At 47.0% G+C, this 72,089-nt stretch overlaps 3 protein-coding genes and 2 pseudogenes across 4 annotated transcripts in view; 3 read left to right on the top strand and 2 right to left on the bottom strand.

Moving 5' to 3' along the window:
- Positions 1-4,060, bottom strand: part of LOC123039818 (uncharacterized) — a 5,123-nt gene extending 1,063 nt beyond the window's left edge. The window contains exons 1-6 of one of the 2 annotated variants that reach the window (XM_044462821.1): positions 3,806-4,060; positions 1,542-2,028; positions 1,294-1,450; positions 733-1,175; positions 521-641; positions 1-40 (exon numbers count right to left, since the gene is read on the bottom strand). The exon at positions 1-40 is cut by the window's left edge and continues 400 nt beyond it. In XM_044462821.1, coding sequence (XP_044318756.1) covers positions 1-40; positions 521-641; positions 733-1,175; positions 1,294-1,450; positions 1,542-2,009 — 1,229 coding nt within the window. In that variant the 5' untranslated portion in view covers positions 2,010-2,028; positions 3,806-4,060. Of the gene's footprint in view, positions 41-520; positions 642-732; positions 1,176-1,293; positions 1,451-1,541; positions 2,029-3,772 lie in introns of both variants that reach the window. The other variant, XM_044462822.1, reaches the window with a different exon arrangement.
- Positions 4,061-19,339: 15,279 nt separating this feature from the next.
- Positions 19,340-26,379, top strand: LOC123047640 (disease resistance protein RGA2-like; annotated as a pseudogene).
- Positions 26,380-27,908: 1,529 nt separating this feature from the next.
- On the top strand, positions 27,909-29,553 carry LOC123039817 (noroxomaritidine synthase 2-like). The gene has a single exon (XM_044462820.1). The coding sequence runs from the start codon at positions 27,923-27,925 to the stop codon at positions 29,456-29,458; it is 1,536 nt and encodes a 511-aa protein (XP_044318755.1). The 5' UTR covers positions 27,909-27,922; the 3' UTR covers positions 29,459-29,553.
- A 25,831-nt stretch (positions 29,554-55,384) lies between these two features.
- On the top strand, positions 55,385-57,191 carry LOC123039816 (mitochondrial metalloendopeptidase OMA1-like). Its single transcript, XM_044462819.1, has 3 exons — positions 55,385-55,798; positions 55,883-55,980; positions 56,296-57,191. Exons 1-3 carry the CDS (start codon positions 55,397-55,399, stop codon positions 56,537-56,539), a joined length of 744 nt encoding a protein of 247 aa, XP_044318754.1. The 5' UTR covers positions 55,385-55,396; the 3' UTR covers positions 56,540-57,191.
- Positions 57,192-68,016: 10,825 nt separating this feature from the next.
- Positions 68,017-69,249, bottom strand: LOC123047639 (cytochrome P450 94A1-like; annotated as a pseudogene).
- Between the last annotated feature and the right edge of the window lie 2,840 nt (positions 69,250-72,089).

Here is a 72,089-nt window from a genome sequence, read left to right as displayed (position 1 = left end):
TCAAATGCATACAAAATCACCACGTCTAGTGGCCACTTCCCTACAAATCAATATGCCATTGACTCAATTATATATATACTATTTTTTATGTAGTATGTAGTATATTTTGAGCATACTCCTTTTTACGTACAAATATGTACGTATTTCATAAATATTATAAAAACATGGGCTCACATGCAATTTTTTCACATAGTTAGCTTTGGAGTATCTTAGATATAGTATATGAGCATACTAAAAGTAATAAAGTAGAGTATATACTATCACATGGTAGCATATGAGGAATGGGTGTAACTACCGTGTAACTACACCCGGTAGTAGGATGCATTTTCCCTATATATATATATATATATATATATATATATATATATATATATATATATATATATATATGTGTGTGTGTGTGTGTGTGTGTGTGTGTGTGTGTGTGTGTGTGTGTGTGTGTGTGTGTGTGTTCCTAGCAAGCATATATCATGATCACTCTTGAATTCAGATCGGGTCGAATATTTGTTGTTACATATACCTGCGCCACTGAGGATGGTATCCACCAGCCTCGAAAAAGGCACCGATAGACTCGGTTTTTCCGGGACAGGGAGGGTGTGAAACGTGCCTCCCGGTGAATTTATTGCGATGGTGAGAAGATCCTATAGCATATACACATGATATGTGCGCAAATTGAATTGATTAATAAGCTGGACATAATTTGGATTAAAGTAAACCTGGTCAAATACGTACTTGGTTATATGCATCCCCACCAAGAGTAAATGTGTGAACTGGAACTTTGGAGATGAAGCCCTGAACTCCATCAAAGAAGTCGCCCTTGTTAATCAACCCATCAGAGAAGAGCAAGATGATGCCATTCAGGTGCCCGTGCTCGCTGATCAGTCTGTGTGCCTCGACGAGACCAGCTGCCATGTTGTTCGTGCAAGCATCCCTTCGCCAGGCTGAGCTTCTTGGGTACCCACTTGCCTCTGTCTCCATGGGGTCAACCAGTTTCATCTCAGATGTGTACGTGTTTGGGGTGGACATGACGTATGTGTAGCCAAGGCAACTATGAACAAATTGGGTTAGCTTCTTTTGCACCAACCAATAGACCTCACGATTCACCTTGTTCCAAGCTGGCGTCGAGGTGGTGCAATCAAATGCTGACACAATCACTACATTTAGCGGCCACCTCCCTGCTCATCAACATTGGCCATTCATCATTTACGCAATCATATGTTTGTTTCCTAGCAAGCATAATTTTATGAATATTCCTATATTGGAATTGGATCGGGTGATTTTGTATATATATACCTGAAGTGGGACTAGGATTCTTCTCACTGTGCATCGTGGTATCATTGAGGATGTTATCCAAGAGTTGGGAGAAGGGCACGGATAGGCTTGGCAAGTCCGGAACAGGGAGGGGGCTGAACATCCCGCCTGGGGAATTTGCTGCAATGGTGCGAAGACCCTGTAGCATATAGACATGATATCGATAAAAATTAAATTAACTATTTTTTAAATTATTATATGGACTGGATTAGCTCTAGTCAGATTCATACCTGGTTATATGCATTTCCGCCGAGGGTAAACGTGTAGACGGGCACACTGGAGAGGAAGTCCTCAGCTCCGTCAAAGAAGTCGCCCTTGTTAACCAACCCATCAGAAAATAACAAGATGATTGCATTCATGTTCCCATGTTCATTGATTAGTCTATGTGCTTCATAGAGTCCAGATGTCATGTTTTTCACACAGGCAGTCCTTTTCCAGGACGGGCTACTTTTGTAGCCATTTCCGTTTATCTCAGCAGAGTCAACCAATTTCATATCCGACGTGTAAGTATTAGGGGTTGACATGACGTATGTGTAGCCGAGGCTGCTACCCCTGATGCGGGTGAGCTTCTCTTGCACCAACCAAAACACATTGTCTACATTGTACCAGTCCGGGGTCGGTGTGGTGCAGTCAAATGCATACACAATCACTACGGCCAGTGGCTCCTTCTCTGTGCGTCCATCCACTGGTCCACTCATAGTGGGTGTTGTGCAAGAACTGCATTCATGTTTAGACGTAGTGTGTCAAATGTTTTTTTTACCTAACTCATGTGTAAGGAAAATCTAGCAAAAAGAGAGCCATAGACACACATAATATGTAAATTTTCATCAATTTGTGTATGTAGCTGCACATAAAAATATAAGTTTCGCTCTCTTTCTCTTAGTAAAGCAAAAAAAATATTTAATAAAGTGTTTTTGTCTTGTCATCTAATACCATATAAACTTGGCAGTTGCGCTCTCTTTCTCAACTCAGCACACATGCTTTAAAGTGTATATAATATGATACAGATAACACAAGAAATGTATATGCCAGAAAGGTTTATGGTGGTCTTGCTTCTTTATCCCAGCTAGCTAGCTATATTTATGACATCTTTTCTACTTCCATTGCTCTGCTTCTGTCAAGTTGTTCGGTTCGTTTTTTCCGATAAAGAGTGGATATGAAGTATCAAATGGATGCAAACACAATGAGCACACACCCGGCCTCTTCATAGCTCGGATGCACACAGCCAACATCAACACACACAAGAAAAACCACATCGGCGAATAGCAAAGTCATACAAGACCAAAGCTATGCCTATCCATGAAAAAAAAAATCCAAAGCATCAAATCCGCAATGGACAAACTACGGCAATGACCTTATCCGCACCAGCTTTCTCATGACACCACAAGGATGACAAGGTTCTTCAACAGCAACGCCTTCAAGAAGGAACCGACGATCCAACCATCAAAGGCTAGATCAAGTTGTTTGGTTCTACTTTGAAGAAATTTTAAGACGGTCCTAGTAAATGTGAACCTTTCATTTTTTGCAGTTCAATGGCTCGTAGATTTATTACCTCTTCGAAGGTAAGAGTTTGTCAATAAGGTTTGTGCGGGTCAATGTAGACTTTTCTTTATGTACAAATAAGGAAGGTAATAATAATTAATTAAACCGTGGTGTTAAATATGAAAATATATAATATGCTCATTAATATTAATATCTTGCTAAGTGACATATTTGTCACTTGATGTTACTTCGGCCTGGATTAATATTTATTAGTCAACTACATGTTAGTCATATAGAAGTATGAGTTGTATATTCATGTACTGGATAAAATAATGTAAACTTCTATTCGTCTAATACCATAGATGGTAATGGAAAAAATATTTTAATTTGCAAAGAAATTCCCCTATAGTTTTGCTGAAATTTGCACAATTAAGTAAAAGTTGGGTCACAAGAATTTCATGTGCCTAAGAAATGAGAAAAACGGGGGTAGGGAAATATCGACTACAATCTTTCTGGAGGTAACTAAAGTTTTTCTTTAACGATAATTTTTTTACCGGCACATAAGGCATCGTACATGTTATGTAGTCGTCGTGAGGTGGTCTACGGACCTGGATGTAATTTTTACTTCAGCCGTGTTTTGTACTGCCTTGACAGTTGATGAATAGATCATAAGTTTTTCGCACATAAAAAAAGAAGTATGGAAACTTTGATTAGTGAAGTTGTTTCTTCATGCAAGCTAGCTACTAGTAGATTTATGACATAGTTTCAACTTCCATTGCTGTATCTGCTTCCTGTGAAGTTGTTTGGTTCTAGTTTGAAAGGATAGTTTTCATTTGTGATATATATAGTTTAATGATCAACACATGTTATATCAGGACCTACCTGGCAACAGTTTGACATGTATCAGGACACCTATAACGGGCATTTCTGAAGTAACCAACAAAAGAAAAAGATATAAAAAGTATAGAGAAGAGATTACCAGGCAAGAGTTGCAGCACTTGGACATACATACCTGGAGATTGATATAGCCGGCTGCTAGCTAGCTCCAGGGACGGGTGTCTGTGTGTTTGTGTCAAGGAAATGAGTGTAGTGGTGCTAGATCAATATCGGGCTGCTCTTAAATAGAGGGAGTTGCGGGGGAGGTGTACTCCACTTGTAGCTAATTGAAACAAAATATTGACACAGCTTTTCTGCCTCACCACGATCGGGATCCATATGCACTTTGGTAGCACGCAAGACACGGTGAATCTCGCACGGTCTACAAGTATAGGGCATTGTGCCATTTACACTCATCAATGTGCGCACCCTCCTAGCTATAAGAAGATCGGGATCCATGTGCACTTTGGTAGCATGCAATTTACACTCATCAATCTACACGGTGAATCTCCCTCTACCCATGGCCAGCAAATAAGCATGGATGTATGTGAGGATCGGTCTTCCAACAAGTAGTACATTTCATCATGAGACTAACACAAATTAAAAAAGGATTCCAATTCAATATTGTATTTTCATTTCAAATTTTAGTTCTGGCGGGACTAACAAAATTCCAATACCTAATCGTATTATCTCATATATATAAGCAAATCAATCTGTGCACGTACAGGCATGACAAACTAACGATAACTGAGGACGCGTTTGGTTCTCGATTGGGCGACTACTCGCCAATCAAGGAAGCTAAGGATTTGGTGAATATCGCATGCATGTGCATTCTGGCAGCACGCAGCACACAATAAGGCATATGCACGTGCAGTTTATACACTCATCAATGTGCACACTTTACTATGTCCTCCCTCCATCCGCGATGATTCCGATCCACGAGCACATTGAAACGCGGATAGTTTAGTTTGCCAAGTTGTTGATTTAGTTAGTAGTACAACGTCGGGTAAGAAAGTTGACTCCATGCTTCTACCAAGAAGAGCAGTATATATATATATATATATATATATATATATATATATATATATATATATATATATATCTTATGAACCCCTAGGTACCCAAAAATTTTGAGACGACTTCACTAGACTCAAGTGTTGATCAGTCCCTGGTCCAATCACGGCGCCTAATTAATAAATAACTAATTAAACTTCCCGTGATCTGATCTGCTGGCCACTGGAGATTCGTCGGATAAGGACGACTGACTTATCCAGCCCATATGACGCTGAGCTGCTCAGGCTCGAGCTCAGGCACTCCAGTATTAATTTTCATGAAACTTCCAAGAATACAGTGGCAAAGGGCCCATTTGATTATGGCAAACCCCCTAGAATTTGAAATTTTAACTAAAAAAGGGCCTAGTGTTTTACAAGCCCCTGCCATTTCTTGATTGTCGAGTCAACTGGCCAGAAATTCAGTAGCATAACAAAGTCACATTGTATCAAGATGGACGAACAAGGAACATACAAGTTCTAAATATGTGAGAGCAGAAATACAATAGGCGACCTTTTTTCGTGTGTATTTGGGCGATTTCTAACCAACTTCTGTGCTTTCTTCAAAAAGGAGGATTATCCTGGGCCTCCGCGTCAAACAGTGTACACAACCATTTATGAAAATGATCCAAGTATCAAAGTGCCAAGAACAAGTCGTTGTAACTTGATCTCCATCTAAAAGCCTAGACCCCAGTTTATATAGTATACTGGGGGCCCTAGGTTACATGGATCCTAGTTAGCAATGTGTTAGGAGGTAGAATCCTCCACAAATCCAGCATGTGCATGAGACAACTATGCTGGGAGTCGACCTGGTGAGAGGCCCCTTAGCCAGGACACTGTCACACACCACCCCGTTGGACGACACTATGTCAGGAGGGAGAAGGGGAGTGGAATACGCTCCGTCGTGCCTCCTAGAACAGTTCCTCGACCAGAGGAGCTTTGCCGTTGGGGGAGGCCGCACGAACTACCACGGATCTGTGGGAAAGTTGAGCGCGAGAGGGCACTTTGCCCGTTGCCGTTCGCAGCACAGGCTATGCTCGACCACCTTGTCCGACAGAGGTGAGGGGGTGGCACCGGGGGAGGGGAGACGAGTGCTAGCTGCGAGGGTTTGCGAAATGCCTTACTCGGAGGGATCTAGGGTTTCTGCTCCCGAGCTCAAATGCTCCTCTGCTTTGCACCGACTAGTCTATCGCACCGGAGTGGCCCAACCCAACATTTCCTTGATCCTCTGCTCTACTCCGCTCCCGACGACGGCGGCAGAGGCGGCGGCATGGAGACACCATGGGATGGCAGGCAACGGCGAAGGCGCGTCGCCTTGGGGCTGCTGTGCTCCACCTCCGTCGCTGGAACTGGAAGCAAGAGCCTCCGGATCAGGTCAGTGTTGGGGAACGTTGCAGAAAATAAAAAATCTCTTACGGTTTCACAAAGATCCATCCATGAGTTCATCTAGCAACGAGTGATAGGAGTGCATCTACATACCTTTGTAGATCGCGAGCGGAAGCGTTCAAGTGAACGGGGTTGAGGGAGTCGTACTCGTCGTGATCCAAATCACCGATGACCAAGTGTCGAACGGACAGCACCTCCGCGTTCAACACACGTACGGAGTGGATGACGTCTCCCGCACCTTGATCCAGCAAGGAGGAGGGAGAGGTTGATGAAGATCCAGCAGCACCACGGCGTGGTGGTGGATGCAGCAGGGTTCCGGCAGAGATTCGCCGAGCTTCTGCGAGAGGGAGAGGTGTAGCAGGGGAGAGGGAGGCGCCAAGGCTTCAGGGTGTGGCTGCCCTCCCTCCCCCCCCCCCTTTATATAGGCCCCCTGGGGGGGCGCCGGCCCTGGAGATGAGATCTCCCAAGGGGGGGGGGCGTCCAAGGGGGGTGGAGTGCCCCCCAAGGCAAGTGGTGCGCCCCCCACCCTAGGGTTTCCAACCCTAGGCGCAGGGAGGGCCCTAGGGGGAGGCGCACCAGCCCACTAGGGGCTGGTTCCCTCCCCACTTCAGCCCACGGGGCCCTCCGGGATAGGTGGCCCTACCCGGTGGACCCCCGGGACCCTTTTGGTGGTCCCGGTACAATACCGGTGACCCCCGAAACACTCCCGATGGCCGAAATAGCACTTCCTATATATAATTCTTTACCTCCGGACCATTCCGGAACTCCTCGTGACATCCGGGATCTCATCCGGGACTTCGAACAACTTTCGGTTTGCTGCATACTCATATTCATACAACCCTAGCGTCACCGAACCTTAAGTGTGTAGACCCTACGGGTTCGGGAGACATGCAGACATGACCGAGACGGCTCTCCGGTCAATAACCAACAGCGGGATCTGGATACCCATGTTGGCTCCCACATGCTCCTCTATGATCTCATCGGATGAACCACGATGTCGAGGATTTAAGCAACCCCGTATACAATTCCTTTTGTCAATCGGTATGTTACTCGCCCGAGATTCGATCGTCGGTATCCCAATACCTCGTTCAATCTCGTTACCGGCAAGTCACTTTACTCGTACCGTAATGCATGATCCCATGGCCAGACACTTGGTCACTTTGAGCTCATTATGATGATGCACTACCGAGTGGGCCCAGTGATACCTCTTCGTCATACGGAGTGACAAATCCCAGTCTCGATCCATGTCAACCCAACAGACACTTTCGGAGATACCTGTAGTGCACCTTTATAGTCACCCAGTTACGTTGTGACGTTTGGTACACCCAAAGCACTCCTACGGTATCCGAGAGTTACACGGTCTCATGGTCTAAGGAAAAGATACTTGACATTGGAAAAGCTCTAGCAAAACGAACTACACGATCTTGTGCTATGCTTAGGATTGGGTCTTGTCCATCACATCATTCTCCTAATGATGTGATCACGTTATCAATGACATCCAATGTCCATAGTCAGGAAACCATGACTATCTGTGGATCAACGAGCTAGTCAACTAGAGGCTCACTAGGGACATATTGTGGTCTATGTATTCACACGTGTATTACGATTTCCGGATAATACAATTATAGCATGAATAAAAGACAATTATCATGAACAAGGAAATATAATAATAATCCTTTTATTATTGCCTCTAGGGCATATTTCCAACAGTCTCCACTTGCACTAGAGTCAATAATCTAGTTACATTGTGATGAATCGAACACCCATAGAGTTCTGGTGTTGATCATGTTTTGCTCGCGGAAGAGGTTTAGTCAATGGATCTGCGACATTCAAATCCGTATGCACTTTGCAAATTTCTATGTCTCCATCTTGAACATTTTCACGAATGGAGTTGAAGCGACGCTTGATGTGCCTGGTCTTCTTGTGAAACCTGGGCTCCTTGGCAAGTGCAGTAGCTCCAGTGTTGTCACAGAAGAGTTTGATCGGCCCCGACGCATTGGGTATGACTCCTAGGTCGGTGATGAACTCCTTCACCCAAATTGCTTCATGCGCTGCCTCCCAGGCTGCCATGTACTCCACTTCACATGTAGATCCCGCCACGACGCTCTGCTTGCAGCTGCACCAGCTTACTGCTCCACCATTCAACATATACACGTATCCGGTTTGTGACTTAGAGTCATCCAGATCTGTGTCGAAGCTAGCGTCGACGTAACCCTTTACGACGAGCTCTACGTCACCTCCATAAACGAGAAACATGTCCTTAGTCCTTTTCAGGTACTTCAGGATATTCTTGACCGCTGTCCAGTGTTCCTTGCCGGGATTACTTTGGTACCTTCCTACCAAACTTACGGCAAGGTTTACATCAGGTCTGGTACATAGCATGGCATACATAATAGATCCTATGGCTGAGGCATAGGGGATGACACTCATCTCTTCTATATCTTCTGCCGTGGTCGGACATTGAGCCGAGCTCAATTTCACACCTTGTAATACAGGCAAGAACCCTTTCTTGGACTGATCCATTTTGAACTTCTTCAATATCTTATCAAGGTATGTGCTTTGTGAAAGACCTATGAGGCGTCTCGATCTATCCCTATAGATCTTGATGCCTAATATGTAAGCAGCTTCTCCAAGGTCCTTCATTGAAAAACTCTTATTCAAGTAGGCCTTAATGCTGTCCAAAAGTTCTATACCATTTCCCATCAAAAGTATGTCATCTACATATAATATGAGAAATGCTACAGAGCTCCCACTCACTTTCTTGTAAACGCAGGCTTCTCCATAAGTCTGCATAAACCCAAACGCTTTGATCATCTCATCAAAGCGAATGTTCCAACTCCGAGATGCTTGCACCAGCCCATAAATGGATCGCTGGAGCTTGCATACCTTGTTAGCATTCTTAGGGTCGACAAAACCTTCCGGCTGCATCATATACAGTTCTTCCTTAAGATAGCCGTTAAGGAATGCCGTTTTGACGTCCATTTGCCATATCTCATAATCATAGTATGCGGCAATTGCTAACATGATTCGGACGGACTTCAGCTTCGCTACGGGAGAGAAAGTCTCATCGTAGTCAACCCCTTGAACTTGCCGATAACCCTTAGCGACAAGTCGAGCTTTATAGATGGTAACATTACCATCCGCGTCCGTCTTCTTCTTAAAGATCCATTTGTTTTCTATCGCTCGCCGATCATCGGGCAAGTCTGTCAAAGTCCATACTTTGTTTTCATACATGGATCCTATCTCGGATTGCATGGCTTCAAGCCATTTGTTGGAATCTGGGCCCGCCATCGCTTCTTCATAGTTCGAAGGTTCACCGTTGTCCAACAACATGATTTCCAGGACAGGGTTGCCATACCACTCTGGTGTGGAACGTGTCCTTGTGGACCTACGAAGTTCAGTAGCAACTTGATCCGAAGTACCTTGATCATCATCATTAATTTCCTCTCCAGTCGGTGTAGGCACCACAGGAACATTTTCCTGAGCTGCACTACTTTCCGGTTCAAGAGGTAGTACTTCATCGAGTTCTACTTTCCTCCCACTTACTCCTTTCGAGAGAAACTCTTTTTCCAGAAAGGATCCGTTCTTGGCAACAAAGATCTTGCCTTCGGATCTAAGGTAGAAGGTATACCCAATGGTTTCCTTAGGGTATCCTATGAAGACGCATTTTTCCGACTTGGGTTCGAGCTTTTCAGGTTGAAGTTTCTTGACATAAGCATCGCATCCCCAAACTTTTAGAAACGACAGCTTAGGTTTCTTCCCAAACCATAATTCATACGGTGTCGTCTCAACGGATTTAGACGGTGCCCTATTTAAAGTGAATGTAGCTGTCTCTAGAGCGTATCCCCAAAATGATAGCGGTAAATCAGTAAGAGACATCATAGATCGCACCATATCCAATAGAGTGCGATTACGACGTTCGGACACACCGTTACGCTGAGGTGTTCCAGGCGGCGTGAGTTGTGAAACGATTCCACATTTCCTTAAGTGTGTACCAAATTCGTGACTTAAATATTCTCCTCCACGATCTGATCGTAAGAACTTTATTTTTCGGTCACGTTGATTCTCTACCTCATTCTGAAATTCCTTGAACTTTTCAAAGGTCTCAGACTTGTGTTTCATCAAGTAGACATACCCATATCTACTTAAGTCGTCTGTGAGAGTGAGAACATAACGATATCCTCCGCGAGCCTCAACGCTCATTGGACCGCACACATCGGTATGTATGATTTCCAATAAGTTGGTTGCTCGCTCCATTGTTCCGGAGAACGGAGTCTTGGTCATTTTGCCCATGAGGCATGGTTCGCATGTGTCAAATGATTCATAATCGAGAGACTCTAAAAGTCCATCAGCATGGAGCTTCTTCATGCGCTTGACACCAATGTGACCAAGGCGGCAGTGCCACAAGTATGTGGGACTATCGTTATCAACTTTACATCTTTTGGTATTCACACTATGAATATGTGTAACATCACGTTCGAGATTCATTAAGAATAAACCATTGACCATCGGAGCATGACCATAAAACATATCTCTCATATAAATAGAACAACCATTATTCTCGGATTTAAATGAGTAGCCATCTCGTATTAAACGAGATCCTGATACAATGTTCATGCTCAAACTTGGCACTAAATAACAATTATTGAGGTTTAAAACTAATCCCGTAGGTAAATGTAGAGGTAGCGTGCCGACGGCGATCACATCGACCTTGGAACCATTCCCGACGCGCATCGTCACCTCGTCCTTTGCCAGTCTCCGCTTATTCCGCAGCTCCTGCTGTGAGTTACAAATATGAGCAACGGCACCGGTATCAAATACCCAGGAGTTACTACGAGTACTGGTAAGGTACACATCAATTACATGTATATCAAATATACCTTTAGTGTTGCCGGCCTTCTTGTCTGCTAAGTATTTGGGGCAGTTCCGCTTCCAGTGACCCTTCCCTTTGCAATAAAAACACTCAGTCTCAGGCTTGGGTCCATTGCCTGACTTCTTCCTGGCAACTGGCTTACCAGGCGCGGCAACATCCTTGCCGTCCTTCTTGAAGTTCTTCTTACCCTTGCCCTTCTTGAACTTAGTGGTTTTATTGACCATCAACACTTGATGCTCCTTCTTGATTTCTACCTCTGCTGACTTCAGCATTGAAAATACTTCAGGAATAGTTTTCACCATCCCCTGCATATTGTAGTTCATCACAAAGCTCTTGTAGCTCGGTGGGAGCGACTGAAGGATTCTGTCAATGACCGCCTCGTCCGGGAGGTTAATGTCCAGCTGGGACAGGCGGTTGTGCAACCCAGACATTTTGAGTATGTGCTCACTGACAGAACTATTTTCCTCCATCTTACAACTGTAGAACTTGTCGGAGACTTCATATCTCTCGACTCGGGCATGAGCTTGGAAAACTAGTTTCAGCTCCTCGAACATCTCATATGCTCCGTGTTGCTCAAAACGCTTTTGGAGCCCCGGTTCTAAGCTGTAAAGCATGCCGCACTGAACGAGGGAGTAATCATCAGCACGAGACTGCCAAGCGTTCATAACGTCTTGGTTCTCTGGGATGGGTGCTTCACCTAGCGGTGCTTCTAGGACATATTGTTTCTTGGCAGCTATGAGGATGATCCTCAGGTTCCGGACCCAGTCCGAATAGTTGCTGCCATCATCTTTCAGCTTGGTTTTCTCTAGGAACGCGTTGAAGTTCATGGTGACATGAGCGTTGGCCATTTGATCTACAAGACATTTTGCAAAGATTTTAGACTAATGTTCATGATAATAAAGTTCATCTAATCAAATTATTTAATGAACTCCCACTCAGATTTGACATTCCTCTAGTCATCTAAGTGTTACATGATCCGAGTCGACTAGGCCGTGTCCGATCATCACGTGAGACGGACTAGTCATCGTCGGTGAACATCTCCATGTTGATCGTATCTTCCATACGACTCATGTTCGACCTTTCGGTCTCTTGTGTTCCGAGGCCATGTCTGTACATGCTAGGCTCGTCAAGTTAACCTAAGTGTTTTGCATGTGTAAAACTGTCTTACACCCGTTGTATGTGAACGTAAGAATCTATCACACCCGATCATCACGTGGTGCTTCGAAACGACGAACTTTAGCAACGGCGCACAGTTAGGAAGAACACTTTCTTGAAATTATTATAAGGGATCATCTTATTTACTACCATCGTTCTAAGTAAACAAGATGCATAAACATAATAAACATCACATGCAATTATATAGTAGTGACATGATATGGCCAATATCATATAGGTCCTTTGATCACCATCTTCGGGGCTCCATGATCATCTTGTCACCGGCATGACACCATGATCTCCATCATCGTGTCTCCATGAAGTTGCTCGCCAACTATTACTTCTACTACTATGGCTAACACGTTTAGCAATAAAGTAAAGTAATTTACATGGCGTTTCACAATGACACGCGAGTCATACAAAAAATAAAGACAACTCCTATGGCTCCTGCCGGTTGTCATACTCATCGACATGCAAGTTGTGATTCCTATTACAAGAACATGATCTCATACATCACATATATATCATTCATCATTCATCACAACTTTGGCCATACCACATCACAAAACACTTGCTGCAAAAAACAAGTTAGACGTCCTCTAATTGTTGTTGCAAGTTTTACGTGGCTGCAATAGGGTTCTAGCAAGAACGTTTTCTTACCTACGTGAAAGCCACAACGTGATTTGTCAACTTCTATTTACCCTTCATAAGGACCCTTTTCATCGAATCCGCTCCAACTAAAGTGGGAGAGACAGACACCCGCTAGCCACCTGATGCAACTAGTGCATGTCAGCTGGTGGAACCTGTCTCACGTAAGCGTACGTGTAAGGTCGGTCCGGGCTGCTTCATCCCACAATACCGCTGAAGCAAAATAAGACAAGTAGCGGCAAGAAAGTTGACAACATCTACGCCCACAACAGATTTGTGTTCTACTCGTGCAATAGAGAACTACGCATAGACCTAGCTCATGATGCCACTGTTGGGGAACGTTGCAGAAAATAAAAATTTTCTTACGGTTTCACCAAGATCCATCTATGAGTTCATCTAGCAACGAGTGATAGGAGTGCATCTACATACCTTTGTAGATCGCGAGCGGAAGCGTTCAAGTGAACGGGGTCGAGGGAGTCGTACTCGTCGTGATCCAAATCACCGATGACCAAGTGCCGAACGGACAGCACCTCCGCGTTCAACACACGTACGGAGCGGATGACGTCTCCCGCACCTTGATCCAGCAAGGAGGAGGGAGAGGTTGATGAAGATCCAGCAGCACAAAGGCGTGGTGGTGGATGCAGTAGGGTTCCGGTAGAGCTTCACCGAGCGTCTGCGAGAGGGAGAGGTGTAGCAGGGAAGAGGGAGGCGCCAAGGCTTCAGGGTGTGGCTGCCCTCCCTCCCCCCTTTATATAGGCCCCCTGGGGGGGCACCGGCCCTGGAGATGAGATCTCCCAAGGGGGGGGCGGCGGCCAAGGGGGGTGGAGTGCCCCCCAAGGCAAGTGGTGCGCCCCCCACCCTAGGGTTTCCAACCCTAGGCGCAGGGCGGCCCTAGGGGGAGGCGCACCAGCCCACTAGGGGCTGGTTCCCTCCCCACTTCAGCCCACGGGGCCCTCCGGGATAGGTGGCCCCACCCGGTGGACCCCCGGACCCTTCCGGTGGTCCCGGTACAATACCGGTGACCCCCAAAACTCTCCCGATGGCCGAAATAGCACTTCCTATATATAATTCTTTACCTCCGGACCATTCCGGAACTCCTCGTGACGTCCGGGATCTCATCCGGGACTCCGAACAACTTTCGGTTTGCTGCATACTCATATTCATACAACCCTAGCGTCACCGAACCTTAAGTGTGTAGACCCTACGGGTTCGGGAGACATGCAGACATGACCGAGACGGCTCTCCGGTCAATAACCAACAGCGGGATCTAGATACCCATGTTGGCTCCCACATGCTCCTTGATGATATCATCGGATGAACCACGATGTCGAGGATTTAAGCAACCCCGTATACAATTCCCTTTGTCAATCGGTATGTTACTTGCCCGAGATTCGATCGTCGGTATCCCAATACCTCGTTCAATCTCGTTACCGGCAAGTCACTTTACTCGTACTGTAATGGATGATCCAGTGACCAGACACTTGGTCACTTTGAGCTCATTATGATGATGCACTACCGAGTGGGCCCAGTGATACCTCTCCGTCATACGAAGTGACAAATTCCAGTCTCGATCCATGTCAACCCAACAGACACTTGATGCTCCTTCTTGATTTCTACCTCTGCTGACTTCAGCATTGAAAATACTTCAGGAATAGTTTTCACCATCCCCTGCATATTGTAGTTCATCACAAAGCTCTTGTAGCTCGGTGTGAGCGACTGAAGGATTCTGTCAATGACCGCCTCGTCCGGGAGGTTAATGTCCAGCTGGGACAGGCGGTTGTGCAACCCAGACATTTTGAGTATGTGCTCACTGACAGAACTATTTTCCTCCATCTTACAACTGTAGAATTTGTCGGAGACTTCATATCTCTCGACTCGGGCATGAGCTTGGAAAACTAGTTTCAGCTCCTCGAACATCTCATATGCTCCGTGTTGCTCAAAACGCTTTTGGAGCCCCGGTTCTAAGCTGTAAAGCATGCCGCACTGAATGAGGGAGTAATCATCAGCACGAGACTGCCAAGCGTTCATAACGTCTTGGTTCTCTGGGATGGGTGCTTCACCTAGCGGTGCTTCTAGGACATATTGTTTCTTGGCAGCTACAGGATGATCCTCAGGTTCCGGACCCAGTCCGAATAGTTGCTGCCATCATCTTTCAGCTTGGTTTTCTCTAGGAACGCGTTGAAGTTCATGGTGACATGAGCGTTGGCCATTTGATCTACAAGACATTTTGCAAAGATTTTAGACTAATGTTCATGATAATAAAGTTCATCTAATCAAATTATTTAATGAACTCCCACTCAGATTTGACATCCCTCTAGTCATCTAAGTGTTACATGATCCGAGTCGACTAGACCGTGTCCTATCATCACGTGAGACGGACTAGTCATCGTCGGTGAACATCTCCATGTTGATCGTATCTTCCATACGACTCATGTTCGACCTTTCGGTCTCTTGTGTTCCGAGGCCATGTCTGTACATGCTAGGCTCGTCAAGTTAACCTAAGTGTTTTGCATGTGTAAAACTGTCTTATACCCGTTGTATGTGAACGTAAGAATCTATCACACCCGATCATCACGTGGTGCTTCGAAACGACGAACTTTAGCAACGGCGCACAGTTAGGGAGAACACTTTCTTGAAATTATTATAAGGGATCATCTTATTTACTATCATCGTTCTAAGTAAACAAGATGCATAAACATAATAAACATCACATGCAATTATATAGTAGTGACATGATATGGCCAATATCATATAGCTCCTTTGATCTCCATCTTCGGCGCTCCATGATCATCTTGTCACCGGCATGACACCATGATTTCCATCATCGTGTCTCCATGAAGTTGCTCGCCAACTATTACTTCTACTACTATGGCTAACACGTTTAGCAATAAAGTAAAGTAATTTACATGGCGTTTCACAATGACACGCAGGTCATACAAAAAATAAAGACAACTCCTATGGCTCCTGCCGGTTGTCATACTCATCGACATGCAAGTCGTGATTCCTATTACAAGAACATGATCTCATACATCACATATATATCATTCATCATTCATCACAACTTTGGTCATATCACATCACAAAACACTTGCTGCAAAAACAAGTTAGACGTCCTCTAATTGTTGTTGCAAGTTTTACGTGGCTGCAATAGGGTTCTAGCAAGAACGTTTTCTTACCTACGTGAAAGCCACAACGTGATTTGTCAACTTCTATTTACCCTTCATAAGGACCCTTTTCATCGAATCCGCTCCAACTAAAGTGGGAGAGACAGACACCCGCTAGCCACCTTATGCAACTAGTGCATGTCAGTCGGTGGAACCTGTCTCACGTAAGCGTACATGTAAGGTCGGTCCGGGCCGCTTCATCCCACAATACCGCTGAAGCAAAATAAGACAAGTAGCGGCAAGAAAGTTGACAACATCTACGCCCACAACAGATTTGTGTTCTACTCGTGCAATAGAGAACTATGCATAGACCTAGCTCATGATGCCACTGTTGGGGAACGTTGCAGAAAATAAAAATTTTCTTACGGTTTCACCAAGATCCATCTATGAGTTCATCTAGCAACGAGTGATAGGAGTGCATCTACATACCTTTGTAGATCGCGAGCGGAAGCGTTCAAGTGAACGGGGTTGAGGGAGTCGTACTCGTCGTGATCCAAATCACCGATGACCAAGTGCCGAACGGACAGCACCTCCGCGTTCAACACACGTACGGAGCGGATGACGTCTCCCGCACCTTGATCCAGCAAGGAGGAGGGAGAGGTTGATGAAGATCCAGCAGCATGACGGCGTGGTGGTGGATGCAGCAGGGTTCCGGCAGAGCTTCGCCGAGCTTCTGCGAGAGGGAGAGGTGTAGCAGGGGAGAGGGAGGCGCCAAGGCTTCAGGGTGTGGCTGCCCTCCCTGCCCCCCCCCTTTATATAGGCCCCCTGGGGGGGCGCCGGCCCTGGAGATGAGATCTCCCAAGGGGGGCGGCGGCCAAGGGGGGTGGAGTGCCCCCAAGGCAAGTGGTGCGCCCCCCACCCTAGGGTTTCCAACCCTAGGCGCAGGGGGGGCCTAGGGGGAGGCGCACCAGCCCACTAGGAGCTGGTTCCCTCCCCACTTCAGCCCACGGGGCCCTCCGGGATAGGTGGCCCCACCCGGTGGACCCCCGGGACCCTTCCGGTGGTCCCGGTACAATACCGGTGACCCCCGAAACTCTTCCGATGGCCGAAATAGCACTTCCTATATATAATTCTTTTCCTCCGGACCATTCCGGAACTCCTCATGACGTCCGAGATCTCATCCGGGACTCCGAACAACTTTCGGTTTGCTGCATACTCATATTCATACAACCCTAGCGTCACCGAACCTTAAGTGTGTAGACCCTACGGGTTCGGGAGACATGCAGACATGACCGAGACGGCTCTCCGGTCAATAACCAACAGCGGGATCTGGATACCCATGTTGGCTCCCACATGCTCCTCGATGATCTCATCGGATGAACCACGATGTCGAGGATTTAAGCAACCCCGTATACAATTCCCTTTGTCAATCGGTATGTTACTTGCCCGAGATTCGATCGTCGGTATCCCAATACCTCGTTCAATCTCGTTACCGGCAAGTCACTTTACTCGTACCGTAATGCATGATCCCGTGACCAGACACTTGGTCACTTTAAGCTCATTATGATGATGCACTACCGAGTGGGCCCAGTGATACCTCTCCGTCATATGGAGTGACAAATCCCAGTCTCGATCCATGTCAACCCAACAGACACTTTCGGAGATACCTGTAGTGCACCTTTATAGTCACCCAGTTACGTTGTGACGTTTGGTACACCTAAAGCACTCCTACGGTGTACGGGAGTTACACGATCTCATGGTCAAATAAAAAGATACTTGACATTGGAAAAGCTCTAGCAAAACGAACTACACGATCTTGTGTTATGCTTAGGATTGGGTCTTGTCCATCACATCATTCTCCTAATGATGTGATCCCGTTATCAATGACATTCAATGTCCATAGTCAGGAAACCATGACTATTGTTGATCAACGAGCTAGTCAACTAGAGGCTCACTAGGGACAGATTGTGGTCTATGTATTCACACGTGTATTACGATTTCCGGATAATACAATTATAGCATGAATAAAAGACAATTATCATGAACAAGGAAATATAATAATAATCCTTTTATTATTGCCAACTTATCATCCAACTTATCATGTGCGATGCCGGCACCTCTAGCTTTGCTCTGAGCCCAGCACAAGAAAAAGGTCTGGGCCACCATCACAATCACCAATGCTGCACACACTCTGCATGATCACTCATCTTTTCACAAAAATAAAATAAAATTGGCCAGAGTCCTCAAACCAACTTAACTTCAGGACTCTCTCAATGACTCAGCCCGACACAACCCCACCCCCCTTTTGCCGCCGGGGGAGGCTACACCAGCTGCCATGAATCTCTCAGGGAGGAGCCGCGCGAGTGCGAGAGGGCGCTCTGCCCGCCGCCATTCGTGGCACAGGCTATGCCCAACCACCTCGTCCATCGGAGGCGAGGGGGTGGAGACGAGTGCTGGCGGCGATGGTTTGCTGAATGCCTGCCTTACTGGGAGGGACCTAAGTTTCTGCTCCCGAGCTCAAATGCTCCTGCATGAGTAAAATAAAAAAAATTCTGAATTTTCTGGCAACGAATATTGTTGAATGTTCTACATACACTTAAATTTCCATGAAGAAAAAAACATTCCTAATGCTCTGGGATAAAAAAGAAACAAAAACAATGCTCCAAAAAGACTATTTTCACAACATTTTGAAGTGTTGATTTTGTTATTTTTTCCCAGAACCAACGTAAATGTGTTTTCATCGCAAAAAATTGCACACAGGAAGTAAACTAAGCAATGTTTGTTATAAAAAAATGTCAGAATTTTTTAACTTGTTTATTGTTTATTTTGCTGTTCATAGAGAGGAACATTTGAGCTCAAGATTAGAAAGGCATTTTCGTACTCAGGGTAGCTTTTTCAGGTGTGACAAACATGGGGGTATTTTTTTTTGAGGAACAAACATGGGGTAGTTGACAGTATTGATTACTCCCTCCATCGTTTATCTAAGGCGAAATTACGAAATCTCTATATGGGGGAAGTTGGATGAAGTTTTGGAATATTATTCGGAATAACCTATTCAGAAAAGGGAACATATAGTAAAGAACAACAATTGTCCTCTCAATCTTGGATCTCAAATCGGCACGTGAACATTTTTGTGCATTTCCTAAGTAAATATTGTGGAACATAGTGAAACGTACAAACACACTAAAATGCAGTTATATATATCCGAATCAGAAAAAGTTTAGAACATCTTATAGTTTCAAACGGAGGGAGTACTTACTTGGGTTTTTTTTTTTGAACGAAGCTACTTATATTTGGTAGAGATTATAGTTTGTAGCAATGCAAGACATTTTGTGTGTGTGTGTGTGTACCCGCAAATAGTCATGGCACTGGAGTGGCCCAACCCAACATTCCTTCCAGCTCTGCTCTCTTCTCTGCTCCCGGCGACGGCGGCGATGGCAGCACGGAGGCACCGGATGGCGGGCAAGGGTGAAGGCACATCGCCTTGGGGCTGCTGTGCTCCACGGCCGGCATCGGCATGGCCTCTCCTCCGTCGCTGGTGCTGGAGCTGGAAGCAAGCGCCACCGGGTCAGGTGAGGTCAGGTCAGCTTCCATCCCTTACCGCCCGCATGCCCGCCATGTGCTTGTGCTTATGCTCGAGAGCCCGCCCTGTCATGTCACGATCGCAGCTCGCTTGCTTCGGTGCTCCGGCAGCAGCTACGGACGGATGCCATCCAACTTATATCATCCTGACTAGTCAAGGATTAGCGAATATGTTAGGACGGAGCAGAGAGAGAGTTCATTTGCGATGCCGGCACCTCCAGCTTTGCTTTCAGCCCAGCACAAGAAAAGGTCTGGGCCAGACTGCCCATTCCATGCTACTCTACTGTACCAACACGCCACCATCACAATCAACCAATGCTTCTCTTCTGTGGAAGCAATTTGGTGACTTCTCAAACCAACTTAACTTCAGGACTCTCTCGACGACTCAGCCCAACCCAACCCCCCTTTTGCAGCTAGCTAGGATCAGGCAGGCGGCAGCGGCATCCATCACCGGCGGACAGGTGCCAGCTGGTGCGCGCGCATCAAGGTATGTACTAGTGCACGCTCCTCTCCTTTAATTTGCAGCTACCAACATAAATCCTGTTTACCATCGATTTCCTTTTGATTCCTTGATGCAGGCGCCCTTGTCCATCCCTGCATCCGGCCACAGGATGGCCGAGACCGCCCTAGGCGCCGCACAATGGGTGGTGAGCAAGGCGCTAGCCCCCGTCGCGGATGGCGTGCTGGAGGCTTGGGCGGCCACCAGGACATTTGGCCTCAACATTCAGGCCCTCAAAACTGAACTGGAGAAGGTGCAGGCCACGCTCGAAATAGCTGCCACCAAGGAGCTCCCCGGGATGGCCACGGAGAAGATGCTGCAGAAGCTGTGGGACTCGGCGCACAATGCCGAGGACTTGCTGGACGAGCTGGACTACTTCCGCATCCACGACGAGCTCCACGGCACGTACGCCGCCGCCGACCAGCACGGCAACGATGTCCTCCGTGACCTCGCGTGTGATGCTCGCCACACCATCAAAGCTTTTGGCAAACTGGTCAACTGTTTCCCATGGCAGCATGCTGAGCTCCACCAGAGGTCACATGGCAATTCGTTCTCAGCATCACAAGCCAACCAGGAGGCCAGCAGATGCATGTCCAGCCTAGGTAAACTGCTCCTTTCCTCATGTTCCCCACATCCACATGTTCGTGGTGATGAAGATCATGGCAATATGCAAGAAACACCGATGCCTGAGTTTAACAAGGCTGATTTCTCCCAAAGGATGAAGGACACTGTAGAACAACTAAAGCTCATGCGTGATGATGTTAAGGATATTCTGCAGACTTTGGCCACAGAACTGTCCTAGACATTGCTCAGCGTCGTGCCACCACCACACCTCAGAGTGCAGAGCCCAAACTGTATGGGAGGGACCATGTCATGAATAATATCATACATGATATCACCGAGGGTCAATACTGTGACAAGGGTCTAACTGTGCTTCCGGTAATTGGTCCGGGGGGGATGGGGAAGACAACTATGATACAACACATATATAACAACCAACAAGTGCAGAATCATTTCTCAGTCAGGATTTGGATATGTGTGTCGTTCAATTTCAACCTGGGTAAGGTGCTAGAACAGATTAAAGAAGATACCCTTACGGTTGAAGGTGAGAATGAGTGTAGTACAACACAAGAGCTGATTGAACACAGATTGAAACACAAAAGATTCTTACTTGTATTGGATGATATATGGCAGTTTACTGATGTGGATGACTGGAAAAAACTATTGTTGATACTCGGCAAGTCACAAGAGAAGGGTTCCGTGATTCTAGTCACAACTCGGCAAAAAGAAATTTGTTGGTAGATTACTGAGGACAAACCCTAGTTTGGCTCATTGGAAAAGAGTGCTAAACAGCAAACAATGGGCGAAACAGTCCAATGGCATTATGCTTGCCTTGGAGCTTAGCTATGGCTTTCTCCCTTTCCATTTGCAACGGTGTTTTTCCTATTCTGCATTATTTCCTGAAGATTACCGTTTCAGAAGCCGTGAGCTCATCAGCCTATGGATCGGACTAGATATTTTGACACCTTCTGATCAAAACCCAACCTTTGAAGGCATAGGTCTGAGCATTTTGAATGATTTAGTCATCCATGGATTTTTCAGAGAATATAAAACTGATGGTGGTCTGCGGTATGTTATGCATGACCTACTGCATGAGTTGGCATTGAAGGTTGCATCACATGACTGTCTTCGTTTTCGTCTGCCCGATGTTGGATCGGTAGAAATTAAGCCATCCACCCGACACTTGTCTATAAGCATAGAGAACTTGGGTGAATATAATGGTAAAAAATTAAAGAGGGAATTGGAAAAACTGAAGACAAGATTGAAGGTTGAACATTTGCAAACACTGATGTTATTTGGAGCAATGGATGAAGGTTCTACTAAGATATTTGGTGATTTTCTCGGGGAAGCAAATGCTCTTCGTGTTCTTTATTTGCCCCTCCTGAAGTATCCTGTGGAGTCCATGGTACATCATTTTTCAGGACTTGTGCACCTACGATTCCTATGTATAGGGTGTTTACCAATTAACATCTCTAAATTTTATCATTTAAGGGTTCTAGAACTTAAGTCATGGTCTAGCAGTGGTCATTTTCCTGAAGACACGAGCAATCTTGCAAAATTGTGCCATTATTATACCCCAAGAGATGATAAGCTTCATTATGATATTTGTAATGTGGGAAAACTTCAGCTCTTGGAAAAGTTGAAGGTATTTCGGGTCAATAAAAAAAGTGAAGGATTTGAACCAAAGCAACTAGAGCCATTGACCAAGCTATGGGAGCTTGGAATCTACAACCTTGAGAAAATACATACAAAAAAAGAAGCAGCTCAAGCAAAACTGATTGGGAAAAAATACTTCAGGAGGTTAACATTGGATTGGGATAGTAAGCGATCTAGCGATGAGCCTGGTGTGGAAGCAATGGTTCTTGAGTGCCTTCGACCACATGAAAATCTTGAAGTGTTGTGCATTAGAGGGCACAGAGGCCCCACTTGTCCAACATGGCTGGGTGATGAGCTTGCTGTTGAAGCTCTACAATCTCTTCGTCTTGATGGTGTTTCTTGGAAGGTTTTCCCTTCTTTACGGAACATGGGGGATCTTTGTGAGCTTGAGATACAAGACTGCCCAGAATTCTCGTCCGTGATTCCCACCTCCTGGATTGAGAGTTTGCGTCGCGTCACGATTGAATGTGTCAAGCTACGAAAGAGGTTTGCATACTCAAAATCATCACATGGAGCACAACTGGAAATCATTGGATGGGGTGATATGCAAAGCTTAGACCAAGTGTTAGTTCTCGATAAAGAAACAGGTCTTGAGAAGCTGACACTTGAGAGATTCCCACCTTTGGAGTTGAAGCACCTTCTGATGCTAACCTCGCCGAAGACACTGATTCTAAGGCATTCAGCTGGTCTGGCTGGTCCACTAGGAGGAGGTCAGGGTGATGTGGAATGGCAGCTCCCTGTTGAGCACATGGAGATGTGCCACTTGAATGGTAATAGTTGGAATGAATTGACAGAGCTCTTCCCACACCTCCCAAAGCTCTCCAAATTGGAGATACGGGATTGTAAAAACCTAAAACAGCTGGTAGTACGGGTAGATCTGCGACAAACAGCATCAGAGATGGGGGTGATGGAGTGCTGCTCTTCCCAGCTCATCTCTGTAGAAATTGAAGTTCCTTTCCTGCCCAGAGCTGGTCCTGGTGGAGGATGGCTCCAAGCCTTGCGATCCCTCCAGAGATTAAGCATAAAGTATTGCCCAAAGTTTCTATCCGCCTTCTCGTTTTCCACTCACATTTTCCCTTCCTCCCTGCAATTCCTGGAGCTTACGAAATTAGAAGGGATGGGGACACTAGAGCCTCTCTCAAACCTTTCTTCTCTTACCAGATTAGTATTGGAATTTTGTGGAAAGGACCTGAAATGTCAGGGACTGCAGTCTCTCCTTACCGCCGCCGGCCAGCTCAAGGAATTGGAAGTCAGGGGCAGCCATAGATTCTTTGCTAATTGGGATCCAAATCCCAGACGGGCTTCCGAGGGTGTTGAAGGAGGAGAAGAGCAGCCAACACAGGTTGTTTCGTCCACGCTGCGGAAGCTTTGCACAGACGATGCAGCAGGACTCCTTGCTGCACCCATCTGCAGCTTCCTTTCTTCCTCTCTCACCAAGCTGAAACTTCATGGGTACGGGCCTGAAGGGATGGAGCGCTTCAGCAAGCAGCAAGAGGACGCCCTTCCGCTCCTCTCCTCCCTCCAGAAACTTGAGTTTAGGCATTTCCACCATCTTCAGCAAATCCCTGCTCTGCCGTCTCGTCATTGCCCAGCGATGGCCTCCACAAGTCACTGGAAAAGCTAGATGTCTGTGACTGCAGCGAGGTGCTAAAACGGCAGTGCAGGTGGATGTTGGGAACCATCCCCAAAATCACAAGAGGATGATCCAAGGTAACAAAAACATACTTTCTCGTGTTCTTCCATGTTGCCCTTTTCTTGCGACCCTTCTTAATAACGCTGCATTTATTCCCATCCAATGAGCAGGACAATGCCTTCGAGTTCCCTTGTACATTCTTCGAGTTCCCTTCGAGCCCTATAGTGCTCTGCTCTTTCCATACATACACACTTGCCACATGCATGACATGAGAGTTTGGAACTTGGCTCCTGCTGTACCATATTATTTATATCCATTTCCAGTTATATTCGCCACAAAAAGTTAAAATGAAATCCACTTATACTCCCGCCGTATCAGATTTATTCTCTTCTCAACAATAGTGAAAGTATTTCAGATTTATTTGTCAACGCCCCTTGTCTTTCCACAAGGCTAGAAAACCAACGTCACTAGCAGCTAATACCTTCTGCAAGTCTCTTTTCTTTTCTTCCTAGATGTAATTACCAACGTAACTTGTGATCATCACTTGTTTGGTTCTCTGTGCAGGTGTTCGTTCAATCTTGTAGGCTTCTTCATATTTGCATTTAAATTTGGGTTATTGTCATTTCATCAAGATGTGGTAGGTCTACTTGTGTAATTTGGGTTTCCCAATCAGAATTATGGAATAAATGAGAATATGAGTCAAGAACTGAAGAAATTCATATCAAGGTTATAAAATATTTTCATCCACTCTACGGTATTGTCAATACCAGGTGTTGATGCAGTCTAATTTCTGATGGCTTGCTGTTCAGGTGTTCTTGTGCTTCGATGGCTTTCTGCTACTGTGCTATCAGTACCACTTGTGTTTATATTTCTCCAAAGCTTGATGGTGTATCTGGAAAGTTCTCATGTGTTTTGCCACCGATAAGGTTTGTATTTTTGTATTAAGTCTACATTCTACTGATACAAGGTATCCAGTCTACAATCTGCTGATATACCAGGATAGTGTCTTTTAAGATTTCAGAAGATCTCTTCTTTCCAAGGGCTACTACATGTGACCACAGACTGGCAGAGCTGCACAGTAAGTTTATGAGTTGATCAGAATTTGTAATACTATGGCATCACACAATCGTTGTCTCTGTCTACTCTTTGGGTTTGCAGTTTTGAACTGTCCGAGACTAAAATTTGTAGTACTGTGTTTATTAGAATGTACAGTGCAATGGTACATGCTTATCTTTTTCAGCTCTAACTAGCTATTATTAGAGGGCAGGAGTTATGTCTCGAAATCCTTCACTAAATTGCTCACCATCACCATTGTGTGTTTTCAACGTTTCGTACAGCTCACTGTAAAAAAAAAAGCAGTACAACTGGTAAAATACATTTCATTTCATGGCATCAAAAATAGGCTACCAACCTGTGCTTCGGCAGGGCAATCATTCAGCGCAAGTCCCTGCCCAGTTTATCAGGACCTTATTCCCGTTATGTTGTTCTAGTAAAACACTTTTGCAAACTAAGCCTGGTCTGTGTCTGGCATTTCATTGTTCTCTGTTCATAAGTAATGAAATATAGTTTTTTAGTAAAAGTAATCAATCTGTTATGCTTTGCAGATATTATCAATCTGTTATATTGGTGAATCATTTCTGCATTTGAAGTGAAAATTGGATGCAGTCTGGGGAATTTGAAGCCTGCTCTCATTCTATTTTTCATTGGATGCAGTACACCAATCAGATTCCATTCTAAGCATAAATTTCTGCAGTTGTTCCCAATAGCATGCATCCCCCAAGGCACAGATCAAGTAGTTGTTGCAAGAAACATTTCGAAGGTGGCCCGTGCTGTGGCTGCCGCATTGTGCAAGAAAAATAGCACGGTCAGGCCTTGGCAGTTAATATTCAGATAGGCGATGCTTTTTGCACTAACTAACTAACTAAGAATCAACTACTCTCTGCAGGACTGGAGCCCCAAATACCGGAAGATGCAGCTGACAACTCGCACTGCAAAGGTAAGAAGGAGATTATGCTCTGAGTAGAGGGGCACTGTGTAACGTAATCAGCTAACAGAATGGCTGGTAAAAAATTACAGCTGTGAGTAATTGGACAAGGCTTAGATGCTGCTGAGATGTTGAGGGCACTGAAAGGAACCGGATCTATGATGCCGTGCTCACGGAGGTATGCAAGGACTGCTATACACATGTACTGCTTACTTTTACTCCCTCCGTTCCTAAATATTTGTCTTTCTAGAGATTTCAACAAGTGACTACATACAGAGCAAAATGAGTGAATCTACACTCTAAAATATGTCTATATACATCCGTATGTGGTAGTCTATTTGAAATCTCTAAAAAGGCAAATATTTAGGAATGGAGGGAGTATTCAGTAGTATTAGTACATCTCAGACTGTTCAGATTAGTATTTACACATTTCGCTTACTGCTGCTCTTCCAGATTAATGGTCAGCTTGTTCTTCCCAATTAACAAAGGAATGGTGCCCTCAAAGTGTTGCCCTTCAGCTCCCATTCCGCGCGCGCCTGCTTACTGGAGCGCGACAGATGTGCTACACCCGCTGCGCTGAAGATAAACCGCTCTTCCTTATTCACACAGTCATAATAATGCTGGGATTTGTGAACCGTTCTTCCTTATCCACGCTGCTGGTATATCTGAAGTCTGAAGCCTGTCGCCTTGTGGCACATAATATTCTGACCCTGATCTGCAGAACAATGCCAATTACTCTTACACATCTCCCTCCATGTCAAGAACCTGAAGAAATCGACACTTGTCGTGTTGTTAACTGAAGAAATCGACACTTCTCGTGCTGTTAACTAAATGAGATCGATGCGAGCAGTCGGTTGGCGCCAAACCGGGCGGGCTCATCGTCGACCATCTGATCTTCATGTAACGGCAACTTACGCTTGTACTGTATGAGAAAAAGGATTCTGAAGACTGGAGCTGTCGCTATTTGAATTACCTTTACTGTCTCCTTGTTCACCGGATTTACTTTCGCATTAAATTTAAGATTACCTTTCACTGGCTGTAAACCAAACCAGGATCTATCTGAGAGCCCTGTACCTGGTGTAAACCCTATCGGTCATGTCCTAGAAGGCGTAAGCGCGCATCCTTAATTTGCTATATTCCTTTGTTGCTGCTTTTCCTGGCAGATGTAACATGGAACGGTGGGTATCCGCCATTGGCAAAATAAACGGTCAGATTCTTCTTCTCAGCAAATAAATGGTCGGAGTGGCGAGCACGTCTGGTGTATGGCATTGCCGAAGGGCACGCCGAAGAAGCTCTGCTCAGGAAAGTGCGCAAAATGTGGAATTTTGTGGTTCAGTTTTCTGAAGACCACTTTGTCATTGAGAGCGATTCGGCGACTGTAATCATGAACATTTGGTCCGTGCTACAAGAAAAAAAGTAGCCAAAAAAACAAAATCTGATTTATGAAAACATGGGTCGTGCAATTTATTTATTTTTTGTGTGGACAATGCATCGTGATATATAATATAGCACATGAAGTTTCGTATCTATACTCTTTTTTAAGTAAAAAAACGCATATCTAGTTCGGTTTGCATTTGCAGGGGAATTCTGGTGCTCGTGGAGAAACATGAATCTTTGGTGCATGAACAAGTCAAATTGGAAATCCAAAGCATTATATGGCAGACTCGATTACGTACGCAATGTGCCCATGGTTTATTTCATCTCTTGCCTCGTACATGCACGTACGAATAGATGGCGTACGTGCCTTGTAATTTACTTCACCCAGCTAGGCACACAGTACTGCCGTTCAAATGAGAAAAATAAGTCAGGCCGAACAATTGAGAAAAATATAAGTCAGGGCCGTACAGATAAGAAAGTATAAGTCAGAAAACTGAACCACATTTTGAGCCCAATTAAGAGCTAGGTTAGGATTGATCTAATCTCGAATGAAACTTTATTCCAACTCGCCAAATCTTCTTATCGCAAAATCTGCCAACTGCCACCTGCTTTTGAGCCCAATTAAGTGTAGTTATGTTGACACTATTAGTACCAATAGACTGGGATATCATCAAGGGAACTTGTATATATATGAAGCCATAGCCATGTCCATTATAAAGGTAGCACCTCACACACTACTGCCAACAATGTCAATTATGTTCATTTCCATGCTACTTGTGCTACTTGTTCCCCTATACTTGTATCTCAAGGCTAGCAGTAGATCTAAGAACACATCAGTGTTTCCCACAAACTGGCCAATATTGCATATGTTCCCTTCCTTCATGGTCAATGTCCACAACTTGCATGACTATCTCACCATGGTCCTCGCCGGATTAGGCCACAACTTCAGGGCGCACGGCCCACCCGGGACCGGGATGCGGTTCTTCGTCACGTGCGACCCTGCTAATGTCCGGCACATCTTCACGACCAACTACACCAACTTCCCCAAGGGTGCTGAGTTCGCCGCAATTTTCGACATCATGGGTGGCAGCCTCTTCACCGTCGATGGTGAAGACGCTGCCGCCCAGCGTGGGAAATTGAAGAGCGTGCTCAGCAACCCGCGGATGATTGCCAGTACGGAGGCATGCTGCCGCAACAAGGTGGAGAACATCCTTCTCCCATTGCTCTCCTACATGGCGAGCATCGGCACTCCTTTTGACGTGCAAGAACTGATGTCAAGGTTTATGTTTGACCTGGCTACTATGTCTCTCTTTGGTGTGGATCCTGGCCTCCTATCATTAGACAAACCACCCATGGACGCCGTGGTCGCTCTGAACACAGTCATGGAGGTGGGATTTTTCAGGCACACCATGCCAGCTTCTTGCTGGAAATTAATGAGGTGGCTAAACATCGGCCCCGACAGAAAGCTCTCCACAGCGCACAAAGTGCTACGAAGGTTCCTCATGGAGTTGATGGAGAGGAGGAAGATGGAGATGATGGAGAGGAAGATCAGCACATGTCATGTTGGTAATGATGAGGAACAAGATGGTGTGGATATTATGTCTTCCTACCCAGACTACGTTGATGATGACTTATCCTATGCCAAGAACATTGGCTACATGCTCGCTGCAAGGGACACAATTGGAACGACCCTGACATGGGTTTTCTACAACCTCGCCCAGAAACCAAACATTGTGTCAATCATCCGGAGTGAACTCTCACCCATTGCATCATGCAAAGAAGCATCCGGTGTGGATACCATGATGATCTTTGAGCCGCATGAAACCAAATCTCCAATCTATCTGAGAGCCGTCTTGTACGAAACTCTTAGGTTGTACCCACCGGCACCTTTCGAGCGCAAGACGGTGGCCGCCAATGATATTATGCCGAGTGGCCATGAGGTGCGCACCGGTGACACCATCCTTATTTCTCTCTACTCCCTGGGGAGAATGGAGGGCGTGTGGGGTAATGATTGTCCCGACTATAACCATGATAGGTGGCTCTCGGAAGATGGAAACAATCTAAGGTACGTACCATCTCACAAGTTCTTGGCCTTCAACTCGGGCCCAAGGATATGCCTTGGGAAGGAAATTGCGGTTATGCAGATGAAGACCGTCATCGCCTCAATGTTGTGGAACTTTGATATGGAGGTGATGGAAGGGCAAAGCATCCAGCCCAAGCCATCTTGTATACTGGAGATGAAAAATGGGCTCATAGTTAAGCTAAAGAAGCGAGAGATGTAACATTAGATTCTGGTCTTATGTAAACGTACTTACGGACTACCCGAACAATTTTATGTTTCCCATAGCCACATTGTTATCGAATAATAAAGGGCTCTATGAATAAAAATGTATCTTTCTTTTACGAAAGAGAACAAACGTGTTGTCAATTATTACTCCGTGTATGAAACATGGTCCACGTATGAGACTACGTATGTGTTAGTACATTTCTATGGAATATAAACATTGATTGTATAGTTGCTTTATTCTATGAGTAACATACGTGAAGCGAGAGATGTGCTGCAGTTTAGGACTGCTCCGATAGCATCCAATTAGCTAGTCTCCTCGTGAGCGTGTTTATAATTAGCAAGCATGACCCCTACTAGACCATAACCCCTAGTAGCACAACCCTTTCTAGCCCAGTTATAGTCGCATCAGGGCCACACGGTTGCAGTGGGGTTGCAAGTCTAGTGGTGGACATGCAACTGCCTAACAATCTTCCTAGGTGCGCATGCGTCTGAGGTGAGACATGTCTAGTTGCATGCGGGCTGTGACACGTACATATGCGCATTGGGGGCGGACATTTAACTAATTGGCGCAAAAAACATTTTCGTTGTTATAGCTTAGGGTTTTGTTTTTGCGCTATGGAAATGAAAATAAAAGGAAAAAAACAAAGCTTCAAAGAATTAAAAATAAAATGTGGACTAAATCCTATTCAAAAGCATTGTGTGTGGGACTAAAAACACATGTATGATTCATTAACACGATGTAGGAGTGCTTACAGAAAAATAGAAATGGCACATCTAGAGAACCAAAACAAAAAAGCGGTTAAAACCCCAAAAAGCACACATGGCCCACCTACAACTTTTTGGGCTCGCTACTTCGCCAGAGATGTAGTCCATCGGTAGTGGTGCCGCGAAGATAGCGCATAATCCGTTTGGCGAGTGCAAGGTGAGAGTCATGCGGATCGTGCATCTCCAAGCAGCGCTATTGAACTGCGTACGCGATGTCCAGGCGAGTCATCATCATGTACTGTAGGGCGCCAACGAGGCTGTTGTACTCCAACGCGTCGGAGACAGGGGCACGTGTCCCGGGTGTAGGAACATATACTTAACATGCAGAAAACGATAGCAATAACCTTGACATGATCATATGCTACTTTTATAGTTTCGGTCTTGTCCATCACATCATTCTCTTAATGATGTGATCCTGTTATCAAATGACAACTCACGTCTATGACTAGGAAACTATAACCATCTTTGGTCAACGAGCTAGTCTAGTAGAGACTCACTAGGGACACATCGTTGTCTATGTGTCCACACATGTATCTGAGTTTCCGATTAATACAATTCTAGCATGGATAATAAATGATTATCATGAACAGGGAAATATGATAATAATCAATTTATTATTGCCTCTAGGGCATATTTCCAATAGGGTTCCCCGGCAGCGGTGGTTATAGAAGCCGAGAGAGAAAGAGGAAAGTGGAAGCGAGCTCAATGCAGAAGCTCAATGCAAGAATAGCAAAGCTAGAGGAACTTGAGAGCCAGCGAGCTACCGATCAAGCATCTCAGCGGCACGAAGATCCTTGCTTCGATGCTGCCCCAGAAGCTACCCCACCATCTCAGCGAGAAGCAACATGGCTTTCACGGAGCTCGTTCGGCCTGATTTCACGGCTCCTCACTACCCCATGGATAGTATCATGGAGACTAAAAATTGTGAGCTAATGACAAAACGCCATAACCTGACTTTGAAGGCGGCGGTCGGCTCTGTTGCACCTCCTCTAGCTGAGGGAACTTTTCATTGCCGTCCGAGTCTAGATGTCCATGTTGTTGTGGCGGTGGATGAAATAATGGAGGGATTTGAGGAGCTGGAGCTTGACTACCCAACACATGAAGGGGAGAATCATCTGGTTTATGCTTTAAGGAGTACCTGTCTATGGAGGAAGGAGTACATCAAGCTTCCAAACTGGACGCCTCCTCCTCCGCCTCCGGCGAGTGATCAGGACACTCCACCTCCTCCGGCGCGTGAGGGCACTCCGCCTCCTCCTCGGCCTCCTCCGACGCGCCGGAGCACTCCGCCTCCTCCGGCGTGTCAGCGGACTCCGCCACGTCAGCAACGCCAGAAGAAAGACGACGCCGCTCCGGTGGCTAGCAGTACAAGAGGCGGGAAGAAATACAGATTTGGTCCAAGCCTGGAGCCTCTTCCAAAGTTACCATATGAGAGGACTGACAAGGAAACCGATGACATCATGGCAGCCGAAGTGGAGGCCCACTTTGAACGGAAACCTCCACCTCCGAAGGAAATGGTAGATCCAGTGAAAGCGAAGCGCACTCTGGATGCCCTGAAGCGACCACCACCGCCTCCGCCGGATTCCAACTATGTCCACTGTATTAAAAAGACATATCAAGACGTGCGGCGGTCGGGAAGTACTTCTATTGATGCAAGATTAGCACAACGAAGAAGTGGGAAAACAATTCCCCAGCTCGGCGAACAGGCAAAGCAATCGTGCCCCCCGCTCAAGGTGTCTAGCAATGTCGTCGCTAATCATCCGAGGCTATTGCCCGGCACCAATCTTGGTGATTGCCTGAGGAGTTTGAAATGTTAGAGGCAGTAGAGATCTTCAGATGTGAGTACAGGAAGCCTATCGTCAAACCTGATCATCCTCCTCTAACAACGATGATGCGAAGATTGCATGAATGGTACATGGATACCTGCAGGAAGTCTGGGAAGGATAGTATGATGGTGAGAATTAACGATGAGCGCGGCCTCATCGGAGTTGAGCTGCTGCCTGTTGAATTTGTGGAGTTATTTCAGTTATTCAATCAAGAGGCCCTCAACAAACAACTCATGACTTGCTACTGTTTGTAAGTATTATTTATGTAATTAAGTCTCTATAGCTCAACTCTTTCATTGCATGTATATATAATTATTCTCACTATATTATGCAGATTGAAGATTATCGAATGCAAAAAATGACAAATCTATGACATTGGGTTCATTAACCCAAATACCGTAAATGAGTTAAAAAGAGAAACAAAGATACTGAGCACAACTTGCTACAATCGTTACTTCGACATCAAAACAAAAGGAAAATACTCTTTCCTTAAAACTTCAAGTGAGTGTTACTGTCTTGTGCATATTCGGTTTCGCTTACTCGAGGTTATAGTAATGTAATTGATGAGTTATGTGTGCGCAGTTTCCACTTTATTCTGCTAGAGATTAAGCTTGACCGAGGAGTAGTAGTTGTCTTAAACTCGAGACGTAAAGATCGCCAGGAGTATGCAGACATGGCTGTAATGCTCCAGAAGTAAGTTCAATCGATCATTATTGCACCATATCGGCAACTTTCGTTCATTTGCTGATATCAAGTAATCATTTCCTTTGCCTGGCAGGGTTTGGAAACAGTTCACCGAAATGGTTCCGGGTCTGCCGAAGGAGCTGCGATTTACACACCCCAAAGTAAGTAGTACTAGCTAGTTCCGCGCATCTCTCACTGATTCTAGTTTAATCAATACCATTTATCATGCTAGATTATCAGTTTGATTGAACTCTATTTCTCATAAAGTATTTGTGGCAGGAAGACGGGAATAATTTATGTGGATACTACGTTTGCGAGTTCATCTACAACTCGACCTCTCAGCGGGGCTACTCTAACGAACAATATGAAGTACGTAAACAATATTCACAATTTTATTTTATTACCATCAATTGTGTTGAGTTTCTTTTATATATATGTATTGACCCCTTCTTGAAGTTAGTTGTGGCAGATGCAGAAGGAACACCTACCACATGATCGCACACGAGCAATTCAAGAGGAATTGGCTGGATTCTTTCTTGACCATGTCATACATAAAGACGGAGGATGCCGTGTGGAAGTTGAAATTGATTTTAGATGTTAGTGATTGTAAGAGATGTTATATTGTATATATGTAGTAGCGTCGGATAGATATATACGAAAACATGTTGCTCGACCAATCTCGGAGAAAGAGAGGTCACTTCCCTCTGTATGTTCATGACGATTTTGTGTAATTAATGCTCCCTTCATTTGCTTACTAGCTAGTGTCTCGAGTTCTCTCTATACGTATAGTAGCTAGCGTTGACCAAGCACGGAGAAGAGAGTTCACTTCTCTCTATTAGCTAGCTAACACAATATGAAACCCCCTAACCCTCCAAAACCACTAAACCCCCCTTTCAAAAAAAACTCCAGCACCTGCGAGTTGCTGACGCGTGGCTGCCTTTTACACCAACCGGGATTAAAGGTCCTTGAGGGAGTCCCGGACTAGGGGGTGTCCGGATAGCCGGACTATCGTAACGGCCGGACTCCAAGACTATGAAGATACAAGATTGAAGACTTTGTCCCGTGTCCGGATGGGACTTTCCTTGGCATGGAAGGCAAGCTTGGCGATACGGATATGTAGATCTCCTACCATTGTAACTGACTCTGTGTAACCCTAACCTATCTGGTGTCTATATAAACCGGAGGGTTTTAGTTCGTAGGACAACAACTTCATCATCAACAATCATACCATAGGCTAGCTTCTAGGGTTTAGCCTCCTTGATCTCGTGGTAGATCTACTCTTGTACTACCCATATCATCAATATTAATCAAGCAGGAGTAGGGTTTTACCTCCATCGAGAGGGCCCGAACCTGGGTAAAAACATTGTGTCCCTTGTCTCCTGTTACCATCCGCCTAGACGCACAGTTCGGGACCCCCTACCCGAGATCCGCCGGTTTTGACACCGACATTGGTGCTTTCACTGAGAGTTCCTCTGTGTCGTCACCGATAGGCCCGATGGCTCCTTCGATCATCAACAACGACGCGGTCCAGGGTGAGACTTTTCTCCCCGGACAGATCTTCGTGTTCGGCGGCTTTGCACTGCGGGCCAATTCGCTTGGCCATCTGGAGCAGATCGAAAGCTACGCCCCTGGCCATCAGGTCAGATTTGGAAGTTTAAACTATACGGCCGATATCCGCGGGGACTTGATCTTCGACGGATTCGAGCCGCAGCCAAGCGTGCCGCACTGTCTCGATGGGCATGATCTCGCTCTGCAGCCGAACAGTGCCCTGGAGGCCGCACCAGTATCCGCTCCGACCCTTAATCCGGAGCCGGATTCCCCGATCGAGGACGAGTGGTTGGACACCGCCTCGGGGGCTACAATCTCTTCGGTGATCGAGCCGAACTCCATCCCTGTCCTTTGCAAAAACCTCGACTCCAGGGTGCCGGACTCCTCTTCGGACTCCGAACCCTCCGCGTCCCTGCCAATCGAATCCGATTGGGCGCCGGTCATGGAGTTCACTGCCGCGGACATCTTTCAGCACTCTCCCTTTGGCGACATCCTGAATTCACTAAAGTATCTCTCTTTATCCGAAGAGCCCTGGCCGGACTACGGACAGGAAGGTTGGGATGCGGACGACGAAGAAATTCAACACCCACCCACCACCCACTTTGTAGCCACTGTCGATGATTTAACCAACATGCTCGACTATGACTCCGAAGACATCGACGGTATGGACGACGACGCCGGAGACAACCAAGAACCAGCGCCCACAGGGCACTGGAAGGCCACCTCGTCATATGACATATATATGGTGGACATCCCCAAAGATGGGAACGACGATGGAACAACGGAGGATGACCCCTCCAAGAAACAGCCGAAGCGCCGACGTCAGCGGCGCCGCTCTAAATCCCGCCACAATAAAAACGGTGATTCCGGCACGGGAGATAATAGCACTCCGGGCAGTGCCGAAGAGAACCCCCTCTAGCAGGACTCAGCACAGGAGGAGGGAGAAGCAAGTCCACACGACAGTGCGGCAGAAAGAGAGGTCGAGGACGATAATTACGCGCCTCCCTCCGAAGATGAGGCAAGCCTCGACGACGACGAATTTGTCGTGCCTGAGGATCCCGCCGAACAGGAGCGTTTCAAATGCAGGCTTATAGCCACGGCAAGCAGCCTCAAGAAAAAGTAGCAACAGCTTAGAGCTGATCAGGACCTTTTAGCTGACAGATGGACTGAAGTCCTTGCAGCCGAAGAGTATGAACTCGAACGCCCCTCCAAAAGCTACCCCAAACGCAGGCCGTTGCCTCGACTAGAGGAGGAAGCACCCAAGTCGCCAGTGCACGACATGGCAGACCGGCCACCCCGTGGCCGCGACAGAGAAGCCTCTCGGCCCTCCGCTCAAGCCACACCCCGACGCCGCTCAAAAAGTACCAAGGCAAGGGATAACGTGCCGGACTTGCGAGATATATTGGAGGATAAGGCAAAACATACAAGGTCGATCTACGGATCGCGTGGGCGCCCAGCAACACGGGATGATTGCCGTCGCGCCGGATACAGCAAAACCGGCCGGGCCGAACACAGTAGACAAAGCTCATATGAGCTACGTCGTGATATAGCCCAATACAGAGGCGCCGCACACCCACTATGCTTCACAGATGAAGTAATGGATCATCAAATCCCAGAGGGCTTCAAGCCCGTAAACATCGAATCATACGATGGTACCACAGATCCTACGGTCTGGATCGAGGATTATCTCCTCCATATCCACATAGCCCGCGGTGATGATCTACATGCCATCAAATACATCCCCCTGAAGCTTAAAGGACCAGCTAGGCATTGGCTCAACAGCTTGCCAGCAGAATCAATCTTTTGTTGGGAGGACCTGGAAGCCGCATTCCTTGATAACTTCCAGGGCACATATGTGTGACCACCAGACGCCGATTACCTTAGCCACATAATTCAGCAGCCAGAAGAATCGGCCAGACAATTCTGGACTCGGTTCCTAACAAAGAAAAATCAAATCGTCGACTGTCCGGATGCAGAGGCCCTTGCAGCCTTCAAACATAACATCCGTGACGAGTGGCTTGCCCGGCACCTAGGACAGGAAAAGCCGAAATCTATGGCAGCCCTCACAACCCTCATGACTCGCTTTTGTGCGGGAGAGGATAGCTGGCTAGCTCGAAGCAACAACTTGGCCAAACATCCTGATAGTCCGGATACCAAGGACAACAATGGCAGGTTGTGTCGCAACAAGAACAAGCGCCGCATTAACGGCGATAATACTGAAGACACGGCCGTCAATGCCGGATTCAGAGGCTCTAAACCCGGTCAGCGGAAGAAGCCATTCAAAAGAAATACCCAGGGCCCGTCCAACTTGGACCGAATACTCGACCGCTTGTGCCAGATACATGGCACCCCCGAAAACCCAGCCAATCACACCAACAAGGACTGTTGGGTGTTCAAACAAGCAGGCAAGTTAGGTGCCGAACTCAATAACAAGGGGCTACATAGCGATGACGAGGAAGAGCCCCGGCCGCCGAGCAATAAAGGACAGAAGGGTTTTCCTACGCAAGTGTGGACGGTAAACATGATATACGCAACCCACATACCCAAAAGGGAGTGGAGGCGTGCACTAAGGGACGTATATGCGATGGAGCCAGTCGCCCCAAAGTTCAACCCATGGTCTTCCTGCCCGATCACCTTCGATCGAAGGGACCACCCCACTAGCATCCGTCACGGCGGCTTCGCCGCATTGGTTCTTGACCCAATTATCGACGGATTTCACCTCACTAGAGTCCTGATGGACGGCGGCAGCAGCCTGAACCTGCTTTACCAGGATACAGTGCGCAAAATGGGCATTGACCCCTCAAGGATTAAACCTACAAAGATGACCTTTAAAGGCGTCATACCGGGTGTAGAGGCCAGTTGTACAGGCTCAGTTACACTCGAAGTGGTCTTCGGATCTCCGGATAACTTCCGAAGCGAAGAGTTAATCTTCGACATCGTCCCATTCCGCAGCGGCTATCACGCACTGCTCGGACGAACCGCATTTGCCAAGTTCAATGCGGTGCCGCACTACGCATACCTCAAGCTCAAGATGCCAGGCCCTCGAGGAGTAATAACGGTCAATGGAAACACAGAACGCTCTCTCTGGACGGAGGAGCATACGGCGGCTCTCACGGCGGAGGTGCAAAGCAGCCTCTCACGGCAATTCTCGAGTCCGGCCACTAAGTGTCCGGACACTGCCAAGCGCGCCCGGAGTAACCTGCAACAAGACCACCTGGCACGATTCAAGCACGAGTAGCAATCCGGCCCCAACCCCAGCCCTCACGAAATTGTGAACCCAGTATTGCGCGTACATAATTACGCTCTGGAGATACCATGGGCATATGGGGAGGGGCAAGACAAAGGCATGCCAAGAGTGCGGCTCGACCGCACCAGGGGCTACCGTCTGTGTCATTTTTTTCCTTTTCTTTCCTTTTTCTTTTCTTTTTACTTTCAGGACTCCGTCTTCGAACAGTCCTGTCCGGCACTTGAATCGCCGAACTCACGATGCAACAGCCAGGGAAGCGGAAGGCCACGTCAAGTGCTCAGGTGGTCTCTGTTATGAGCATTATACCTGTTTTACATACCATCCCGTAGCTTACCCCTGGAGGGGGACATGTTAGATAGTCCCATCCCTTGCTTAACGCACTATTTGTATCGTTCTGCTTCCATTGCAGTCCCCTTTTTAAATAAACAATACATAGCTCTTGCTTATTATTGTTTTAATTCCTTTATATATATACATATGTTCATTTCACGACATGCTGCAACCGTACACTTTGGTACGGCCAATACACCAAGGGCTCAAGTATCCCAAAATTATGGTGTGATAAAGTCCGGACACTTTCACAAGTGCGGCACCCCGAACTTATAGCATTATATGAATTGGCTCCGAATCATGTCTTGGGTCAATAGTTGGGTTTGCACGGCTCCCGTGTTTTGGTACCTTACGTTCCGCTATATCGGCTAAGGTAGCACCGGGAGAACCACTGTGATTGTGCCCCAGTTATTCTGGGTCGAGCACCTCAGTGGAGAAAGCCAAAACTGACCGTCATGATAAGGCGTGAGCCGGTCGCTATTCGAGAGGTTTTTTGGGTCCCTAAAGACTTATGCCGCTTCGAGTGAGCAACCGGAATTATCCGGCCAAGGCGTGGATAGTGCCCCGAACTCGGTCTTCCGAATACTAGGGGCTTCGCCGAAATTTAAAATTATAGAATTCTATGGCTAACTGAGAGTGTTCAAGCATTATAAGTACAGTTGCCTTGTTGGTTGCGTTGAGCGCCTCCCTAGATGGACCCAAGAATGGGAACAAGAGCGCTCAAGTTTATCCCGAACACCCCAGCACTCGTGGCATGGCGGCTGAAGCCAACGACTTGCCATCTCTCAAATTTGATAAACGGCCGCTCAGAAGGTAATATTTTAAATTAATAAAGCGTTGCTTAGCGCATATGAACAAGTTTTCAGCGTACAGAATAACAAAACGCGAGTCTATTCAAAAATTACATCCTTGGAGCACTCATCCGCTATTCGGTGAGCACCCTTCAGGAGGCCCTCATAATACATTTCGGGCGTGCGATGCTCCTTGCCCTTCGGTGGCCCGTCCGTCACAAGCTTCTCCGCATCCAGCTTCCCCCAGTGCACTTTAGCATGGGCAAGGGCCCGACGGACCCCTTCAATGCAGACGGAGCGCTTGATAACTTCAAGCCGTGGACAGGCATCCACCAGCCGCTGCACCAAGACGAAGTAACTCCCGGGCATGGCCTCCAATGGCCACAGCCGCTCTATAAGGCCCCTCATGGCCTGTTCGGGGACCTTGTGGAGCTCGACCAGCTGCTTCAGCTGGTCGCTTAGGGGCACCGGATGTCCGGCCTCAGCATACTGAGACCAGAACACCTTCTCCGTGGAGCTCCCCTCCTGGGCGCGGTAGAACGCGGTGGCATCAGACGCACTACGGGGTAAATCTGCGAATGCTCCTGGAGAGCTCCGAATCCGGGTAAGTAATAGGTAATTGACGTTTACATTCTTGCTTTGCATAAAGAATGCCTTACCCGCCGCTATCTTCTTTAGTGCTTCTATTTCTTGGAGGGCTTTTTGGGCCTCGGCCTTAGCAGCTTTGGCACTCTCAAGAGCCAAGGCAAGCTCGGACTCTCAGGTCTTCGAGTCACGCTCCAGACCCTCGTGTTTTTTCACGAGAATCTGGAGCTCTTGCCGCACCTCCGCCAGCTGCGCCTCCCCTTTCTCTCGCTCGGTGCGCTCCGCAGCCGCTTTGTTTTCGGCCACGGCCACCGCTTCCCTCAGGGTCTCCACCTCATTCGTGGCCCCTGCGGTACTCATGTTATTTCTATTATTTTTTGCAACCAAAACCTTTTCCATAAGGTATTTCTTTAATAAGGCATTTCTTACATTCCTTGTCCTCGAGCTTCTTCTTGGCTTGTTCGAGCTCGTTCTCGGAACGCTCGAGGTTCTGCTTCAGTGTATTGACCTCCGCAGTCAGTGCGGCAGAGGTTAGCAGCGCCACCTGCATTCCCATATTGACATACTTATATTAGACTCCTGCGTATATCTTTTTAGATCCTCAGTCCGGCTTTTCTTTCCGAACACCGAACTAAGCATCAGGGGCTACTGTCTATGCGGTAACATTTTTATATGTTTTAAACTTACCTCAAAGTCTGTCAGAAGGCTGGTACAGGCTTCGGTCAGTCCGCTCTTGGCGGACTGAACTGTATGGATCACCGCACTCATAATAGTGCGGTGCTCCTGCTCGATGGAGGCGCCGTTGAGCGCCTCCAGTAAGCAATCCGGTGCCTCCGGTTGGACGGAGGACACCGGCGTCTTACCCTTCTTGTGAAGGATCCGTTGTCCGGACTTCGGAACCGCTGATGGTTCCGGCATGGAGTCCGGACGAGGGTTGGGTTTAGAGCCCCTGGGGGTCTTGCCCCCCGCGCGCCTGGAATCCGGGAGGTCGCCTTGTGGCGCCTCCTGTGCTACCTCCTCTTGACCAAGCCCTCCTTGGGGCCCCACCGCGGTGTCGTCCGCGGCGTGAGGCGAGGAGGCGGCCGGAGGCGAGACACTCTCCATTTCCGACGAGCCCAGGGACCCGCTCGATGAATTGGCGAGCTCGCCCTTGGGCGGGCTGCATGATTGTTCGGCATTAGAGAACACTATAAAATTATGAAAAACCATGGGTATCCGGACACTTACGATCTCGCCAGGGGCTTGGTCCTTGTTGGCCAGTCCTCCTCGTCGTCGTCGACGTTGGTGGAGAAGTCCGGAGGAAGGGTTCTTCCCTTCTTGGACCCTCCGGCCTCCCCCGTTGGGGCGACCTTCCTTTTCTTCTCCTCCCTCACTGGGGGAGGAGCTTCTTCTTCTTCCTCCTCGTCCTCAGGAGAAGATTCTGCTTCAGAACCGGACAGCACTTGGCGTCGGGAACTCCTTCGAGTTCCCGTGGCCTCCTTCTTGGCCTTCTTCTCCGGCACCACATGAGGCGCCGGAGCCAACAACCCCGTCAATCGGGCGTCCTCCGGATCTTCCGGCAAAGGAGCCGGACAGTTAATCTGTTCGGCCGTCTTCAGCCAGTTCTGTCAAAAATTAGGGAGTTTTAGATCCCGCATAGAGTCAATCTATGAAAAAGAGTCCCGTAAAGGGTAAAATAACTTACCTCGCCGGCTGGACGCCGTGCGCTGTACCCGCGATCTTTGGTAGCGGATGTTGGGGCTTCAGCGCCCTTGAACAACACCTTCCAGGCATCTTCGTACGTAGTGTCGAAGAGCCGGCTCAAGGTTCGGTGCTGTGCCGGATCGAACTCCCACAAATTAAAAGCCCGTCGTTGGCAGGGGAGAATCCGGCGGATGAGCATCACCTGGATTACGTCGGCAAGCTTGAGATTCTTGTGCACTAGGTTTTGGATGCATGTCTGGAGTCCGAATAGCTCTTCCGAATCCCCCCACGTCAGGCCCGTTTCTTTCCATGACGAGAGCCGTGTGGGGAAGCCAGATCTAAATTCGGGGGCCGCCGCCCATTCAGGGTCGCGTGGCTCGGTGATGTAGAACCACCCCGATTGCCACCTGTGACGCCCGGGTAATTATGCTACAGTAATCCCACGCTAATCGTGCCATGACACCTCGGTTACTGTTGCTGTCCTCGCAATAATTCGAAACCATTCAAAATTCAAATTCAAATTTATGACAACAATAAAAGTTTTCGAAAATTAAAACAAAAATGTTCGGTGGTTGCCGAATATTACAAGGGTAATTATGGTGCAACAAACACCCTTTTATAAAATGGCTAAATGGTTGAAAATGATTTAAACAGAAAAGAAAGAAATAATAAAATAAAACAGAGAACAAACAAACAAAAAAAAGGAAAAGGAAGAACCCCCCTTCCCCTGGGCCGAATGGCCCAGCTAGCCATCAGGCCAAAAGGCCCAACCGGCCCACCCCCGCTCCCATTATCCCTGGACCCCGAAACCCTAGCCAATCCACCCCCGTCGCCCCACTTCCCCTCCCACGTTCGCCTCCTCCTCTCCGATCCAGATCGGGATTGGGGGAACCAACCCACAGTCGCGCCTGAGCCCGACGCACCACCGCCACTCGACGTCGACGCCGAAGCCATTCCTCACTGCAGCCGATCGTCTCCTCGTCGCCCGGCCGTCCTCATCCTCCTCCCCGAACGGCCCCCACGAGCCCGCGCCGCCGACCCGTCACCCGCCACCTCGACCGCCTCCTCGCCGGACCTCGCGCCCTCGTCCTCCTCCCCGAGCCCGCGTACGCACATCTGCAGGGCTCGGTGAGCCACCGTCCCTCCTCCTTTTCCTCTCTGCCCGGCGTCGTTCGCCGCGCGCACGACGCACACGCATGCCCAAGGCCGTGACCACCCGATCCTGCCCGCCTTCCGCCACCCATGGCCGCCGCGGCCACTTGCTTCGCCGCCCCCGTCATTCTCTGGACGCGCCCACGCCCTCTGTGGCCCCCAGCTGGTGCCCAAGCACGCGCTCACCGTGTTGGCGCCTCGCACTCGCCTGCCTCTTGCTCCACCCAACTACCGCTGTTGTGCCGTCTCCGGCCTCCCCGCGTGCTCGCAGCTCCCTGTGAACCGGCGCCTCTCGCTCGCCGGCGCTCGCCGTCGTTGCCTGCGACCGGCCGCACCTCTGCAGCGACCCTGAGACGGCCTCCGCCGCAGCCCCTCGCTGGCCGCCGCCCGTGCTCGGCCTCCGCTCGGGCGCCAGCATGCCCCGGCGCCCGTAACCGTAGCACCCAGCGCCTGCTTCCCCTATGCCCGTTAAGGCCCTGGGCCACTGGACAATGGGGCCCAGCCCCTAGAATGTTTTAAAAAAAGGAATTAATAATAATAATAATAATATTAATTAATTAATTAATTAACTAACTAAATAATTAACTTAAGTAATCCTATTTAAATTAACTAATCAAGATTAATTAACCTAATAACTAGTTAACCTAATTAACCACTGTTAATTAGCTATACAATCCCTGACAGGTGGGGCCCACCGGTCTGGTTGACCAGGTCAACGGTCAACGTTGATTGTCGATGTCATGCTGACATCATGCTGACGTCATAATTACCTTTTCTAATTAAATTAATTATGTTAATTTTAGAAAAAGATAAAATCCTTTTTAATTAATATAAAATAAACCGTAGCTCGGATGGAAAAACTTTGTACATGAAAGTTGCACAGAACGACGAGACGAACCCGGATACGCAACCCGTTCGTCTGCCACACACCCCTAACATATCAAACTCGCAACTTCCCCCCTCCGGCTCCTCTGCCCGAAAACACGGAACACCGGGGATACTTTCCCGGATGTTTCCCCCCTTCACCGCTATCACCTCATACCGCGTTAGAACACGTCTAGCTCTGCTTGTTGTCATGTTATGCATCTGTTTGACACCGAGACCGACGCCGCTGCTACCCAGTACGACTACGGAGTTGACGTCCCATCTCTCTTGCCAGAGCAACCAGGCAAGCCCCCCCTTTGATCACCCGATATCGCCTACTCTTCTCTATACTGCTTGCATTAGAGTAGTGTAGCATGTTACCGGTTTTTGTTAATCCTATACTGCTGCATAGCCTGTCCTTGCTACTACTGTTGATACCTTTACCTGCTATCCTACTGCTTAGTATAGGATGCTAGTGTTCCATCAGTGGCCCTACACTCTTGTCCGTCTGCCATGCTATACTACTGGGCTGTGATCACTTCAGCAGGTGACCACGAGCATATACTATATACTTTACATTATTACATTACCTGTGATACTGTTCGGAGATGGGGGCTGAAAGGACAGGTGGCTCCATCCCGGTAGAGGTGGGCCTCGGTTCCCGACGGCTCCCGACTGTTACTTATGGCAGAGCGGCAGGGCAGGTTGAGACTACCTGGGTGAGAGGTGGGCCTGGCCCTGGTCGGCGTTCGCGGATACTTAACACGTTTAACGAGATCTGGGTATTTGATCTGAGTCTGGCCATTTGGTCTATACGCACTAACCATCTACGAGGGAGTAGTTATGGGTATCCCGGCGTCGTGGTATCAGCCGAAGCCTTCGTGACGCCAGCGACTGAGCGGCGCGCGCCGGATTGGGCTGGAACACCTGCTAGGCTAGGTCTGCTTCCGGCCGCCCACGCAACGTGCAGGTGTGCTTAGGGCGATGGGCCCAGACCCCTGTGCGCTTAGGTTTAGACCGGCGTGCTGGCCTCTCTATTGTGCCTAGGTGGGGCTGTGATGTGTTGATCTTCCACGGCCGAGCATGACCCAGGAAAGTGTGTCCGGCCAAATGGGATCAAGCATGTTGGGTTATGTGGTGCACCCCTGCAGGGAAGTTAATCTATTCGAATAGTCGTGATCTTCGGTAACAGGACGACTTGGAGTTGTACCTTGACCTTATGACAACTAGAACCGGATACTTAATAAAACACACCCTTCCAAGTGCCAGATATAACCCGGTGGTCGCTCTCTCTCAGGGTTACGAGAGGGGATCGCCGGGTAGGATTATGCTATACGATGCTACTTGGAGGATTTCAGTCTACTCTCTTCTACTTTCTGCAAGACGGAGGCGACAGCGTAGTCTTTGACAAGACTAGCTATCCCCCTCTTGTTCTGGCATTCTGCAGTTCAGTCCACTGATATGGCCCTTTACACATATATCCATGCATATGTAGTGTAGCTCCTTGCTTGCGAGTACTTTGGATGAGTACTCACGGTTGCCTTGTTCCCCCTTTTCCCCCTATCTCTACTCGATTGCTGCGACCAGATGATGGAGCCCAGGAGCCAGACGCCACCGTCGATGACGACTACTACACCGGAGGTGCCTACTACTACGTGCAGCCCGCTGACGACGACCAGGAGTAGTTAGGAGGATCCCAGGCAGGAGGCATGTGCCTCTTTCGATATGTATCCCAGTTTGTGCTAGCCTTCTTATGGCAAACTTGTTTAACTTATGTCTGTACTCAGATATTGTTGCTTCCGCTGACTCTTCTATGATCGAGCACTTGTATTCGAGCCCTCGAGGCCCCTGGCTTGTATTATGATGCTTGTATGACTTATTTATGTTTTAGAGTTGTGTTGTGATATCTACCCGTGAGTCCCTGATCTTGATCATACACATTTGCGTGCATGATTAGTGTACGATTGAATCGGGGGCATCACAAGTTGGTATCAGAGCCAACTGCCTGTAGGAATCCCCCTTCCACACTCCTTGGCTGAAGTCGAGTCTAGACAGTGCAAAACTTTTACTAACATGGCTGTGTGCCTTACGGGCCCACGTCGCCATTGGGTGGTACTAGGATCTTTTATTCCTCGACCTATACTCTGGGACTCTGACACCTCTTCTATTCCGGTTAAACGATTTTACTAACTCGGACTCTAGGTTCTCGATAATACTTCTCCCGGAGAGCCCCTTATTACAGATGATCGTCTGCTGCACCAGAAGGATCCGAAGATACTCTCCGATGTTCTCTTGAGACTTTATGGCGTCGCTTTTACAATTTCTCTCCATCGATAAACCCCTATGGATAACCACGTATACTCGCCATTCATACAATGCTTCCTAGTTGATCTTGTTATTACAAGATACACCGTAATTCTCTCTATTGTTTCAAGAATACTTTGTGCCTACTGCCTTGCAGTTCTTTGCCACCTGAATACCCCTATGGATAATTCCTCGCTCTTACCAAGTATCCGCTCATCCCTAGTTGTTCATGTGTTTCACAAAATTCTTCATAATATTATCTGATCTTTCGAGAATCCTCATTAGCCTATGGCTCTTGAAATGCTGGTCTGCCTGCATTTTGGTTAAATCCAAGGTCCCTTGATTCAATATGTTGCGAATATTGCAATCCTTAATCAGATCCTAGAAGTCATCCTTCCGGCTCAGACGTCATTTTAAATATGAGCTGGATCTCGACCAATCAAATTGCCATCGATTGTACCCCTAAGCCTACTCAACTTATCCATCCTTGATCAGAGCGTTGCTTCTGATCCCCTGATTTGGAAATCATAATTCTTTTGCATTTGAACTTTGAATTAGTCAGATGTTTCTATAATCAGATCTCCTTGCATTCTTCTTCCTCTGGTTGAGTACCGATGCTCACATCAGATCCCTTGTGGACCATCGATTCCTTTGTTGGATTTTATCCGACAGTGTCCTTCATATTGAATAACCTTGAGAGCCTTGCCATGGGTATATAATGCCTTTGGTAAATTGTATCATCTGCTTTTGAACAATGCTCTACTTTCGAGCTTGTATTATTTACCCCGAAGTTTGTGGTATATGTTCGTAAGATGCCCTGATGGGTGGAACCTATGCCTTCCTTAATATGTGTGAACTCGGAAGTTTTCACGGGTCAGACTCATCTGGTATTTCACCAGGTAAAACTTTAAACACTACAACCTCATCGAAAGCGAGAAGTGAATGAAAGGGTATGCATTTGGAGAAGTGGGAGTCGACCTTGAACTCTGTGTTCATGCCCATGGACCCGATGTGGAACTTATCATGGAAGCTTCTTGCCTAATATTTACTCATTCGAGTAATTCTTTCGGTGTCATTAAATTCGACCCTTGTAGTTATGGTTTCGACCATATTGTTATTCTTTGTTCCCATTTCTCAGGCAAGTTTAAACATTTGTCTTCTGCGGATCAATACCCCAGTCCAACCTCTACTTTGATCCGTCTTCGAGTATTACCCCCTGGTATCTCGAGATTATCATGGAACTGTATAACTTCTCGTGAGTTCTTCATCAAGTGCTACATTCTCACTGATTACAGTTTTTCATGGGCTCTGAGTTATTAAACACTCAAAGACACCGATAACTGAACCGAGTCTGTACTACGGTTCAACAACTCTTGATAGTCTTCTTTAAGTACGAGTTTCTACCCGATCACGCCATTCCTAGCCCGATCGGCCATATCATTATCGTGCAACATTTTAACTGTGCTACCTGGTCCTTCTTTCCGGAGCACAATTTTCGACGTTGAGCTAACCTTACGTCGATCTTCCTCCTCATATAAGTTCGCCTTAAAAACAGTGAGCTTGATTTCGAGTTTGTGTCGTATCTGTGGCTCCAATAATCTTTAGTTGCATCAGTCCTTTTGCTTGATGCAGTCGTTGTTCAATTGCTTCTTCATGGATTCTCTCGACAACAGATTGTCGTGATCATCATCAACATTTTGACTCCTTCCAGGATATCAATGGAATTCTTGATGATAAGTGCCATCCTCATTCCTTGGTAATTTCAGTTACCATCAACAACATCCTTACCTTCCTTTCATCACAAACTTGTTCATGTTATGGATGCAACTTACTATCCAGCCCGTATTATGATCTACCTTGAAGTATTACTGCCTTTTGTCAAGGATGTTGTGAGAATTTCACCACCTCTTGAGAATTCTTGATATAAGTGATACTTCACCATCACCATTCTTTTCTTGGTCCCCGTGTTGTTCCTAACAGGAATACCGACAGATGGACTAGTAATTTTAAAACTTCTGGCAACCTTATTGCTTTGAAGTTAATGGTCAACATTTCATTCTTAGACCATTGGTTATCGAACCGCCATTCTAACATTGTTTGTGCTACCTAGCCCAGATTTCGGGTGCACATTTCAACGAATGTTTAATTGAGTATGTTTTCCTCGAGCATACCTCATTATATCACTTGATCTGACAAATGTTATGTCCTTGTTCTCATAATTGTGGCAATCCATCTTTTTGGAAATCTCAATGAATGGTCGCTGAGTCCATCAGCCACCTCCTCATCCTCTCGTTGGTTTATTGATGAACTCTTGTTTCGGAACTTGCATCCATAGTACAATTCCCGAGAATCTTACAATGTCATTCAACAATTTGTGTTGCACCTTTCTTCTCAAGCATCCTGAGTCTGAGTTATCCCGACACCAATCAGATCTGAATCTCGGCCAGATATGACGGTTGGAACATATTACCATGAGATATAACATTGGCCTTTATATGACCCGGTAAGGTGATGTCATGCCTAGCACACCTGTCCCGAGGCCCTATTGTTATAGAGTCCTTTTCAGCAAGGCTATCCATTCTTCCATGAGGAAATTGTAAGACTTTCCTATAAGTTGTTTCCGATGAATCCTTTGTATTTCCATAGTTTGATCTTCACCTGATGACCATGTCAATGCTATCTCGAAGCATGTCTATGGTACTCCGATTTTCAACAAGAACATTTGAAGCCCAATGCTAAATGTTTCCTACTCAATTATCCAAACACCCTTGTATGGGTAATGTCATGAAAATTCTTCCCCTTACCTAAAGAGTTTACTACATTATATTCTGTCATGGATATCATGCTCTGCTCGTCCTTCTAAAGGATATACCTTTGAAATATGTGTTTAAACACATTTTCCTTTCCATTGTTCTGTTTAATCTGATAATCATATTTTTCTTTCCATTTGTTGGGTTAACGTTTCTTGTGATCTATATGATCTAAGCAGTAATACTCTCCTGCTTATGTAAACACCTCGGTGTACAACTCTGTCAGTAAGACCCTGTTACTATTGTTGATGACATTCCGGTAGCCACCGATGGACGAGAACTTTGCCTATTGGTCCGCCTCGTTTCGACGAGCGGGAAAATGGTTCTCTTCGTCCCTCGCCTTAGTACCAACGTTGTTGCCAACATAACTGACAGGCTATCCTCTGCCATGCCTTGCTACCGTGACCATGCAATATGTCGGCACCCTTCCTACTTTTGAACCACATGGTGGGCCCATAACCCACAGGTCCCAGGATCGAAACCTAACTCTCCTGTACGCCCCCTGTTCCCAAGGTTGTTCCTCGCGCGTAGCCTCGTATTTCACGAGCCACCTTCCGAGGGATCATCAATCCTGTTATCAAATACAATACTTATCCCCGTTGCTTTGAACAATGTTCACACTCTTTTTCAGGCATCGAACGATTGTCTATCCGCTTGGAATTCCTTATTGTACCTTCTTACCTTACTCTCGATTTGTTCAACTCGAGAGATACTCATCTATTCATTCACGGGAAAACCCCAGACGAGTACCCCTTAAGCCTTCTGTCGTAGCCGAGCTACCCCTTACCTATTCGTAAGCATGAAGGAACTCCCGAAGAAAGGACGACAATTTCATCATGATGCGATGAAGCAGAGAAATGAAGACGTCCATGTAAGGGATCGACCTCTTTGAGAAGATCAACCAAGACCGAGAAGATCCGTTAGAATTCCACAACCACAAATTTCCCCCTTACACCACCTCTTAAATCTCGGGACGAGATTTCTTGTAGTGGAGGAGAATTGTGACGCCCGGGTAATTAGGCTACAGTAATCCCACGCTAATCGTGACATGACACCTCGGTTACTGTTGCTGTCCTCGCAATAATTCGAAACCGTTCAAAATTCAATTTCAAATTTATGACAACAATAAAAGTTTTTGAAAATTAAAACAAAAATGTTCGGTGGTTGCCGAATATTATAAGGGTAATTATGGTGCAACAAACACCCTTTTATAAAATGGCTAAATGGTTGAAAATGATTTAAACAGAAAAGAAAGAAATAATAAAATAAAACAGAGAAAAAACAAACAAAAAAAAGGAAAAGGAAGAACCCCCCCCTTCCCCTGGGCCGAATGGCCCAACTAGCCATCAGGCCAAAAGGCCCAACCGGCCCACCCCCGCTCCCATTATCCCTGGACCCCGAAACCCTACCCAATCCACCCCCGTCACCCCACTTCCCCTCCCACGTTCGCCTCCTCCTCTCCGATCCAGATCGGGATTGGGGGAACCAACCCATGGTCGCGCCTGAGCCCGACGCACCACCGCCACTCGACGCTGACACCGAAGCCATCCCTCACCGCAGCCGCTCGTCTCCTCGTTGCCCAGCCGTCCTCGTCCTCCTCCCCGAACAGCCCCCACGAGCCCGCGCCGTCGACCCGTCGCCCGCCACCTCGACCGCCTCCTCGCCGGACCTCGCGCCCTCGTCCTCCTCCCCGAGCCCGCGTACGCACATCTGCAGGGCTCGGTGAGCCACTGTCCCTCCTCCTTTTCCTCTCTGCCCGGCGTCGTTTGCCGCGCGCACGACGCACACGCGCGCCCAAGGCCGTGACCACCCGATCCTGCCCACCTTCCGCCACCCATGGCCGCCGCGGCCACTTGCTTCGCCGCCCCCGTCATTCTCTGGACGCGCCCACGCCCTCTGTGGCCCCCAGCTGGCGCCCAAGCACGCACTCACCATGTTGGCGCCTCGCACTCGCCTGCCTCTTGCTCCACCCAACTACCGCTGTTGTGCCGTCTCCGGCCTCCTCGCGTGCTCGCAGCCCCCTGTGAACCGGCGCCTCTCGCTCGCCGGCGCTCGCCGTCGTTGCCTGCGACCGGCCGCACCTCTGCAGCGACCTTGAGCCGGCCTCCGCCGTGGCCCCTCGCTGGCCGCCGCCCGTGCTCGGCCTCCGCTCGGGCGCCAGCATGCCCCGGCGCCCGTAATCATAGCACCCAGCGCCCGCTTCCCCTATGCCCGTTAAGGCCCTGGGCCACTGGACCCTAGAACGTTGACCGTTGACAATGGGGCCCAGCCCCTAGAATGTTTTAAAAAAAGGAATTAATAATAATAATAAAAAAAAATATTAATTAATTAATTAATTAATTAATTAATTAATTAACTTAAGTAATCATGTTTAAATTAACTAATCAAGATTAATTAAACTAATAACTAGTTAACCTAATTAACCACTGTTAATTAGCTATACAATCCCTGACAGATGGGGCCCACCGGTCTGGTTGACCAGGTCAACGGTCAACGTTGATTGTCGATGTCATGCTGACATCATGCTGACGTCATAATTACCTTTTATAATTAAATTAATTATGTTAATTCTAGAAAAAGATAAAATCCTTTTTAATTAATATAAAATAAACCGTAGCCCGGATGGAAAAACTTTGTACATGAAAGTTGCTCAGAACGACGAGACGAACCCGGATACGCAACCCATTCGTCCGCCACACACCCCTAACATATCAAACTCGCAACTTCCCCCTTCCGGCTCCTCTGCCCGAAAACACGGAACACCGGCAATACTTTCACGGATGTTTTCCCCCTTCACCGGTATCACCTCATACCGCGTTAGAACACGTCTAGCTCTACTTATTGTCATGTTATGCATCTGTTTGCATTGTATTCATTGTTTCTTCCCCCCTCTTCTTCCGCTAGACACCGAGACCGACGTCGCTGCTACCCAGTACGACTACGGAGTTGACGTCCCCTCTCTCTTGCCAGAGCAACCAGGGAAGCCCCCCCTTTGATCACCCGATATCGCCTACTCTTCTCTATACTGCTAGCATTAGAGTAGTGTAGCATGTTACCGCTTTCAGTTAATCCTATACTGCTGCATAGCCTGTCCTTGCTACTACTGTTGATACCTTTACCTGCTATCCTACTGCTTAGTATAGGATGCTAGTGTTCCATCAGTGGCCCTACACTCTTGTCCGTCTGCCATGCTATACTACTGGGCTGTGATCACTTCGGGAGGTGATCACGGGCATCTACTATATACTTTACACTATTACATTACCTGTGATACTGTTCGGAGATGGGGGCTGAAAGGACAGGTGGCTCCATCCCGATAGAGGTGGGCCTGGGTTCCCGACGGCCCCTGACTGTTACTTGCGGCGGAGCGGCAGGGCAGGTTGAGACTACCTGGGTGAGAGGTGGGCCTGGCCCTGGTCGGCGTTCGCGGATACTTAACACGTTTAACGAGATCTGGGTATTCTATCTGAGTCTGGCCATTTGGTCTATACGCACTAACCATCTACGCGGGAGTAGTTATGGGTATCCCGGCGTCATGGTATCAGCCGAAGCCTTCGTGACGCCAGCGACTGAGCGGCGCGCGCCGGATTGGACTGGAACGCCTGCTAGGCTAGGTCTGCTTCCGGCCGCCCACGCAACGTGCAGGTGTGCTTAGGGCGATGGGCCCAGACCCCTGTGCGCTTAGGTTTAGACAGGCGTGCCGGCCTCTCTGTTGTGCCTAGGTGGGGCTGCGACGTGTTGATCTTCCGCAGCCGGGCATGACCCAGGAAAGTGTGTCCGGCCAAATGGGATCAAGCATGTTGGGTTATGTGGTGCACCCCTGCAGGGAAGTTAATCTATTCGAATAGTCGTGATCTTCGGTAACAGGACGACTTGGAGTTGTACCTTGACCTTATGACAACTAGAACCGGATACTTAATAAAACACACCCTTCCAAGTGCCAGATATAACCCGGTGGTCGCTCTCTCTCAGGGTTACGAGGAGGGGATAGCCGGGTAGGATTATGCTATACGATGCTACTTGAAGGATTTCAGTCTACTCTCTTCTACTTGCTGCAAGACGGAGGCGACCAGAAGCGTAGTCTTCGATAGGACTAGCTATCCCCCTCTTATTCTGGCATTTTGCAGTTCAGTCCACTGATATGGCCCTTTACACATATATCCATGCATATGTAGTGTAGCTCCTTGCTTGCGAGTACTTTGGATGAGTACTCACGGTTGCCTTGTTCCCCCTTTTCCCCCTATCTCTACTCGATTGCTGCAACCAGACGATGGAGCCCAGGAGCCAGACGCCACCGTCGATGACGACTACTACACCGGAGGTGCCTACTACTACGTGCAGCCCGCTGACGACGACCAGGAGTAGTTAGAAGGATCCCAGGCAGGAGGCTTGTGCCTCTTTCGATCTGTATCCCAGTTTGTGCTAGCCTTCTTAAGACAAACTTGTTTAACTTATGTCTGTACTCAGATATTGTTGCTTCCGCTGACTCGTCTATGATCGAGCACTTGTATTCGAGCCCTCGAGGACCCTGGCTTGTATTATGATGCTTGTATGACTTATTTATGTTTTAGAGTTGTGTTGTGATATCTTCCCATGAGTCCCTGATCTTGATCGTACACATTTGCGTGCATGATTAGTGTACGATGGAATCGAGGGCGTTACACCACCCCTTTATTGTCTCCACAAAAGCGCCCTCGAGCCATAGGACCTTGGCCATCTTGCCAGCCATGGCGCCTCTGCAGTCCACTTGACGGCCGCCCACTACCTTCGGCCGGACATTGAAGGTCTTCAGCCATAAGCCGAAGTGGGGCTGGATGCAGAGGAAGGCCTCACACACGACGATAAACGCTGAAATGTTGAGGATGAAATTCGGGGCCAAATCTTGGAAGTCCAGGCCGTAGTAGAACATGAGCCCCCGGACGAAAGGGTGAAGTGGAAAACCTAGTCCGCGGAGGAAGTGGGGTAGAAACTTTACCCTCTCATGGGGCCCGGGGGTTGGAATGAGCTGCCCCGCTTCGGGCAGCCTGTACGCGATGTTGCCGGACAAGTATCCGGCCTCCCGCAGCTTGGTGATGTGCCCTTCCTTGACGGAGGAGGCCATCCACCTGCCTCCCGCTCCTGACATGGTTGGAGAAAGGTCGAGGTGGGATGTGCGGACTTGGGCGCTGGAGCTCGAGTGCGCGGAAATGGATTAGCAAAGGAGGAAGAAGGCATAGGTGAAAAGGTGGATCCTTATCCCCTTATATGGACGGGCGAAGCTATGCGTCCCATACCAGCCTGGTAAAACTCGCTTACTCCCCAAGCGCCGTAATCAATGGCGCGAATGGGTTACCCACATCCGTATTGACGAGAATCCTGGAATAAGGGGGCACGATCTATGCTTTGATAAGACGTGCCAAGGAAACTGTCTCGCTAAACACGCTGAGGTGGAACAGTAAAAACAATTCATATAAAGGCCGGGCCGCGGTGTGATGTCACGCCGCGGAATACGTCAGCAGATCTGTGCAAAAGTTATTCTCTCTACGATGTTATGTGGAACTTGTTTTGCAGAGCCGGACACTATCCTTGTGTTCAGAACCTTCTATGAAGTATTCGGAGGAGGAACCCGCCTTGCAATGCCGAAGACAATATGCGCGCCGAACCCGCCTTGTACTACCCATATCATCAATATTAATCAAGCAGGAGTAGGGTTTTACCTCCATCGAGAGGGCCCGAACCTGGGTAAAAACATTGTGTCCCTTGTCTCCTGTTATCATCCGCCTAGACGCACAGTTCGGGACCCCCTACCCGAGATCCGCCGGTTTTGACACCGACAGTCCTCCTGCCTGGGCGCCCCGCAGCGGCCACGTCAAGCTCCTTCTGTCACGGTTCGTAAGCAAATCGGGACTAAAGGATTTGGGCTTTAGTTCCGACCCTTTTGTCTCGGTTCCAGAATCGGGTCTAAAGGTCCTCCGAAACCGGTACTAGTTCCCTGTTTTCTACTAATGGGACCGGTCAAAACGCGCGGACTTCATCTCAGTTTTGGGTAGTTAGTGGGTGTCAGAGTCCTATGTTATATAGGTTCGGATTCCCACAAAGCACCCTGTTTTACATCCGATTGAGGGAAAACGGAAGTGCGCACACGTTCACGGACAAATACGAGTTCACATTAATGATAAAGTGTGTCCGAACAGCTTGTTCCGATGTTTTACAGATTATTTGAGAGTCTGCGTTAGAGATGCCATTAGTAACTATGTTCAAAGCTTCTACCATAGACATAATTCGAGAAGGCTTGATAGTCCTAAGAAAGGCGTGGGTGGGGGGTTCTATTTAGGAAGAATAAGAAGAATCTCATTCATGTGTTCTATGCTAACAGAAGAGCGGATCCAATATACATAAGACTTTTTTTCCAGGAAATTTCTATTGTAAATGATGAATTTGGGATGTCATGCCCCACAAGTTAGTTGCCCAAGCGCTTCCTAGAAGGGCAGTCTACCACAAGATAGAGTTTGAGCCTGGAGCCAAAGCCCCAACCCCTCCATTTTAGATTTTTATCAGGAAAGAATTTCAGGAAGTCATATCGGCCAGATAAGCCTCTGACGGCTCCATATTGATTTTCCCCCAGTTTTCTTTCAGAAGAAGCGGGAGCATTATGCCTAATACCAATTTTCAATCTTTTTAGTTCGTGCTTGGTCGGCTCCTCCTTTCTGATCACTCTCCTGCCGGATATTCAAGACCCCCAGGCTCTAGCTTATTTAGGAGGGCTAAACTTCTATCTGCGTCTTTACGAGCAGGATCCGGGATGGGTTACGTTCATTCAGAACAAGCTTAATCACAATACCCCCGGAAGACATACCTGGGCGGCTTAAGCTCTTCCTAATGGAAGAAAAGCTCTCAACATGAGAGACATTATTCCTACTTAGGGACATCGCCGCCGCCACACAGCCCCAATCAAAATGTTGATCCTAACAAGAACGAGAACGGGATCCATCCCACCAGCGTGGTGGTTGAGAATCCTCCGCACCTCCAAGGCCTAGAGGCCATCACAGATGGGGCAGACCGGCGGCGGCGCCGACAAGAGCAAACATGTGTATAGCACTAAAATACAACTAGATATATCCGTTTGAATGACAAGTATTTTCGAAGGTATCTAGTATATCTCATCTAAGAAGAAGCGTGCAGTGATTAACAACCGTTTCCTTTTCCGACTGCAACTGCAGTTCATAATCGGCTTCGATCGATAATTCGACCCAGTGCCATATTAGAACTTAATTCCAACTCTTACTCCTCCACTCACTCCTAGAAATAAATTAGTGCAAACTGTACCCCCGATGAATCTCCTGTATACGTAGCCCACGGCGGCCGGCGATGGGGATGATGACCATGCACCGTGGCTACCACGTCGAGACCGTGCCCTACACCAACCGCGCCCACCTCGTCCCCCGCTCCGGCCGGGCCGCACGCGAGCGCCATGCCACCGACTCCTACTTCGCCGCTTTCAAGAAGCAGTACGCATCCTGGATCCTCAAGGAGAACGACGATCAGACCGTCCGCGTCAAGCGCATCGTCATGGAGCTTGTCGGTGGCGTCCACCGTAGCCTGCCCAACAAGGCTCGCCACTGGGTGGACGACCTCAAGTGGGAGGCGGTTGTTCTCAGACACGACAGCGTCAACGCTTATGTGCTATGCACCGGCAAAATCGTAGTTTTCACCGGGCTGCTCCGCCGTCTCCACACCGACGCCGAGATCGCCGCTGTTCTTGGGCACGAGGTACGTAGCTCAGATCGTCTGTTCATCCGGCAGAGCATGCATAGTATTAAATTTTCTTTTGTGCTCCTACTACATGTTGTATAGTTCGGACACGTTCTTGCAAAGCACACGTCAGAGATGATCGCAAACTTGATCGACAACAAGTGGTTTCCGGCCCTCCTCACCGCCCCATTCCTACGATGGTACGTGGTTGATTAGTCGTTATAGCGTTTTTACATTTTCCGACAAAGAGTGAAATTTAATGGTTTAAAATAAATCATCAACCCGGCCAACCTACATAGTTAGAATGCACACAGCCAACATAAACACACACAAACACGCCAGCACCTAGCAACGTCATATACTAGGACGCTTTGGGTAGACGAGGAAAAAGAAAAGAAAACCAAAGCAATGAGATCTGTGATGCCTTTGTATTAACCATGCAAGTTGACACCCCGCAAAAAAAAAACATGCAAGTTGACTGATATAGTGATCGTGTTAACTAACTATATATGCAGGCAGGAGATAGAAGCAGACTATATCGGAATGATGCTACTCGCAGCTGCTGGTTACGATCCACATGAAGCCCCTCGAGCCCTTGAGAAGGTCGGGAAGATGGAAAGAAAATCTGTATTGGAGAAACTGCTGTCTTCCCTCTCTCATCCATCCTGCAAGAAAAGGTCACGGCTGCTATCGCAACCTAGGGTCATGAGGAAGGCGATGACATTATACACACAAGTGAAAGGAAAGAAGGATTTGTGAAGTTGCAAGTAAGTACTATAGCTACACACTTGAGTTATTTCTAGGCAACAAGATCAAGAAATTTACTATGGTGATGACAAGGAAGAAAATAGACTGGTTCTAGAAAGTAATGACCCAGGAACAATTACCCTATTGAGTTGGGTGCTTCTCGAAATATGTCTCACAATTGAAAATTTTCATATCCAAAACTTGTGTATTCTAGAGTTTCCTATTTGTGCGTTCATGATCTTAGGGCATCTCCAAGGCGGACCCACAACCTTCCGCAACCATCCGGACCGCGAAAGCCACGCAACGCCGACCTGTATCGGTCCGTGGGGCGGTCCTGATGTGATTTCTCTCACAAATTAGGAACAAAGTGGGAGAGGTTTGCAGGAGTTAGGACACCCGAAACGTTAGACTCCGACAACCTCGGCCCACCCAATCCTCCCTCCTGGCCCTATTTCCTTCCACATCGCCCCTTCTCCCCCTTGCTTTGCATCCGCACCCTCCACCTCCACCGTCGCTGTTATTCGTCTGAGGCCACCACAGAGGCATCGCCGGACGTCTGCAACCAGCACCGACGTGCCAGCTCGCTGTTTCGATGGATCTTTCTATAGCCTGGAACCGTTTTTACCCAGGTACACTCCACCCCCTGTCCACGACCTCCATGGCAGGCACCACGCCCGACAAGTGTTCAGTCAAATGCCATTGAGCTTATTTTCAAATGTTACGTCGTTTTTTAGAGTACGAAGGATGGTGAGCTACTCGGCCATGAAGGATGAGTTGTTGTGCGATGTGTGGCCGGTATCCGCGGATTTCATAGGCAGGAGCAGAGGGGAGCCCTTATGGGAGCAAGTGCATGAAAAGTTTAACGCACGAAAGCACATTGCGCCCTACGATATGTACATCATTCAACCATGCAACATGAGGTCGTTGTCGTATTGCTGGCACGCTATCTAGATCAGCGTCATCAAGTATTTCGACTTCGTTAGTCAGCTCGAGGTAAGGTGGCCATTGCACGCGGACATGGACGATCGTAAGTTTAACTTCCTCTTGCTCAGCTTGTTGATTAATTCATTCACTCAATGTTTGTCTACACATTATATGTAGCCCGCATGTGCCATGGTGGCGTAATACAGGACAGAGGGACGGCCATTTACGTGCACACACTGTTGGATAAAGCTGAAGGGGGAGTATGTGTGAAACGGCATGATCCATTCATGGAAAATTTGTTGGACGTCTGAGATCTAGTTGAATTGGAGAAATATTGTTGTACTAGAGTTAATTTGCATCCTATGTATGAATGATTTGTGCTATTTTCTATCAGAACTTTGAAATATCGGCCGCTTTGCATGAATTTCGTTCGGTTAGTTAAAATGTGGTTTCAAATGTATGCGGCTACGGTTGGATGGCGTCTTCCTGCACCCGTGTGTATATATATATATATGTGTGTGCGCGTTGCGGAAGGTTGATCTGATCTTCCATATTCTTGTTATCTACGTGTGCGTTGATCTGATCCTCCCTAATCGTAGGTTGGCTCAACAGTTAGTATCATAGATTCATTGGGGGTGGTGCAAGATCCTGATCTGCGTGTGCCTACTATGGAGGAAAGCTGCGATTGCTCCATTTAAACGGGGTGCCCAGAATACGCTGTTTTAGTGCACATCGGAAGGTACGGGGTGTAGGGCTAATAAGCCGCAGGTGGCGTGTCGGGCGCGACCAGCTCGTGTATGGGCGCGAGCAGGACGCGTCGGGCGCACCGGGTCCGCGGCGACTAGCGCGTGTGTGCGTGTGTGTGTAGCACGGGCGTGTCCGTAGGCCGTTGGCGAGCCGCGCGGGGTGATCGCGTGCGTTCTGTTGGAGTCATGCCGTGGCCCGTGCGCGGAGAGCGCGTCGTGGGCGCGCGCATGGCGGGCAGATCGCGGGCGCGAGGGGGGAGGGAGCGTGGGTGCGTGCCCGGTCGCTGGCTCCGGGTATAAAGCCGCGACGGTGATCGTTGTAACGGTGCGGTGTGACGAGTACGAGCTCGTGGGTGTTGGCGTTCGTGCGCCGGGAAAAACCACTGTGTCCCCGTGTCATTCTTCCTCCTCTGATCTTCTTCTTCCTCGGTGAGAGCTACGGCGACAGAGAGAGCTAGGAGGAGCGAGGCGAGGTGTTGGCGGTTCCAACAATTGGTATCAGAGCCACGGTCTGGTCAGGGCGCGCCGGCGATGTCCATCGTCCCGTACGCCGGCGGAACAGGCGGGTCGCTGCCACAGGCGGTGCCGCAGCTCACCGGCGAGAATTACACGGCGTGGGCGATCAAGATGGAGGCAAACCTCGACGCGGCCGGGCTGTGGGAGGCGGTGGTCGTGCCGGAGGACGCGGCGGCGGTCGTGATTGCCAAGAAAGACAAGCCGGCGAGGGCATACCTGCTCGGCGCGCTCGCTGAGAACCTGCTGCTGCAGGTGGCGGCGAAGAAGACCGCCGCGGAGGTGTGGGCTGCTCTGAAGGCACGGTTCGTCGGCGCGGACCGTGTGCGGGCGGCGCGGCTGGGCACCTTGCGCGGGGAGTTCGAGCTCCTGCGCATGGCGGCCGCTGAGACACTGGACGACTTCGCCGGCAGGCTCGGAGGGATGGTGGCACGCTATGCGGCGTGGGGCTCGACCCTGGAGGACGCCGCCCTCGTCAAGAAGCTGCTCGACTCGGTGCCGAACCGCCTGTACCCGGCGGTGGCCGGGATCGAGCAGTTCTGTGACGTCGACGCCATGGCGTTCGAGGACGCGCTGGGGCGGTTGAAAGCTTTTGACGAGCGCCTGCGGCGTCGTGGGCAGGCAGACGGCGAGCGAGCGGACGCCTCGCTCATGCTCACGGCGGCACAGTGGAGGGCGCGCGAGCGGCAGCAGGGAGGTGCACGAGACGATGACGACGCACGGAGCGACGCGTCGGGCTTCGGAAACAACCGGCGTGGACGCTGCTATAAGTTCGGCGAACGCGGCCACTTCAAGCGGGAGTGCCCGCAGTTGAAGAAGGCACCGGCGGTGGAGCATGCGATGATGGCGGACGCCGGCGTCGAGGACGGTGGCCTGCTCTGAGCTGCGGCTTAGGGAGGTGAAATGTAGGGCTAATAAGCCGCAGGTGGCGTGTCGGGCGCGACCAGCTCGTGTATGGGCGCGAGCAGGACGCGTCGGGCGCACCGGGTCCGCGGCGACTAGCGTGTGTGTGCGTGTGCGTGTAGCACGGGCGTGTCCATGCAGGTGCATGCAGTGTGTGTGAGTGTGACCGCAGGCCGTTGGCGAGCCGCGCGGGGTGATCGCGTGCGTTCTGTTGGAGTCATGCCGTGTCCCGTGCGCGGAGAGCGCGTCGTGGGCGCGAGCATGGCGGGCAGATCGCGGGCGCGAGGGGGGAGGGAGCGTGGGTGCGTGCCCGGTCGCTGGCTCCGGGTATAAAGCCGCGACGGTGATCGTTGTAACGGTGCGGTGTGACGAGTACGAGCTCGTGGGTGTTGGCGTTCGTGCGCCGGGAAAAACCACTGTGTCCCCGTGTCATTCTTCCTCCTCTGATCTTCTTCTTCCTCGGTGAGAACTACGGCGACAGAGAGAGCTAGGAGGAGCGAGGCGAGGTGTTGGCGGTTCCAACACGGGGGAGTGGCTGATGGAGTGATCCAATCCTTATTGCCGCTGCTGGAGTGCGCCGCGGGGCAAAGCCTGCACGGCGTCGGCGGTGGCAGGAGGCTACTCCTCATTAGGAGTCCGGCATGGAGGATCTGTTTGGCTGCTGCAGGATGGATGGTGACGGTGATGCGCGGTCGGACTGCGGCTGTCGGCATACGATGCTCAACGACTCTGTTGGTGATTCAGCGTGACAACCTTCAATGACGGTATGTCTTGGTGTTCATGGTCTTTGGGGTTTCTACATGCTATTATCCACGATTTTTTCCTCGGGGCAGCATGCTGACCTCTTCACCTACCTGTTACACACTCATCGGTGATGGTCATTTGTTGCGTCCACCCGACAACGATGCCGCATTGGTTCCCTCAGTCCCATGCTCGCGCGCGCCTCGTCTCGCCATGGCTAATCGAAAACATTAGTAGCCAGGCACACACACCAACAAAGCCCTCGGCACCGCCAACCACGCGCCCAAGCCCAACCCTGCCCCTACCTGCAATTTGAGCGGGGCCTATAGGCCGCCATCAAGTAGTCCCGCTAGCAGTATGTGCTGGAGGAGTATGTTTGTGCTGTAAACATAGTAAACCTAAAGAGAAATTCATTTCAAAACGATACCTTGCTGTAACTGGTCTTAGTTGTGAGATAAAACCAAAGCAAATATGATGGTGGGCAATAGCACGGTCAAGCTAAAGATGGTTGGAGCTGAGCTTATTGGGAATGTTCTCAATATTTTGTTTGTGGAAATCATATATATGTAGACCTTCACCACTAGAGTTAACCAACTGACTACAACAGTCTATGTTCTTACTCGAGGAGCTTGATGGTGAATTGTGTATCAGTAGGAGGTGATACAGATGAATCCTTGAAAGTATAATCATGGGTGTTTACTATGGCAGTTGAAATCAACTTTCCTCTGTTTATCATCCAAGCTTAAAAAGGGATTATTTTATGTTCAAGTAAACAATTTGTCGATTTGAGAGAAAAAGCCACTACAACCTTCACATCTTTTTATTTGAAAAAATGCATTAGAGTTTACGAGTTGCCGAAGTCTTTGAAGGATAAACTTGAGTTGATCTGCGACCAAAGTGGTAGTGCTACATGTAATTAATAAAATGAGATTACCACACTACAACACTAGTAGAAAAGAGGGCTTTGGTCCACCCCGGTTTAGCCCATTAGTCCCGGTTCAGTCTAGAACCGGGACTAATGGGGGCATTAGTCCCGGTTCGTGCGCCCAGGGGCCACGTGGGCCATTTGTCCCGGTTCGTCTGGACCTTTTAGTCCCGGTCGGTGCCACGAACCGGGACTAAAGGGTGCGATGCCCATTAGTCCCGGTTCGTGGCACCAACCGGGACTAAAGGGTTAGACCTTTAGTCCCGGTTCGTGCCCCCAACCGGGACTAATGGGGTTTGAGGCATTAGTACCGGTTCATGGCACGAACCGGTGCTAAAGGTCCCATTTTCAAACTCTACGCCCCCCCCCCCCCCCCCCATCGCCTTTTCAGTTTTAAAAAAATTAAAAGAAAATGATGAAAATGTCAAAAAAATAAAAGAAAATAAGTTTCCCATGTGATATGTGGTCTAGTTGTTGGAAAAATTTGCAAATATGAATTTCAACTTTATTTGCAAAATCTCTCGAGAATTTGTAAAAATGGGCATAACTTTTGCATACTAACTCGGATGAAAAAGTTTTTTATATGAAAAATCATCTACTCGAAAAGTTACATCCAAATTTAACCGGGGGAACCCCGTTAAACATTTTCAAAATCCTCAAAAACCTAACAGAAAAAAGTTACGGGGATCTAGAGTGGAAAAAATCGAAAACATTTCAAACTGTGGTCAAACGATGGTCAAAAAATGGTCAAACTAATTATTCTAGAATATTAGTGTTACTAAATAATTATTTCAGTTATTTTGAATTTTGGTCAAATCTGGTCAAACTATGGTCAAACTCTGGTCAAACAATGGTCAAACTAATTATTCAAAATAACTATTGTTTTTAAAATAATTATTGTTTTTTAAAACAATAGTTTCAAACTCAAACAGTGAAATGTGTCCCTTCATGCTCAAGCAGAATTCCCGAGGGTTAATAGGATTGACATCGTACTATTGTTAGGAAAACAACAAGTGCAGACTTGGAAACGAGGGAGAATAAAACCCGGAAGTTAAGCGTGCTCAGGCTGGGGGAGTGGGAGGATGGGTGACCGTTCGGGAAGTTAGATGATTAGGAATGATGAGGGGTGATTAGAGATTAGAGGATAAATTGAGCAATGATGAGGGATGGTGATTAGAGATTAGAGGTTAAAATAATTCAGAAATTTGAAAATAAAAAAATTCAAAAAAAAACTCAAAAAAATTCCAAAAAAAATTCAAAAAAAAATTCATAAAATTTCCTTTAGTCCCGGTTGGTGTTACCAACCGGGACTAAAGGTGGAGCTCCACGTGGTCGCGGCCTTTAGTCCCGGTTCTGGATTGAACCGGGACTAAAGGGTGGAGGCATTAGTACCGACCCTTTAGTCCCGGTTCATGAACCGGGACTAAAGGCCCTCACCAACCGGGACAATAGGCCCTTTTTCTACTAGTGCAATCAGCACAACTCTCTGCACCATAAAGTGGTAGTGGTATGTACTCCTTTTCTGAAAAAAATGTAATCATGTATCTGACCATCGTCGAGACTTGTGCATGCATGGCAGATGGAGATTGGTAGACTCAATCTGATTTGAGCAACAGTCGACCGAGGAAAAAGGTGAATGAGAATACATCTCTTGTGTGGACAGCAAGTCGGTGAGGAAGGAAGATGCTGGTTGCGAGGGTGTGTACTGGTTAGTGGTAGCAGGAAGAAAGGGAAGGGGCCGATGGCCGACTGCTCTCTCTATGAGTGTCGCAAGGGAAGAACAGATTGGACACTAGGGCTTGAGACTTGGAGGAGGTAAGGCACTATGATACTTCATCTTTCTAAACCAATATGAGTGATGCCAATGCACGCCGCCTTTTTTGAAAGTTAGATCTAAAGCATTAATTATGTGTCCACACAACAGATGGCTAGCTGTGTTTTCGCAAAAAAATGTTCCGCCTTAGTACATGACATGGACTTCTACCATCACCCTTTTTTGGTCAATTCTATTGCAAATTGTCGGTCAATTCCTTGTTCCGTTTTCTCCAAAAAAAAATCTAGATACGTTAGTATTAGTACATCTGACGGACAACTTCAATATGTGGCTCCTTTTCTTTGAGATCTAGGGCTATCTTGGGCAAAAATATATTTAACCATCAAATATTTCTGACGATGTGGATTAATGTAGTTCTTAGAAAATAAATCTTATTGTGCTTCTATTATGTAACTAGTTTAATGCGTTGAAAGTTGTCACGAAATATATTTTTGTGTTTCACACAAGCTTATTTTACACCATGTCAAGTAACGATATAATAAAAGCACCACAATAATTTTGCCAAATGATATATCACTTGTGTCGTCTATATATTTATTCCAAATTTATGTTGGTGCAAATCATTATTTTGAAATTTCTAGAAAGTATTAATCACTTAAAAAATAGCGCTATAGCGCCGTAGATAGCATGCTGTAGATTCTGGAGAATTGTCTCACTAAATTGATCGGTGCACTATATCTCGCTAATAGCAAGCTATAGCATGCTAATAGCATATTTTCATAGGCGATGCTATTTTGTATAGTGCTATTTTTTCCTTGGTATTAATACACAATTTGTGTTCCACACACGTGATATTACAACTTGAACTTTTCTAGTAGATTTCATGTCATGTTAGGTCATCACTTGCGGTTAAAATTCAACTCCTAGTTCCGTTTTCTCAACAAAAAAAAAATCTAGTTACATTAGTATTGTTACTTCAGATTGACAACTTCAATATGTGGCTCCTTTTCGTTGAGATCTAGGGCTAAATCATGGCCAGAAATATATTTAGCCATCAAATATTTCTGATGATGTGGATTAACGTAGTTCTCAGAAAATAACTATGTATTGTGCTTTTAGTAGATAATAACTAGCATAGTGGCCCTTGCAAATACGAGGGCTTCATCTTTAATGTGCTGAAAGTGGTCAATGAATAATTTTTTTGTGTTCCACACAGGCTTGTTTTAATCTATATCAAGTAATGATATTCAAGATGCACCACAAATATTTTTCCAAATGATATGTCACTTTTCTGGTTGATATATTTGTTCCTAATTTATTTTGGTGCAAATAATTATTATGAAATTTATAGAAATATCATATGTATTAATGCACAATTTGTGTCCCACACACGTGATATTATAACGTGCACTTTCCGGTATTTTTTATGTGAAGTTAGGTCACCACATGAGGTTAAATTCAAATTATCTGTCATTTTTATTAGTTATACAATTATGAAACTATATATTATGCGGAAATGCACTTTGGCACACGAGAGCATATGCTCCTGCTGCTGGAAAAACATTTCAAAAATGTCACAAAATTTCAAACAAAAATTTGATGTGCACATCTCGATATTCTATGTGGGCACGCCAAATTTCATGGAAAACCAACATTTTTTGTGGTTTGTGTAAAAAGACAAGAAAATATCTAGTGAAAAGTCCTTTTTTAACACCAAAATTTATCTTTTCCACACGCGACACAAAAGTTATCAGTATTTCATGAAACGGCTTTGTGAGTATGTATAATGTCGAGATATACGCCCAAAAAATTTGCCAACATTTTGTGACATTTCAAAATACGTTTAAGACACATTTTAAAAACCAGGAACATATGCTGGCAGGTCCCAAAATGCCGCTCTCTATATTATGTGGTTCAAACAATAAGTAAGGCCCACTGGGGCAATAGTCAAAAAGGGATTATAGATAGTTATGAAAATCTGTCGACTATGGTGTAAATAATATAATTGCATTACATCGAAGTAAAAGGCTCAAGAGATGTACTATGCACTTTTAAAATAATAAGGACCCCAAAAATATGTACGTATAAAAAAAGGCAGTCCGGTGCATGTAGCTCAAGCTTGCGCAGGGTCCGGGAAACGGTACGACAAATTGGGTCTACTGTACGCAGCCTTTCCCTACATTTCTGCAAGAGGCTGTTTTCAGGACTCGAACCCGTGACCTCTTGGTCACAAGGAAACAGCTTTACCGCTGCGCCAAATCTGTACGTATGATCATTTAAAATAATAATAACTATTTCAAAGATTTTTCACCAACAAAATTAGAAACTAATTGGCCCGGTCGGTTTACACCTTAGGCAGCAGTCGCCTCCTCCTCCTCCAAGGAAGAAAGTTAGGGTTCGTGCCACTAGCCGGGCCGGTGCAGGTGGGTCCTGGCAAGGGCCGGCGGGAGGGCTCTGTTTCTAGTAGTTTTTTCAATCTTGTTAGGGTTTGTGTCCTGTTCAGGAAGGCGAGATGGTGGCGGCTCCCTGAAGATGAAATAAAGATCTCCCCATCTAGCCCCGTTCAAGCGGTGCATCTAACATCATTGGTGGGCGTGTGAAGGTTTGTCTCCGGGGCATCTATCTTTGGTGGATTTGATCGGATCTCGTCGTTGTTCATCTACGTTCATATGTCTTTGGTTTGGATCCTTCCGATCTACGTTAGTCTTCATCGGCAGCGGTTGCTGTTCTGGGGTGCTGGCATAATAACAACAGATAGATAGATAGATAGATAGATAGATAGATAGATAGAATAAATATCTCTATTTTCTTAGTCATATATAATAGATAAATATAGATAACATTTCAACCATATAGCACAAAGCAGCAAATATCGATGCACCATATATAATCTTATTTCCCTGGCTATATATAGTCCACACTACATTAGCTAACCTATATATAGTCCACACTGCATTGGCTAACATGATACTTGCACAAAGCAATCCCATACATGTTCATGAAGGTAAACTGCATGCTCTTATTATGTATTTGTGTAATCCTCCTTTTCAAATCAAAAAGACTAACATGACTTTGGCATGGTTGTATAATTAGTAATATATGATTGTGCATCAATTGATGCAGAGGTCCGGGGTATATCCTCCTTTTCGAGAAAAATGTAATCATCTATCTGACCATCATCCGGATTTCTGCATGCCTGACGGATGGAGATTGGTTGACTCAATCTAATTTTTGCAACAAACAACAGATGGAAAAAGGCGAAGAGAAGACATCTCTTGAGTTGACGGCAAGGGGGCGAGGAAGGAAGATGCTGGTACTGAGGGCATGTACTAGTTGGTGGTAGTAGGAAGAATAGAAGGGGCCAATGGCCGACTGTTCTCTCTATGAGTGTCTCAAGGGAATAAGAGATTGGGCGCTAGGACTTGAGACTTGGAGGAGGTGAGGCAGTAAGATGATTCATGTTCATCGCTAAACCAATACGAGTGGTGCCAATGTATGTCGACTTTTTTGGAAGTTAGATCTAAACCATTAATTTTGTGTTTATTTGAAGGCCCGCACAACAGATGACTAGCTGGTTTTTGGCCAAAAAAAATTTCGACCTTAGTACATGACATGGTCTTCTACCATAAACCTTTTTCGGCCAAATTTTTTCGCAAAGTGTCGGTCAACTCCTAGTTCCATTTTCTCAAGAAAAATCTAGTTAGATTAGTATGAGTACTTCAGACGGACAGCTTCAATATGTGGCTCCTTTTCTTTGAGATCTACGGCTAAATCGTGACCACAAATATTTTTAACTCTATATTGTGCCTTTAGTATATAACTAGCATAGCGGCCCTTACTGAAAGTGGTCAAGGAATATATATTTGTGTTTCACACAAGCTTATTTTAAACTATGTCAAGTAATGACATTCTAAAAGCACCACAAATATTTTTCCAAGTGATTGCCACTTTTGTGGTTTATATATTTATTCCAAATTTATTTTGGTGCAAATCATTATTATGAAATTTGTAGAAATATCATCTGTATTAATAAACAATTTGTGCCCCACACATGTGATATTACAATGTGAACTTTTGTGTAGTTTTCATGTCAAGTTAGGTCACCACATTAGGTTAAAATTCAAATTATATGTCATTGTTTATTAGTTATACAATTATAAAACTCTAAATTTTGTGTTTCAACCAATATGTAAGGCCCACTGGGGCAGTAGTCAAAAAGGGTTTGTAGATAGTTATGAAAATCTATCGACTATGGTCTAAATAATATAGTTATACTGCATCGAAGCAGTAGGCACAAGAGATGTAGTATGATCTTTTAAAATAATAAGGACCCCCAAAAATCTGTATGTATGATCGTTTGAAATAACAATATCTATTTGAAAGATTCGGCAGCAACAAAATTAGAAACTATTTCTCAACAATAAATTATACTTTAATATTAATTAGAAATGTTATTTTCACTGCTCTGATTATATGTGATTATCAAAGTTCAGCTAGTTTGATCGGGGTCTTTCTAGGTCGCCATCAATTTTGAGATATAGTAATTATTAAAATATCTACCTAAATTATATACTCCCTCTTGTATGATATTTTCCATTACTCGCTACAACTACCTCAAACTACAATTCAGCCTAGGTTGTGTTTCTTCTAACACGTCCTTGCGAAATTAGGATAGGAACATTCTTGACACAATTGTCTAGAATGAAACAAATTATATTGATAGGATATTGGGATTGTTTTTTCACCTTTGTATTCCATCTTGACACAATTGTCTAGCATGAAACAAACTATATCAATAAAATACGGAAGAAAAATGGATTTAGGATTAGACGTTTGCTCACGAGTATCTCTCTATTTTCTTTCGTATTTTGCATTCAATATATAATAATGCTAGAAGATAGATAGATAGATAGATAGATAGATAGATAGGAATAAATATCTCTATTTTCTTCCGTATTGTGCTTTATTCGTATCTATAATAGATAGATATAGATAACATTTCAACCATATAGCACAAAGCAGTAAATATCAGTGCACCATATATAATCTTATTTCCCTGGATGTACACATAATAACAATGGATACATGAATCGGCCTCCTTGCAGCTGTGCACGTCGGCGGCCACCGGCGGGTAAAGCCGCATGGACTCGGTGATGGCCGCGTGGAGGTAGTGCATTTCGCCAAGCTCCTCCAAAGTGAATGTTGACGCACCTTGGCCTGACGCATGGACCTCGCGCATGATCTTGTCCTCCACGTCGGGACGCGTGGACAATAACCAGAAGAACCAGGTCAGCGCGGACGAGGTTGTGTCACGGCCGGCAAGGATGAAGTTGGTGTGGTGACCACGTCGCGGAGGCTTTCGTCGCTGTGCTCGCCGGCTGCGGCCAACCGCGACAGAAGGTCGTCACTGCGCGCCAACCCAGCCGTCTCTCTCGCCCTGCGCTCACGGACGATCTTGTCGGCGTAGCCGTGGATCTTTGCGAGCGCCGAGCGCATGCGCCTCTCCGGCTCCATGTCGAGCAGCCTCTTGACGCGCCACAGCCACTTGGTAGGCGACATGATCCGGGAAACGATCGTGTTCTGTGCGTCGTTGAACGCCGCCATGAACACCGCGCTATGGTCCCCGGCCGTGGTCTCCTCGGTGAGGCAGGCGGGGTCCTCGCCGAAAGCCACGCAGCAGATGTTGTCGAACGCAAAGCGCTCCAGCAATCCTGCACGTCCAGAGTCGCTCGAGCAGCAGCAGCAGCCGCTCGACGACCTCGAAACGGACGACATCGGCCACGAAGTTTCTCAACGAGCGTTTGTTGAACTCATAGCTAGCGGCCTTGCGCTGCCACAGCCACTGCCCGCCGTCCGAGTTGAAGATGCCGTGGCCGAGGAAGTCCTCGAGCATGGAGATCGTGGGCTTGCCCTTGGGGTAATTCTCAAAGTTAGCCTTGAGGATGTGCTGGACGCTCGCCGGGTCGGCCGTGATGGCTTCGCCGGCGAGACCAAACACCTTGAAGACCATGGTATGCGTTGGGCTGCTCTGCATGACGCTAGTGTACCACTCGAGGAAGCAGTCTTGGTTTTTGAGCAAATGAGGCAGCGTGCCAAGGATGGGGTACACCTTGAGGTACAGGAAGTAAAGGAGAGGTAGCAAAGGAATTAAGAGGAGGAGGAGAAGATGAAGGGGTGAGGTCATTGAGGGTTCCATGGCCAAGTCTTTTGTTTTGTTTTTGAATTGAGTTTCGTGGCATAGCCATCGAAGGTGAGGAGAGGGAGGGGCCACTAGTAGAAAAAGGGCCACTTTAGTCCCGGTTCTTACACGAACCGGGACTAAAGGGCGCGGCCACGTGGAGAAGGAAATTTTATGATTTTCTTTTTGATTTTTTTTTTTGAAATTTCTTTTGAATTTTTTTTATTTTCAAATTTCTGAATTATTTTACCCTCTAGTCTCTAATCACCACCCCTCATCACTGCTCAATTTATCCTCTAATCACCCCTCATCATTCCAAATCATCTAACTTCCCAAACGGTCACCCATCCTCCCACTCCCCCAACCTGAGCACACTTAACTTCCGGATTCTATTCTCCCTCATTTTCAAGTCTGCACTTGTTGTTTTCCTGACAATAGTAAGATGTCAATCCTATTAACCTTCAGGAATTTTGCTTGAGCATGAAGTGACACATTTCACTGTTTGAGTTTGAAACTATTGTTTTAAAAAACAATAATTATTTAGTAACACTAATATTTCTTGAATAATTAGTTTGACCATTGTTTGACCACAGTTTGACCAGATTTGACCAAAATTCGAAATAACTGAAATAATTATTTAGTAACACTAATATACTAGAATAATTAGTTTGACCATTGTTTGACCACTGTTTGACCAGATTTGACCACATTTTTTCCAAAAAAAAATTGAAACTATATTTTTTCTGTTACTAGTGGCGCACCTAGCAAATGGTGCGCCACTAGTAAGTTTGAAATTTTTTCGATTTTTTCCACTCTAGATCTTAAAAGCCCCGTAACTTTTTTCTGTTAGATTTTTGAGGATTTTGAAAATGTTTAACGGGGTTTCCCCTGCTAAATTCTTATGTAACTTTTCGAGTAGATGATTTTTCATATAAAAAACTTTTTAATCCGAGTTCGTATGCAAAAGTTATGCCCATTTTACAAATTCCAGAGAGATTTTGCAAATAAAGTCGAAATTCATATTTGTAAATTTTCCCAACAACTAGACCACATATCACATGGGAAACTTATTTTATTTTATTTTTTGACATTCCATCATTTTCTTTTGTTTTTTCTAAACTGAAATGGCGGTCGGGGGGGTGGGGGGAGAGTTTGAAAATGGGACCTTTAGTACCGGTTCGTGCCATGAACAGGTACTAATGCCTCAAAGCCCATTAGTACCGGTAGGTGGCACCAATCGGGACTAATGGGCATCGCACCCTTTAGTCCCGGTTCGTGGCACGAACCGAGACTAAAGGGCCCAGGTGAACCGGGACTAATGCCTTAGCCGCACGAACCGGGATAAATGCTCACATTAGTCCCAGTTCGTGACTGAACCGGGACTAATGTGAAAACTGTCCACGTGCATGTCTTAATCTTAACTAGCAAGGCACTACAGCTCTGTTCGACGAAAAAATTCAACTGTCCACGTGCATGTGCTTGAAGTCAGGGTTTAAACCCAACAGCAAAGCGTTCTTATTCACGGCAACCCGCCACAAAGTTTCCACTTGAGTCATGCAAAATTACGACTGTCGCTCTTCTCCTGAACAAATATTGACGGACACATCTACGTTCAGCTTGGTACAGCCTGACGCAGCCCCCGGACCTCGCCTTTGTCAGAGATGACACTTGGGGAGCCGTCATTGTCGCCGGAGAAGCACGTGCCCCCTGCCTCGCACTTGCCCTCGGTACCGGTCCACCAACGTGAAGATGGTGAAAATGTCCGGGATGGGGTCGGCCTCGGCTGTTGGATATCAGGGGTGATCTGAACACTCTCTCTCACTCTCTGAATTTCTCTGATGAACACCACAGAAGAGAGGTAGATGAAGACACACAGAGAGAAAATGCAGTCACGAGAGAGAGGAGTTTTCTCAGGTGTCCTGCAGGGCGTTGGGGGTTGGGGGGGGGGGGGGCTCAGCGGCCATGCATCATCCCCTAGAACTCCGCGGATCAGCCGGCGGGGTGAATTTGAAGCCCATCCTCAGAAACGGGTTCTCAAGGCGTAGTCGCGGTGTAACATGATTACAATTCCGACGTACTCAAAAGCATGATCGATAGTTGCCGCACGATAGATGTGACGGGATTACTATCTTTTATGTTTAGCTAATAATCAAACTCGAACTTTGCCTCGGCGTTCATGTATGTACTACTCCCTCCGTTCCTAAATATAAATCTTTGAAGAGATTTATGGACCACATACGAAGTAAAATGAGTGAATCTACACTCTAAAATGCATTTACATACATTCATATATGGTCCATAGTGAAATCTCTATAAAGACTTCTATTTAGGAACGAAGGGAATATTTTATATACATTCAAAAGCGTCCGGGGTTCTTAGTGTGCCACTCGATGTTTTTTCTACATTCAAGAGAGATGGTGCGTGTTGTTTTGGTCACCTGTTGCACCGCTATTTTCAGGTCGCATCTAAAACCGTTCGTAGCCAAACGTACGCAAGTGCACGTAGGAAACAAAAAGTTTATGCCGAATAGTCAAGTAAAAACTTTGTATAGACAAGTAAAAACTTTGTATGGTAAAATAGGAAAACCCACATTACGAAAGCGCCAAATAAACAGTTCTCTCTTCTGAAACCCTCCCGCCTACTACTGTGCCATTGGTGGTGAATTCTAGTCCGCGTATAGGTCTAGGGGTAGGGACCAAATGTGCACCATTTTCTGGTACTGAAAAAATTGTGTACATTCCCCACTGGTTGTAGAACCTTCCCTCGATCCTTTTTTCTCATGTTTACTTCTGTTGGTTTTAAAACTCATCAAAACAATTGTGAATATATTTAAGAATTATTCAGGTTTTCAAACACTT

Source organism: Triticum aestivum, chromosome 2B (genome assembly GCF_018294505.1).
Source record: "Triticum aestivum cultivar Chinese Spring chromosome 2B, IWGSC CS RefSeq v2.1, whole genome shotgun sequence".
Taxonomy (NCBI): Eukaryota; Viridiplantae; Streptophyta; class Magnoliopsida; order Poales; family Poaceae; genus Triticum; species Triticum aestivum.
Note: the sequence above shows the minus strand (reverse complement) of the source record. Positions and strands in the feature narration are given on the sequence as shown.

Bases quoted from the DNA above. Each gene is read 5' to 3' on its own strand.
- LOC123039817 (XM_044462820.1), top strand. From the start codon at position 27,923: ATGTCAATTATGTTCATTTCCATGCTACTTGTGCTACTTGTTCCCCTA.
- LOC123039816 (XM_044462819.1), top strand. From the start codon at position 55,397: ATGGGGATGATGACCATGCACCGTGGCTACCACGTCGAGACCGTGCCC. The intron at 55,799-55,882 runs GTACGTAGCTCA...CATGTTGTATAG, and splicing joins CCGCTGTTCTTGGGCACGAG to TTCGGACACGTTCTTGCAAA. The intron at 55,981-56,295 runs GTACGTGGTTGA...CTATATATGCAG, and splicing joins ACCGCCCCATTCCTACGATG to GCAGGAGATAGAAGCAGACT.